This window comes from Magnolia sinica, chromosome 3 (assembly GCF_029962835.1).
Source record: "Magnolia sinica isolate HGM2019 chromosome 3, MsV1, whole genome shotgun sequence".
In the NCBI taxonomy this organism is placed as follows: Eukaryota; Viridiplantae; Streptophyta; class Magnoliopsida; order Magnoliales; family Magnoliaceae; genus Magnolia; species Magnolia sinica.
Window position 1 is genome coordinate 116,475,656 of NC_080575.1, and position 66,443 is coordinate 116,542,098.

Consider the following 66,443-nt stretch of genomic DNA (forward strand, 5'->3'; position numbering starts at 1 on the left):
TGGTATGTTTTTTTTTGTAACATGACGTCCGCAGGGGTTGCTAGTTATCCATCCAGCACAAAGGAATAAAGGGATTCATTCGATGCTCTTTTGGCACTTGATACGCAGGCACTCAAAAAAATATAAAACGCAAGAGTATATTTACTTTTGAGTAAACCGCTTAAATTGTAGAAAACACCATTCCTAATCAAAAGGAAAAAAAATAAAAATCAGATTAGTTGAAAAACTATAATATCCGAATCATGCATACTTGTTTGTTGAAATAAGATTTTAACCGTCCAAAATATATCTACCGATCCGATGGTTAGATAACCAAATAATCATAAAATTTTATTCATGATACATATGAACTGCGATACATAATTTGGACAGTTTTATTTGCATTAATTATTGCAATTTCTAAATGCCTGCGTATCATCCATCACTCTCTCACAGAGTATCAAAGTTTTACTCGAAGAATAATACGATCCTAAGCCGAGGATATGCGACCATACTCGGGCTTTGTGTTTGCAATCGCGGCACGCTCCAGAACCTTTGGCCCGTTGGGACTTGGGACCGACCGCAGCTCCGATGGAAGAACTCCTGGATTTCAAGATCGTAGCCCCTAATTTCGCCCATATTATCAGTTGAGAGTGGACCCCAGCAGGAGTTCTCTTCTTAACCGTCCATTTACAAACGACACAGTCAAAGGTCAGAATTCTTTGCTATAGAAAATCGTTGTTCGCACTGGCCCACGGGTGCGGGGCCGGACAGATCATCGATCTGGATCACTGGACCATGGGTTCTACATGCACAACAAAGAGCCCGAGTAAACTTCGTACGTCCTTGGCTCGAGGATCATATAATTCCTCAGTCCTCATCCATCTAACGAGGTTTCCTGGCCCCAAGCGCACGCCTCCACGCGCAGCCACGAGTCCCATCCTAACACGTGCATAGAAAACCTGATCCGTGCAAAAGGTAATACCAGACATCGGTACATGGAAATCCATCCGTCCAAACAACTCAGGTTGTTCAGATTTCAGGTAGAAAACACGTGTACGTAAAGATAAAAACTTGCAAGTTTTTCTAGGCCGTCCGTTATTTTTTATCCTAAATGATAGTTAAACACATAGATTTTTATACAAAGATGATACATACAATGCGTCCCACCTGACGCACGGATCGGATATCCGATACACATGTCATTTTGGCACGTATGTCCGCGTGTGGAGGTGCATGTGGGGAATGGAAAACCACGTAACTAATCCCCTGCGTATAAGAGAGAGAAAAGCTACAGACTCCTCGGACGAAGTGCTGTTGGGGGAGCTGGGAAGAGCGCACTTGCATTCCAAACCGACTTTCCTTCTCCTTCAGGACCTTCACTGCTTTGTTGCCGAATTTTAGAAAAGCGAGAGCAAGATGCTGGAATTTTTTCTACTGGGTTGCACAGGAGTCGTCGTGTTCCTCCACGGAGCGAATTTCTTCTTCCACGCTCTCTCCAAGCACATCGGGATCCGATCCTTAAGGTAAAGATGATCAGAACCGTTACTTGATTTTTCCTTTTTATTTCTTCCGTTGGATCTCGTTCGAATTTTGCCAAGTTAGGGTTTCTTTTTCCCAATTATATTTCGTCGCTTTTCTTCTCTTTTGTGATCCATCGGCGCAGCGTTTACACCGATTATTCAGTGTATGCGCTCAAAAGTTGGGGGTTATCGCCCGATCGCGAATCAAGATCAGGCTGGGTGTGCGAAAGACATTAACGCCCTTGTTATCGTCGAAACAAATTTCCCTGAAGCGGGGTTGTCTATGTAAAACACCCCCACCTCAGCCAGCTGAGGGTCATGATATTCAGCTACGATCCGACGGACGGAAAGTGCCTCGGTGAATCCTGCAATTGCAAGATTGTCTGATAACGACACCCATGTTGATGATTTATTTTTGGCCGTTCGTTTCAGTTTCCTGGGATTCGCTGGATGGTAGAGGAAAAGGAGCGGGTGGGAGCTGAAAGGCATTTTCGGAACAAGCAAAAGCAACGGCAACATATGTAATTTGTAAATACATTAAAAGGCGTGATTAGGTTTGAACGCAAATAATATTCCATTCCTCCTATTTGAGAAGGTCCCGAGTCCAACGGGGTGGACCACAAGGTGTGGTCCACCCAGTGGATAGATTCAAGCTTATTAAGTGCATATGACATCCAACCGTTCCAACAGGTTGGTCCTACCATGATGATCATCTGGTGCAAAAAAGAAAGCCATACCTATTCATCAGGTGGGCCACACCATAGAAAACAATGCCCAGCCATTGATAAATAGCCAAAAACATGAGCATGGTTTGATTTTTTTACAAGGTGATCCCCCTGATAGGGCCAACTTATTGGACGGGTTGGATCTTGCACAGACTAAAGGTAGAAGGTTATCCGCTGGGTGGACCAGAGCTTATAGTCCGACCAGTTGGACTCGAGACCTAAATATATTTAGTAGAAAGTATTTTGATGGGGTTTCTCTATTATGTGATGTGGTGTCTGACGTGTCTTTCCCATTTTTGGTATGTAAAGATTAGGTTTGAATTGGAATTGTTGGATTGTTAATGCGACAACCGTGTGTTATTTGATACTCTGGCTGCGCATGACGCTTCATATGCGGGCACTCATAAATTGTACACCTGGCATACACTAAACCGAGTCGAAAAATCCTAACACCTAATTGGGGGACCGTTGTTTGTTGAAATTGGATATGTGGATATTTTTATTATTAACCTCCAACGGAATGTTCACCAACTCAATAATCAGATAATCGAGTAGTGTTTTTTTCTTCACGATACCTATAAATTAAAAACCCACGCAATTTCTAGGTTGACTTTTAGTAGCTGATTATCATCGATTACGTGCCAGAGTATCAAAGTTTATCACATTTTGATAGGGTTAAATGATAGATGGTCCATTTTCTGGACAATCCTGACCCTTCAATCGTTGGCATACAAATGGACATCAAAAGAAAAGTGAGAAAAGGTCCGTTTTGTTGCATGGTTTAGAAAAGTCCCATAGCAATTCGTTTATTTCTGGCCCTGAATGGAGTTGGAATCGGTTATAGGCGCAAGAAAATCGTATCCGTTTATCTGCAGTGGGCCAGCTCTCGCATGGGTAACCGTTCTTTTGCGCGGGACTTGCCTTTACGGGACTCTTTTAGAATGCCCATGAGATAGGGTCCTCTGGACCAGTTATCATGCACGATATTCATTCATGCCCCACCCAAATAGATGAACGCCGTCCAAAATTTCTCTCCGAAACACCCTCGAATCCAACAGCAAGGACTTTTTAAACTAATTGAATTTTAGGATGAGGCTCGGGTGTGGGGCCTGGGTGGCTTGTCGAGCTTCTGGTCAAGTCTACCGGGCCTTTGTTTAATTTTGCCCCATCAGTTTGGCTTGCTCCGGATTTCCAGACCCAAAAGAAATGGCCAGCACCAGGCTAATATATCTGACGACATTTTCTATTCTAGGCACAGACTGCATCCGAAACAAAGGCCCATGTAATCTGCAACAGGCCGGGCTGGGAACCTTACATTAACGCCATGAGTTATGACCGGGTCTACATTTCAGGTCCAAAATTTTATAAGTGCTGGTTGAAGCGACCTCATCCTGGTCTGATCCCATCCCATTGACAGCCCTAGGTTTGCCCAATGATGAGATCTACTACCATACGACTTCTCTACGTAAGTTTAAACATCCAGCAGAATACATTTTACAAATAGTGGAAAATATCCAATGTGCTGTGCTCCTTATAGCACACGTGTATGATTACCATTTGTTGGGCGCCTACCAAAGGTAGTGTTGATTGGACTGTCATTACCATGCAATAAATGAACTTTTCTGACATTGATACATCATCTAATTTCCATGATTACCATTTGTTGGGCACCAACCAAAAGTAGTATTGATTGGACCGTCATTACCAATTACCATGCAATAAATGAACTTTTCTGATGTTGATATATCATCTAATTTTCATTTTTACGCTGCCAACGCTGCCAATTAAGAGGTGGGGGTCTTCAAAAATAATAATAATAATAATAAAAATCCGAGTTTCATCGAGTGTTACACAGCTACTGAATGATCAGTTTTAATCTCGAACGTGCATACCACATCAGTGACCTGCAGCATCCTGGAGGCATCGCTGGATTAGCAATTGCAACGTCAAGTGACGCCCATGGGTTCGGTAATCCAGAACATCTCTGTTGCATCAGGCCGTCGATGGATTCTGACTCGAAAATCTCCCTGATGGCACAATCTCGACCTTTCTATTCGGGGACCTGTAGATTGATGGTCTAGGGAAAAAGAGAAAAAAATAAAATAAAATACAACAGTCCTAATACTGGGAGCAGGGATCTTCCAATCTAAAAGATTTTGGCATTCTCCACCCATGCGGGACACGATAGACCAATGGTCTGGATTACCAAGCATGGGCCGGTGGCAGAAATAAAAAGCACTGACACGTACGATTGCTTGCTTAAATGAGGGATGATAGAATCCGTGACGCCGGTACGCGTACATTAATATGCGTGTTTTCAATGACGAGTAGGACCAATGCTTTAATAACGCAGGCCAGGGGACCGCACGAATTTAAAGGTCTTAGTCATGATTTTACATTTTCCCCTTCATTGTGCCTAACCCAAGTTTTGGATTCTGCGGGGAGTATGAGGGGGAGAACGGGCTGGACGAGATGGATCCGATGAACAATTGACGTAGGTCCTACTGCAGCCCAGTATCGGCAGTATATGAGTGCCACCCCAACTCCAAAGCCTCATTCCATCCAACAGGCACCTGGCTTTGAGAGCCCAAACCAAAACCTTGAAATTGCCACCTAAATCTCAGGCAGCTAGTTTGTTGTCTACCAAGTCTATCAATGAGCAGGCTGGCCGGGCTTGTGTTTTGCTTTTTACACACATGAGCCAGCACAGGCCTGATTTTCATGCCCAACAAACAAACACCACAGAACCTACACTTGGATTAAACAGCATCGTCTACTTGTGGCATAACGCAATCCCGATTTGGGAGTCCCCACCATCAGGAGCATCAGATCACTAAACAGTGGGCCCCACAAAACTCAATTTAACATTGTATATTTCCTCCATGTGGAATCCACATAAAGCCCTCCCACATAAAAGTCATGGAATGTAAAAAGATCAGTACATGGCATAGGAAAGAAAACATCTTAACACAGCAAAAAAAAAAAAAAAAAAACAGCTCACTAAACATACATGAAAACAAAAGTTCTTAAAATACCAGCTTTTTAGGCAGTTGCAGCGGGAGTGTACCAGCCATGGTGGATCTCCACAGCCTTCTTTCTCCTAGCCAGACGTGACTTTCTGTGTGCTCCTGTGTTCCTGTGCAGTGTACCAGCTTTCACTGCCTTGTCAATGGCTGAGTATGCTTCGGCTATTAGTTTTTCAACCGGAAGGATTTCTTCTGCCTGCACTTCTGTCTTCTTCTTCAATGCATCTAGTGATTCAAACACCTTCAACACACCAATAAATGCATGCATGCATCAACAGGTCCTTCTTTCCCTTCTTCCATTGTCATTGAATAAAAACAAAGAAATAAACTGATAATGAAAAAGAAAACTTAGAATCCCGATTCACCACTGAGAATCATAGTAACATGTGCTCAATTCAATTAACCACATTCAATGCTCAGTGGGGTTTGGAGGATGCATGCATTAGTGGCAGGAAAAGACATTTTGGGGCAAAGAAAAAGAAATAAGACTGGCGCACACTGCGAACAGATGCTATCAGTAAAATATGCAGCTTCCCTTCCGCATACCTCTTCAGTCGCTCTCCGGTCCCAACTGATATAGGAAAGGCTTCGACTGTTCTCAACATACAATGACAGATAGATTGGCCGTGCATGGTGCAAAGAAAATATATTTGTGTTAAGGATTTGCTCGACTATAATTCTTTCTATAGGGTCTTTAGATCACGCATTTAGGCTTTTGCCTATTATTTCTGGTTTTATGAATTAACGAATATTTCTCATTACTGATCAAAATAGAGAGGTGAGGTGTATGGGGTGCAATGGATAATGTCATTGAAGAAACCAACCTATAGGATTCATCTTTACTGATAGCTTTGGTAGAAACATGTGACATCCCCTTCACTGCACTTGATCTCTATGGTAGTTAATTTATCCCACAGAAAGGGGCATGCACTGTAATATGCTTGATACTTCTACAAAAGAGCAGATCTAGAATACTCAGTGAAGTTATAGCAAAACCAATTCTCCATGTACATATATAGGATGGGTAAAAATCCTATTATTCCAGTTTCTGAACAGCTTCTAATTTGGACTTATCGTCTCCTGCTAATTAGTTGACTCTACGGTGATTTGCTCCTGGAAGTGCTTTCCTTTTGGAATCCTCAGAAAATCTTCAGCTATTCTCTATATCGAAATAATAATGAAATGTAATCTTCCACATCCATCATAAACCATCATCAGTTCACCATTAATTCTATCTGTGACATATACCTATATTCAACTGGCTCCCCCTTGCATAACACAAACCTAACCCATCAAGGATGGTGCTATTATCGAAGAGGAGATGGAGCAAGTCTGGCGTCAATTGCAAGCCTAATTTGTGCCAGAAACATGAGATTGACTGGAGTCATCATTGAAGGCAGACAACCTAGGTAAAATAAATGTTCACATGACATAGGTGCTAGCTCTGGAAGTTTCGAATGATCCATAGAGAATTTATTTTAGCACAACTTGAAAACGGGCTACAATAAGGAATCCCTTTGGCATCAAAGTCAAAGCAATTCCATGGGAAAAAAAAATTAAAAAAAATTAAAATAAAAACAATCCTTCAACGAGAAATTTTAAAACTGTAAGATACACCTGAAACATAAGCCCACAAATTATTAGTAGTTCAATTATGACGATTAGGCTACTTAGTTAAACTTATTTAACTCGTATGGATAGATTGGGATTATTTCAAATTGCAACAAACCAGAAAATCCTATTGGCCCAAGGCTATAGTCGTACAAAAAAGCAAGAATTTAGGTTCCACTCTTAGGGCCTTTTTGGTAACCATAAAAAATTGCATCCTAATAGGCTATTCTAGACACATCTGTCCAAGTAAGGCATATCTAGATAGGCTTGCATGGATAGGCTATTTTATTATCTTGGTTGCTGTTTGTCAAACACCCTAGAATAGGAATTGATAGACAAGCGCATGTGGTATGCATATGCATTTGGCACAGTAGCACAAGTGGACATACAGGGTGTAGGTAGATGATAGTGGCACATGTGTGTCACTCATGTGGGGCGCATTAGCACATGTGGAGTACTGATGGTTGGATGGGACATATGTGAAATGCCTAAAGATGGACGGCCTCACTTGCGACACATTCATATGTGTGTCACATGTACAAAAAATAATACTCCACCATGTACCCTATTGATGATAAGGTTAAAACAACTTCATTTACAAATGAGTTTATACAAGGTAACAATAAGTTTTTTTTTTTTTTTTTTTTTTAAAAGATAGTCCTATTATCATTTTTCTTAGAATTGGTGCCAAGTGCATTTAACAAACCATAAACAGATATTTTAGTGATATTGTAGACGAGTCAACCAACCACCCAATTGTTAGCCACCTTGGAAGAGAGCATGAAAGAGAGAGTGAAGAAGTCTTCTATTACTCAAGAGCTCAATTGCTTACAACTTTCTAAGTTTTGTCTCCAAAATGAGCAGCCCTCCTATAGGCCCAAGAACCAACCTTTCTGGATATGCAATCAGGGTTGCTATTTTTTCTGTCTGAAATTATTTTTCAGATATGCGATCTAGGTTGCTATTTTTTTGGTCCAAAATTATGGTTACATTACTAACTCGTAATGTAAAGTTATATTTAGAATGTAGTGATTTATACTTTGTTCTATGCAATAGCATGCATATAATATAATGCTATGCATGTGGGATTTACAATAGTAGCATTCATCATTTCATATATAAAATCACAAATATCAATTCGTATATAAAACTATGACACATATACCCAGTTTATATAAATTACAATAAAAACATATCTGGCATAGCATGTACCCCTTCCCATACCACATATTGGAGGGACCCACGATCCAAGGAACCTTACTAGGAACATGCTACCTACTCCACATCGATGGATAGAATGAAACCATGTGGCATTCATCAAAAGGTTGGGAATACTCTAGAATCCCTCTAAATAATTCTACACTCATCTAGCTAAAAGAATCCACTAAAGCACTATGGAAACTTCTTCCCAAAGTTCTCTGCACCAATCTAGATGATTCTAGTTCCCTCTTGAACTTCTATACTATTCTACTATGTACATGACTCTCTTCGTATGTACAAGATGAGCCAAAAACGGCTAAGTCCATGGAATGGCCTCTTTGAAATGTCCGGACCGTGACAATCTCCACTATTTTTTTTTAGAAGGGTGACCATCTCCACTAAATGATCTTTTGCATAGAATAATTGAACTGCCATAGTGTGCTGTCTTGCTCCTATCTATATGTGGAGTGAATGGTTGTTGTAACGTGGTGGTCCTCTCCCCTAACAACCCTGTCCTTGGGTTCCTGCTTCAACACATAGAGTCCATCATCCATTATGATTATGAAGCCACCTTTTCAAATCTCTTAGTTCTCCCTTTGTCAGCCAATGTCATTAGGCCATTTCCCTTTGAGTCATGCACCAACCATTACCTGATGCGATTGAACATGCCTCCCTTTAGTTGGCTCACTAGTCACTATAGTTATCCCCTCTAGCTTATGTGAACCCTACCACTCGAAGAAATGGTTATCCCACCATGCTCCCATATCCTTTGTAAGTTTTTTTCATCATTGTCCCATAGGTGATCGTTACAAGTGTCTATCCATGATTTCGTAAATATACTTGGGCAAACATTCCAATAAAATGAATGACAAAACTATTTTTTAAAAAAATCACCGTTACCTTATATAAGTTAATTTGGACAAAGAATTGCTTAAAGCCTATCCTCCACATTACAAACGGTGTAGTATTATTTTTTACAGACATGTGTGTCACATTGTTGCATGTACTAATGTGCCACAAGTGAGACCATTCATCTTCAAGCACCCTACACATGCCACATCCAACCTTCAAGTGCCCACATATGTTGCATGTGCCAATGTGCCCATATGTATGCTAGAAGTGACATTGTACATCTTCAAGCCCCACAGGTGCCAAATGTGTCACAATGCATCTTCAAGTGCCCCACATGTGCATGTACCACTATCAACCTACATGCCTTGCATGTCCACATGTGCCAATGTGTCAATGTATATATTCACCACTTGTACTTGTCCATCTATCCCATTCTAAAGTGGTTGACAAACAATAACCAAGACAATGGAATAGCATGTCGTTGTTGGACGTATCCAAATAGGTCTCTCCAAGCAAAGATCTATCCAGATTAGCCTATCAAAACATTGCTCTAATGGTTATCAAAACAAGCCCTTAGAGTGCACGCAACGAGGTTTGGGCGAATGGTCTTCACTATAGGTTTGCTCCCTATAGGTGAGGGTTCAATTCCCCTCCTTGGCTTTACCCGATACATGTGGTTGTGGGTGATTGCGTGTATTCGTAGGGATTAGTCTCACTTCAAAAAAGAGGTGGGGACACCCTGTGTCTTCAAAAAAAGAAAGAAAAAAAAAAAAAGCCCTTAGAGTGCATTTGGATGCACCCTCAAATTGAATTCCAATGATTAACCTAATAGCATAGAAATGATCAAAAGTATAATTTACCTTCTTGAGAACCCACATTGAAGTTTTGGGCTCTTACCGAATTGCAATGGCATTACTTTCAATTTTGACATGAAAGACATGTAATTGCAAATTGGGGACTCTTCCTCATCATGAATACTAGGAAACATCATTAAAATTTGGTCATTGCCTCTTGTTTAAACCGACTATTTGCATTCCAATTCACTTGTGCTTCCAATTGAGGCCTCATTGCAATATTATATTGAACTGCAATAATCAGCCCAATGAAGTAGACTAGGTTCTAAGTTGCAATTGTCTTACTTTCAAGTTGGACCCAAACAGAACATGACTGCAACCCAAGGCCCACATAATCACTATGAATACTAAGAAAGAACATTAGTTTTGCTACTCCTCTCTTTTAAACCGAATGTTCACAATTCAATTCACTTGTTCATCCAAACATGCCTTAACGCTTGAAAGCAACACAGACACAATACCATTTTGAAGTATCTCTGGTTAAACCTGACCACAAAATGAAAAGATGAAAAAGACCAGTCATTTTTAGGGTGCATTTGGTTCACTAAATATCATGAAATTCAATCAGTCTAATTTGGTGCAACCAAACACACCCTTAACTAAATCTATCCACCCTTCCACAATTCAATTCACATTGTTCAAACAAAACAACAACATACATGGAAGAAAACACCGCTCTATCAGATTCATAGAAGAGGGCATGACTTAAACACCATTTTTACAAAATCCCCACCACTAACCCCACCCCTGCAAAAAAAAGAAAATAAAAAAAAGACTCATTTTACAAAAATGCAAAATGACCTAAACAAGCATACAGAAAAGAATTACCTTCTTCATCCGGGTCTTAACCTCGGATTTCTTGGCCTTGTTATAAAGACGCCTTTTCTCGGCCTGGCGAGCTCTCTTCTCAGCCGAGTCTGGCTTTTTCCCTGGAGCGGCATCGCATACAATAGACTGACGGCGTGGGGATCCCTCGATTGGCCTCATCGACAGACCCCCTAAAAGACCCAAAATTTGCAATTTCCTATAAGATTTGGGTTGTAGTCGGATTGAAATTGGGAAAGAAGGAAAACCCAGAAACGGAAAAATGAAATGAGGGAGAGAGAGAAACCTTTGAGAAAACCATATTGGGAGAGGGAGAGATTGTTGGAGAAGCTTAGAGAAGAGAAACAAGAACTTCTACTGCCGCTGACGGAGGATAAACATGATTTGGGTTTGTTGCTAATGCCGCTGCTGGGAAGAGCGATTACAGATGAAGAGAAGCAGTGATGGAGAAGAATAGCCATCTCTCTCTGAACTGGAATTGCTAGAGCTTACCTAATCCCCTTCTTTAACAGGACGAATGGCTCACCGCGCATGGGAGCGGATTCAGTCAGATGAGGTAATATCGACGACTTCGGTCAGGCTCGTGACCATGGGGCCGACCTTGATGCATGTGTTGTATATCCACGCCGTCCATACGTTTTTTCAGATCATATTAGGGAATTATCACCGAAAGTGAAGCATATCCAAATCTCAGGTGGACCACACCACAGGAAAATGTGGTAATTGAACGCCTACCATTAAAAACTTCCTAGGGCCCACCCTAAAATTTATTTGCCATCCAACCTTTTGATAAGGTCACAACGGACCTGTTTGAAGGGAAAACAGAAATATCAGTTTGATCCAAAACTTTTGTGGCTCACAATTTTTAACGGTCAATCACTACTGTTTCCAGTGATGTATTCCACCTGAGATTTGGATCTGCTTCATTTTTGCCCCTACACCGTACAATGATCTGAAAAAACGGATGGATGGCGTGGATATACAATACATACATCAAAGTAGGCCCCACGATCACGGCCTGACCGAACTCGGTATTAACTCGACCTGACCCAGTCCGCTCCTACTGCGCACCACGCGCAGTTTGAAAGAGGCTAGCAAGGTGCTCGCCAAGAGGCTCGAGTAATCTGCTCGCCCCTTATGCCACGCCATGTGATGATCCAGAGCGCTCATCTAGAAGCTCCCACTGTGGATGCAGTTGATATAAGAATTCCATCCACCCTTTTCATACCTTCAATACTTACACGGAAAGAAGACAAAGGAGAACCTGGCTAAAGCGAAGGACCCTCCGATGCCAAAGTAAAGAACCTGGGTCTAGTTGACGTGGTTTAAGGGTAGAAATAGTATGTGTATATACCTTTCACCATTACAAATGCCTATTTATAGTTGAGAAGATGTCATAACATGGAGGAAACCGGATGCGGATTGCGTCCCTACGATAATCCGTTTGGGTAGGGCTCTATGGGGCCTACCGTGGTGTAAGTGTTTTATCCACGTCATTCATCACTTTTCTCAAATCATTTTAAGGTATTATCCTAAAAATGAAGCAGGTCCACAATTACAATAGACCACACCAAAGGAAGCTACGGTGATAATGACACCCACCGTTAAAACCTTTCTAAGGGCCACCATGATGTTTTTTTTTTTACCTCCCAACGTATTCATAAGATCATGTAGACGTGGATGAAGTGAAGAAACAAATATCAGCTTGATTCGAAACTTCTCCAATTTCAAAGAAGTTTTTTAATGGTGGACGCTCACTCCCCACTTTATGGTCCATTTAAGCCCCGTACCCGCCTCATTTTTTGGACCATATCTTAAAATGATATGATAAAAACGATGAATGACTTGTATAAAATACTTACATTACGGTGGGCCCCACAGAGCCCTGCCTGGATGGATTACAGTCCGGGTGGGTGTAGGACACGATATGCATCCGAGGAAACCTCCTTATTTGGTAGGTACGTGTTGTGCATGGATTCAGGTTCCTAACGTTTAGGAATTCTCCCAAGATTCTTGGCAGAGATCTTGAGATCCCGAGCTAATTGTGGATTAACCTCCACGATCCTTGGAGAGAACTTCGATCTACTCCACACCCATATCCATAGCTCAAGTGGTAGACTGAGTGAAAGATACCTCGTTTCAACACTGAGGTCTTGGTACTGACTCCCTAATGGAGGTGGCTAACAGTGAAGTGTGAAATGACAGTGGGTGTATTAACAAGCTAACAAAAAAAAACAAAAACAAAAACTTCGAACCACTCCCTCAAATAAGGTTGAACCGCATACTCGAATAAGGTCGGATGCCAGTTGGGAATCGAGGTTGATTTGTCCAGCCTTCGGATAAGGCCAGACAATAGATGTAATAACACAAAAGGTTGGATAAGCTCATCCCCGCCTGCCGACTTATCCTTTCAATTAGGAAGAACATCTTCATGATGTCCAATTTTCGTATCCTTTAACTTCTTCATGAGTCCTGATAACCTCTTCAGGTTGTCTCTCGGAGAGTCCATTCTGGGTCACGCCGACCTTGGTCGTGCCGACTTTCAGGCCGACCTTGGTCGTACCGACCTTTAGGCCGTCCTTGGTCGTGCCGACTTTGGTCATTCCGATCTTCGTCGTACCGACCTTCCTCCTTAATCCGACGGTCGGGTTTCTCATCTTCTATTGTGCATCGGGGCGTGTCTAACTTGACCTACTTCTACAGGTCGATTCGTTTTCCCCCATAACAGATGCATCGAATGGTAAATATCTCACTCATCAGAGATCACGCCAACCATACAATGCGACTTACAATTGATGGTCTAGAAAATCAATTCCATCTCAACTTCGCATGAATGGTGTCAATGTACAGTTCGTGAGATTTTTTTTTTCGCTTCTAGGTGAACAATCTCACGGTCAAGCATGCGTTGCTGCCCACTAGCGCTGATATGCCAAGTGGTCTCATGATCAGAACAATCCATGTAGAGAAACTTGCATTGAATGGTTGATTGAGATCATCACTCTCTATAGAACAGTGTTGGGTTTATCGGCCATTGTCTATTCAGCCAACACTCTTGATCTAGTTTCCAACTAGAGGATTTGCTAAGGGTGGGGCTCCCCATTCAATGAACTCTTTATATCTTGTTAATTAAGGATGTGGATGTAAATGAAAATGGATGCAAATTTCAAAAACATCAGTTATTATCTCTTACCACTAAGGCAGGATCTACTGCAGTGCACTAATGAGCGGGCAATGAAAATACCAAGAATTACTACAGCTAATGCCAGCCCATTGTAAGAGCATAAGCGGCCAGTTTCTAAGTTAAGCTTTTCCTTCAAATCTAGCACATAGACACAATGGAAGGAAATTATAACTACTAAATTAAAACTAGGAGTCGGTTTGACGTGGTCGCAGGGACGGACTGATACTACTCATAACCTAATAGTCCATGACTAACAAGCAGTAGATGAGCTAACCTAAGATAATCATCAACATTGCTCTGGTAAATGGTTTGTGTTTGGAATGAGGATTTGATTGAGCTAATCTTCGTATTTGTTCTTGCTATTTATAGCTTTTTGTGATAAAGGTTGAAGATAACCGATGGCCCATGTGGCACTTCCACGTGTAACCAGCTACGAAAGAGTGGTTACTCTTCTCTCAATCATGGCTTGCCTCAATCGAACATGCTTCAGCACTGACGAGTCCATAACGATTATTCATCCTTATCCGGAGATTGTTTGGCCGAAGTGGCATCTGAATATTTTATCTATTCTTAGATACTTAGTGGGCAAGCCGGACATTTTGTACATACCACGTGGCATAATATGTGTTCTTGATTTGATCTACTAGATTTTGGTATAAACGCTGCCCCCTCACATTTCTTGTCATTCAACAAAGGATGATGAGAAACAGGATATGGTATTAATGACTGTCCACGTGTTGTGTGCCTCATTTGTCAAATCTTCAAACAACGTCTCTGTTTTTTCTTCATTTTGCAGTACATTGCTATGCGTCCAATGACGTTTCTGAGTCCTTGTCATTTCTGGTGGGAACTGTGGGAATTTAGGATGCACAATTATGGTCCATCGATTAACAGTGGTATTGGTTGGCTTAACCATCCTTAATCATTTATGGTCGTATTGTGTATCAATATTCTTTCCCTTTGGGTCGGCCCATTCCCTTTTCAAGTGAGCGACCTGAGGAATATGTGCAATACAGCAACCGTGTAAACTTGTCCGTCTCTTTGCTGTATAATATATTTTTGGCGTCTCTTTGTCGTATAATATATTTCCAGCGAATATTGTCGTTGGACTTCTTTATGACAATGCTCACATAATCGGTTCTCCTCACTAGCTAACTAACCCACAAATGAACACCGCCCCCTAGTTCAAGGTTTGATTGCTCGTTGATATACCTCGGATGATGATCATGTTGCCTTGTTGTTGGTACAAGTTCACCTTTTTCCAAGGGTATTCACATTTCAAAGATCAATAGTTGTCATGTTGATTTCCATCATTAGGAGAAATGGATCAGTGTCAACCAGCATTGCTTCACTCTCTCTTTTTGAAAACTTAAGTATTTTGAAATCGATTTTGTTTTAAATTATGTTCCTAAAAGTAACAAAATTTCTAGTTGAATGGGATCGAGATTCATGCTATTAACAATATTCTATTTTCTTCATCTACTCCGCCAAAGGAATCATCTACTTTGGATGAAGTTTAATTAGTTTAACAGCCAGTAAGAGATCAAATATCTCGTCAACTTTGGTAATATTAAAGGACAATCTTCTATTTTGCTGACCAGTCCCTTTTTCGATATTAAGACCTTAAGGAAATGGTTCATCTTCCGATTTCATTAAACTTGTACAAATGAATGATTTATTGAGGTTTATTTCGGTCAAAGCTAACTCATAATTTGGATCACAGTAGTAAGTTTTCGATGAAGAATTTCTCCGATGGTTTTCTGCACAAAAAAGTCATTTGTATCTGGTTGCTTTATCTGACAGATTAACCAAATTCTCAAAGTTCATACCTTCGAACTTCTTTTAGAGTTTAATGTCCAAACCTTGTATGACCAACTTAACAAATTGAGTTTTTGGAAGGAAAATCCAACATTTGTTCTTAGCTTTTTTAAACCGAGCAGTATATTATTCGATTGACTCACCTGATAATTGTCTTAAGTATGACAAGTTAGCCATAGGGAATTCAGGTTTGGTTCGATAAATTTGAGCATGAGAAATTTTCTTCATATCTTGCTAGGATTGTATTGAATTCGATGTCAAATTAATATACCATGTAAATGTGGTGTCTGTTAATAAACTCGTGAACCACTTCAGCTTTACACACTCATTTGTCAGAATTCACCGCATTGCACAATAAAATGGTCGATGTGTTCTACCGTAGATTGGCCCGTGCCTCTAGAGAATAATAAAAAAATTCTAAAATCTTGGTGCCTCTTTGTACCTCAGCGTACCTATCAACCCAATCGGGATATGACCTACGATAAACATGCCGATTGACACGACGACTATGGTGTTGTTCAATTACTTCGTCAATCAAGTTAATCAATTCATCTCGACCAGTTGGTGACACGACACCTCCTCTTGGATCCTAAAGTCCTTAATTAACCACTTGAGGTTGCACACCTTGGGTAGGTGGAACATGTCCCCTAGGTATTTCGTTATTCGGCATATATTATCCTAGAACAGGTACGCCATAATCATTTTCATTTAGGCCATCGAGATGACCATTTCATCCATTCCTCCTAATGGTTACCAGTGGTAGCTATTTCATGTCACCAGAACTGGGTATGGTCGGACATTACGTGGAGGAAAAACCAGTGACTCTGAAGGAGTATTGACGAATTGGGGTATTTTCGTATTACACTGGAGGAAATTGGGCATAGTGTCTTGAAGGAATGTTATCAACCTATTCATAACATCAATTTGAGCCCTAACATACTTAGCCTGAACCTCGGATCAATATTCGGCTTGCATTTTTGTTGACACTTCCCAAAACTCCATTAACATTTGTAGAGTTGTTTTGAGACAATGATCATATTTCCGGGATAATTGAAAGTGGAAGATTCGGGACCTCTGGATCGGCTTGCATTTGAGATGTGTCAGGTGCCTGATTGAGGTCATGTTCTTCAATGTTCTCACTATTTTGAGTAGATCACCTACTCATGTTGTCCTAATATTCAATCAACAATTATACACCTGTCCCACTAAGTGTGGCAATAACATTGCTGGTGTGGTTTTCTTCGGCCATGTGTGTTCTTGTCTTGCTATGCGTGGGCATACCAAGACCAATGTAGGTTCGGTCCAAACCGTGATCACTGTTGACCTTTGGTGTAGAGATAGAGTGATGCTGGGTCGATCGACCATTGTCTATTCAACCAACAGTTTTGCGCTCGTTTTTTAACTAGATGATTTGCGGAAGGTGGGGCTCCCCCTCCAATGAGCTCTTTTTGTCTTATCAATCAATGACTTGTAAATGTGCAACAGTTGTATGATTGAACGAGCGGAAGTAAATGGAAATGAATGTGGATTCCAAATATGTTCAATAATAGTCTTTTACCACTAAGGTGGGATCGCCTGCCCTGGTTAAGAGTAGCGGCAATAACATGTTGGTGAGCAGGATGATGACAATATCAAGGATTACTGCAGCTAATGTTAACCCAACGTATGGGTGTAGGCGGATGGTTCCTAAGCTAAGGTTTTTCTTCAGGTCTGACACACAAACACAAATGAAAGTAAATTACAACTACTGGATTAAAACTACAAGTCAGTCCGATGAGGTCACAGGGACAGACTGATGCTACTCCTAATCTAATTGTCCATGACCAATGAGCGGTGGATGAGCTAAGTTAAGATGCTACGCTAAGATAATCATTAGCATTGCGTTGGTAAAGGGTTTATGTTTGAATTGAGGATTTGATCGGTTTGATCTTCGTGTATACTCTTATTATTTAGAGCTTCTCCTACTGAGGTTGAAGATAACTGATGTCCCACGTGAGGCCTCCACATGTAACTAACTAGGAAAGAACAATTACTCTTCTCTCGATCGTAGCTTACCTCATCGAAGGTGCTTCGGCATTGATGTGTCCATAACGGCTATTCATTCTTATCCAGAGATTGCTCGGCTGATGTGGCATCCAAATATTTTATCTGTTTTTTAGATACTTCATGGCAAGATGGACATGTTGTACATACCACGTGGCATAACCTGTGCTATTGATTTAATCCGCCAGATTTTGGTAAGAACATAGATGAAAATAGACAATTACAAACAATGATTCACTGCTAAAGAATGCAAAAAATTGGGTGACTAGGAATTAGGATTATTATCCAAAGAGGAAGGGTTTATTGGTGTGATTTTTGGCCACACGAGGTACATGTGTTCCTTTGCATGCGTGCCATAACCGATTGGGCCTGGTTCAAATAGTTATCAAGGTTGACCCTTGGCGTAGAGATAGAGCGATGCTTAACCAATCGGTTGGCAAATGAAGTCGTCTATTCAGCCAACAGTGCACGCACGTGTGAATTAGATGATTTGTGGATGTCGGGACTCTTCCTCTAAATGAGCACTTTTTTGCCTCGGAAACTAAGGACTTGCGAAGATGTAATAGCCGAATAATCGAACGAACGAACAAAGAATAAGCAGGAAGATGGATGCAAGAACAAGCGTAACTTCCCACTAAGGATGGGATCACTGACATGACTGAGAGCAGTTGGGTACTTCTTGGAGTAGTGTGTCGATGAGTGAGATCATGTCAAAAATGAAAATTACAACTAAGGTCGACCCTGCAAACAGAGAGAAGCTGAAAGATTTTCTGTATTTGAGACAATCCAAAGGGATTAAATATATAGAGATCACAGTCATCTATACAGGGAAAATAATAAAATCAGAATCCTCTATCTATAGAAACGAACTATACAAGGTATACTAGCTACAAAAAGTATACAAGGCATGTGAGCCTGTCTAACATCCCCCTCAAACTAATGCTAGTCATTGACAAGTAATAGTTTTTCAACTAGAAATAAGTGATGTGCAGAAGTGAGGAACTTAGTGAGAATGTCGGTAATCTGATCATGGGATGCAACATGTGGAAGAGAAATGATCCCAGATTAAAATTTCTCGCGGATAAAGTGACAGTCAACTTCAATATGCTTCGTTCGTTCATGAAAAATCAGGTTAGAGGCAATCTAAATGGCACTTAGATTATCGACGTGGAGTGGAGTAGGATTCTGTAGAGGAATGCCCAAGTCGGAAAGAAGTCCACGTAACCAGACAAGCTTACTACACGCAGCGGACATCGCCCAATACTCGGCTTCTGTGTTTGATTTGGAAACAATGACCTACTTCTTACACGTCTAAGAGATGAGAGAAGTGCTGAGAAAAATATAGTAGCCAGTGGTAGATCTTCGTGTGAGAGCGCAACCGGCCTAATCAGCATCCGAATAAGCACGAAGGTCCAGAGTCGCCGTGGAGGAGAAGAACAGTGATCGATAGAGTTCCACATAGGCATCGTAGGTTGCGCAACACCGCAGTCATATGAAGAGTCCGAGGAGTATAAACAAACTGACTGATGACTTGGATAGTGTAGGCAATATCAGGGAGAGTCATAGTTAAGTAAACCAGACAACTAACCAAACAGTGGTATAAGTCGAGCTGTGCAAGGAGATCACCATCGTCAAGGCCATATTGAACGTTAAGTTGTAGGGGAGTCTGAACTGTCTTCTGATTCGTCAATAATGCCAAGGCAAGAAGATTCTTGGTATATTTATGCTGTCTGATCAGGATCTCACATTTAGAACGTGAAATTTCAAGTCCAAGAAAGTATGTTAAATAGCCGAGGTCTTTCATCTTGAAAAATGATTGCAGAATTTTCTTTAAAGTCGAGATGCCAGTAGCATCGCTACCAGTCAGAAGTAGGTCATCAACATAGACGAAAACAATGACAATTCTGCGAGCTGTGCTGCGTAAAAATAAGGATGGGTAATGATTACTTTGAGTAAAGCCAGCACCTATAACAACATCGTGAAAGCGTTGGAACCATACCCGAGGTACTTGTTTGAGGCCATATAGGGCTTTCTTTAGGCGACATACCTTATTGTCAGGGATTAAAGAGCCAGGAGGAGGTTTCAAATATACTGTTTCTTGGAGGTCTCTACGAAGAAAAGCATTTTTCACATCCATCTGAGTAAGTGGCTAAGAGCGAACGGAAGATATTGTCAGAAGAGTACGAACAGTTTTCATCTTGGCCACGGGAGCGAATGTCTCATCATTATCAATTCCGGATTCCTGTTTGTATCCCTGAGCGACAAGCCGAACCTTGTATCGATCCAATGATCTATCAGACTTGAGCTTGACAGAATAAATCCATTTGCTACCAATTAGTTGTTGGTCAGTGGGTCGAGTGACAATGTCCCAAGTATGATTATCATCCAATGCAACAAGTTTTTCTGCCATAGCCTTCTTCCAACAATCATAAGTGGCTGCTTGAGTGTATGAAGTAGGAATAGAGACAGTATCCAGAGTAGTATTTATGACAGACATAGAGTATATCAAGCGAACAGACTCTCGATGTACACAAGCGGAACGACATATCAAGGTAGGTTCAGGATCTGCAACAGGTACAATAGGTTCAGGTTGAGTAATAGGTGGTGGAGTAAACCTGTAACGGACAATGGAGAGTACTCGAGGCAAAAGAAATATCAGGAAAGGTGGTTAGACCAGGAGATTGTGGGGCATGCGGAGGAGGAAGAGATGAATGAAAGGCAATATGTTCAAGAAAAACAACATGTCATGAAACCCGAACACGACGAGAAACCGGATCGTAACATCGAAAACCCTTCTGAGTTTCTCTAAATCTCAAATACATACATTTGATCGATTTTGGAGATAGTTTGTTATGCTCACGTGAAGTCAGGTGAACATAACAAACACAACCAAAAATAAGAAATGTGGAATATGTAGGAGGTAAGCCGGTGAGAACAAAGTATGGAAATTTACTGTTCAGAATGTTGGTTCGCATCCAATTAATCAAGTAGACTGAATGTAACATTACTTCCGTCCAGAAAGAATAAAGAACACTCATAGTTGTCATCAGGGTGTTAGCAGTTTCAACAATATGATGATTTTTTCGTTTAGCCACCCCATTCTGTTGTGAAGTATTAGAACATGTAGTCTGATGAATAATCTCATGACCCTAAAGAAATGTACGAAAATTTGTTGAGAGATATTCCCCCCTGAGTTAGAGCGGAGAGTTTGAACTAAAACCCGAAGTTGAGTCTCCACCATAGAGTGAAATATCTTGAATTTTTTAAAAACCTGTGGCTTCGAGTGCAGAAAATAAATCCAGGTGTAACGTGTGAAATCATCAATGAATATAACATAGTATCGTAATCCAGAGAGAGACATAATTGGTGAAAGACCTCAGACATCCGTATACACTAGTTCAAATATAGAATATAATTTTGTAATACTTAGAGGAAAAGAAATACACTTATTTTTTGAAAGACAACAAGATGAACAAGAATAATCCAAATCTTTTTTATTAAGAGAAACGTTCCCTAATATGCCAGAAGAAAATAACTGAATTAACTGATCGGAATGTGGATGACTCAGGCGAAAGTGTCACAGTTTTCACAATTTATTTGCCGAACAAATATCTGATGAAGATGGAGAAAAGAAACAACGAGCCGGAGTGACAGATGGATCAAAGTCCAGTACGTACAGATGATCATGCCGCCTACCCATCCCAAGTACCTTCCCCGTTGCCAGATCCTGCACAAAAAATAGTCGGGAAGAAATATGACTAAGCAGTTATTGGATGTGAGTTAACCAACTGAAATTAAATTAGATGAGAGATTAGGGACATGAAATTATCACGAAGGGTGAACTGGCGATGGGCAAAAGGAAAGAAAGTCAATGATCCAACGGACTGAATGGGTAGTTTAGTGCCATCCGTAGTAGAAATAGTCTGATTTTCAGTGTAGGGACGAATGTCATAAAGATAGGATCTAATACCAGTCATATGATTGGAAGCACCCGAATCGAAGAACCATGTAGAAGATAGGGATATACTTGACATACCGGCAGTAGAAAGGGCTTGAACGATTTGCTGGAGCATCGCAGGAGTCAAAGGTAATGAAAGACCTTCAGTAGAAACAGTAGATGCAGTATCACTAACAGACGGCTTGGAAGAAATAGTGGCAACAGTCGCAGAAAGAGCACGACCACCACCACGTCCACGGCCGAAAGAAGATGCATAAGCACGTATACGGTAGTCCTGAATACCATGACCAGTCCATTGACAATAAGCGCACCATTCTTTGCATTGAACGACGACATGACCCACCTTGTTGCAGCCGCGACAAGTCAAAGGAGTGGAACCACAGTTTGGTGTAGTGGTGGACACAGTAAGCACCATATCAGATGATCCTGGAGTTGAGGAAGGAAGAGAGAGAACTTTCAGTCGTTGTTCCTCAGCCAATAAATTATTAATAACCGAATTCAATAAAGGAGTAGGGCTAAGGTTCAAGAGAGCAGTCCGACAATGCTCAAATTTCGGACGCAGCTTCATAAGAAATTATCGAACTTGCACACTCTCGCGCATAGTTTGGAATATCTTAAAGTCATGAGGAAATGTTGGATCCATCATAGCCATCTCTGTTCAAATTTTGACAATTTTAGAGTAAAATGATTGAATACTGTCGTCACCCTGAGTAAGGTTAACGAGAGCCTATTCCAGATGGTATAACTAGGCTGCATTACTCTATTAATAAATTGTTTGGAGATGCTCCCACATTGCCTTAGCAGTGCGATGAGGTGTGAGGCCAACAGCAATAAACTGATTGACTGAATCGAGAATTCAAGTAATAATCCGTCTATTGTTCATTTTCCAATCAGCTAATTTGTCGGCATCTATGGAAACGAGGATAGTAACAGATCCATCAATTAGTCCCCACAAACCACGACCCTTGAGAAAGTTATGAAAATGGATGGCCCATAGAGAATAGTTGTTACCATCAAAACTATAACGTGGAGCCTCTGTATGTGATGAGTCCTTGTCCATTGATATGAAGTAATGTAAAGCATGCAAAGAGTCGCATCAGAAGAAGATTGTATATGTACCTTGCAGCAGGAGATACCTAAGGGATTGCAGTTTCTAGATCTGGTGTAATAGCAACAGCAACAACGACGCTGGATATGAAAAATCTAGATCTGGAACAGCAACAGGGGTAGCTGGATTGGAACGAAGTTCAGATAACATAGGGGCATACAATAGGAGTGGTCGGACGAGCAGGTGCGGTTGAACGATGCGGTAGAAGTGGTCGAATGACGCAGTGATGGTCGGACAACGCAGTAGGGGTGGCCAAATGACCTAAGGGCGGTCGGACGAGCAGGGATGGTGGCAGGATGTAGTAGGGATGGGGGCCGGACGCAGTAGATATGGTGACTGAACATAAGGATGGTCAGATCTGACAGGTGGTGTTGGTTTTGGATCAGTGAAACTTTGAAACCATAAAAACAGAGAGGGGCTGAAAGATTTTCTGTATTTGGGACAACCTAAAAGGGTTGAATATATATAAATTACAGTCATTTATATAAGGAAAATAATAAAATTAGAATCCTCTATAAAATCTAAATCCTCTACCTATGGAAACGAACTATACAAGGTATACTAGCTATACAAGGTATACAAGATATGTGAGCCTGTCTAACAGGCCCAACCTATAAGTGTAGGCGGGCGGATCCTACAACTAAATTCTTTGTTCAAATCCAGCTTGTAGCTGCAGATGAAAAGGAATTACAAGTACGGGCTATGTCTAATAATCGGTCCGTATGCACAGTGACTAGTGACTGACTGAACTTACCGCTACCCTAAGGTTCCACTGCTAATGACCGGTGGAGGATCTAACCTAAGAAACGCAACATTGTGCTCGATTGAGTTGTTCTTTGGATCGAGGAGTTCGGTATCATTTCTTTGTATTTGCTTACTTTTCTTCAATAATAGATTTGTCTTCGTGGAATACCAACGTGCTCCAACACTGTGGTTTTCACTGTTACTTAACCTTATCTAGAGATATTTTAAACATCAAAGCTCTCCAAATATTTTTGGTGTCACGTGGTTCACTTTGCACTGTTGATCTGGTCTACGAGTTTTGGTACGAACAGGGTCTTTGGTTATCTCAAATCAACCATGCGATGGGCCACGTAACGATTTGGACAACAGGGTGGGCACCGAGTCACAGGTTGTTGGGTCCACGAAATGCTCTATTCGGCTCTTTTTTCGGGGACGCCATGAAACGCGACCATATTAGCATTTACCATTTTTCGGGTGGGTCCACGTTGGATAGACGACTGTCTCCAAATCATATGCATTGGATGATCCTGCCCACAAGGTGGGTGGACCTTTTCCTGTTCACCAGCATTCCATTCGGATTTTCCCATCAGTGTTTTTTTTTTTCCCTTTTCTTTTTTCGAATCGGTCCACTTTCTGTGGGAGCTAAAAAGGATAACCTCTTGGCCTGTTTGGGTGCCGCTAAAAGTGAATTTTGCCTGTTGAAAGCATACCAATAGCTGGATTTAAAAATGAAGATTGTGGTGGCCAACCCAGCCTTCCAGCATGCCTAAATTTTCAACAGAACGCATTTTTTGGTGTTTCGAGTTCGATGATCGCTTTGGATTTTGAAGACGTGGTACAGGGCTGGCAAGTGCGTGAAACCACCTTGGGAAGCAGCTTTCCCAACATATGGTGGTGCCAATCATTTGCAGATCTAACGTGTATTGAAAAAGTGACGCAGGGATGAACACAATGAGGTGGAGTACTGTCTTCCTCAATAGGATAACTGTTCCGAATCCACGGAACTTCTCTGGACTCCTTACAGAGGCTTCTTGAAACTGCAAGAAAGAAAGCAAGCAAAATAGAAAATATATTCTATAAAATTCGAAATTGATTAATGAATGAAATAAACAAGTTCACAACCCTTTAAATAGGCATACCAAGCAATGGGAGAGAAATAAGAAACAAACTACAACTAAAACTCTTAGAATTCACAACTTACTATCAATAGTGAACTTACCATTTATAGACGGCCGTGATGTCTACTAGTGCGCAGGGTTTTTGGCCAAAAATAGTGTCCTATTTGGCTTCGCCAAACTATTCTCCTAATTATTCTAAGCTCTTTTCAAGTTGGGTGCAACTCCTAAAACCCAACGGGTGAAGAGTTATAATCAAACTAAAACTTACTATTTATAGTAAAAACGAAATTAAAATAGGGAAGCGACCCTGGATCCAGGGGTATTTTGCAAATCCGGCCTGTGCAACCCGGCATAGCAGGGTTGGGTGGCTAAAGTAGCTCGTTCTACCCCAAAATCATATATTTTACGCCCGATGACTCATTTCGGATTGTGAGATACGCCCGATCTAAGGTCTGACGGTCTGAATCATTTCTGTCGTCAACCGGCCTTTTCTGATCCATCTTGGCCATGAAACTGTTCGCAACCAGCTCTACATCAAAAAGGATGCATCCAAACATGCCCAATGACATAGAAAAGGCAAGCTCTCATGCAGGGAAACAAGCCATTTGAATCTCACCTGAAATGAGAGCCAAAGAGAGGCCATCCTCAGCGACCAGACCAGCTCATCCAGCACGTCAAACATTGCTAAAAATCATGCACAAGGACACTTTGTGGGACCCAGTGGACAGCGATCATGCGGTCAAAACATAAATGGGCTATGCAGAAAAATGCCTCAGATTGAAGCTGATAAATGTACAATATTATTTACAAACAAATTCAAAGTGAAAAAACATATTTTCTCCAAATCCGGATTGCTTGTGGAAACAGCAAACACCATCATATGGAGTCGTCGTCCTCATCGGACATTATAGTCAACAACGAGTACTTCACTTTCAATGCGATCTTTCCCGCCTCCACGCAGAGCTTGGCTCCAGTCACCACCCAATAGCCCGGGGGTTCCTCTGGCCCCCTCACCATCTCCTTTGTGTCCACAAACCTTGACATCTTCAGTACACTGGCGGGGACAGGCGGTCCACCTGGGAACACAGCAGAATTCAGCTCCACCTTGCCCGGCTTTGTATCAGGGATCTGGCCTGTGCTGAATCGTGTGCTGATAAGTGTTGAGAAGACTCCTGATTTCCGAGACAGGTGGGGGGGACCATCCCACTCCGACCTGCGGATCTTTGCAGACGCCACCATAGAGAAACCAAGCCTCAAGAACAGAACTTTCTTCATTCTGACCTCCTTCACCTCAAACCAGGCCTTGGTAACAATGGAGGCAGATTCATCAATGCAGGCCCCACTATATTGGACTGGGGCCGTGCACACATGGGAGAATAGACTCCACCTGAGAGGTTCGAAGTAGCCTCGTTCTTGTAGGAAGCTATCATCCTCAGGCTCACAGCTGGAGTCATCGGAAAGTTGGAGGATCCCCGGGAGTGTCGAAAGGTGCTGAAGATGGACTGACAGGTGATCGCTCTTCTTACCTTCCAAGTACAGACGGATTCCAGTCACAGGCCGATTCCCGGCATCAACCTGCAATTGGTGGATTAGAAGGGAACTGAAAAGGAACCAGGAATTGGATAAATGGAATCCATCTTTAAGAAAAGGAAAAGATTTACAGTGTTTGGATGCACCACCGAATTGAATTGCGATAATTAGTTTGATAGTGAAATGAACAAATTGCAGTGACCTTCGTGGAGATCCACACGGTATAACTTGGCACCAAATTGCATTTGCGTTACTTTCAAGTTGGACTTGAAACGAATGTAAACCGCAATTTGAGGGTAACTTCCTCATTGTGAATATTGCACAAGGTAACTGCAACTTGGTCATTTCCACAATCAAACTAGTTAACGCCATTCAATTCAATGTTGGTAATATGTGGGCTACAGATAGAATCTTAGTTGCCATTACCCTTCGAGTTGGCCAAGATATTGACTAATGTTCTACACTATGCCTCAAAAGATTAGAAATAGCAGAAGATTCTGCGGAAACAAAGTGGTTCTTTGGAGGATTAAAATCTATTAAGTTGTTACATGTTGGGTACCTTGAATTGAAAGAAAAACCATACATGTTTAAAATCATGCCAATGCATGTGGTAAAAAAGGTTAATAGGTAAATTCAGATAACTTTTGAGTTCAACATGTGAAGAGTTGTCTTTGCCAGTTCAAAATAATCAGCATGTTATCTGTCCCTAATGTTTTTTAACGGATCTGAATGTCTCTGTGATTCACATGTGTACGGCCATCATCCATTTTGTTGGTCTTAAACAATTTTGCTCAATTGATCAAGAGCAAGAAACTTACATGGGATGTGTTAACATAAAGCTTGGGACCCATGAGAGAGAACTGAAGTGAAGGCGAGGCATTCTTCTTGCGTTGTGGCCCAAGAGGGAGCTCACCATAAACTGGAGCCCATTGCCTAGGTAGTTGGAACTCTAAAAATTGATGAAGCTCATCTATCGGTGGCTTGTCTGAATTAAGAACAAGAGCCAAACTATTAGGAATAAGGCGCCATACAATAAAAACAGAGATACTGTTTCCCCTGTTTTTACAGCCAACCAAATACACGCGGCAAAAATATACCTCTTGTAGCTAAAAGTAACAAATATAGGAAACATATCTAGAGAACAAAAATATGGTAATACAATATGGATATTGGGAGCTGATCCACTGCCTTTGGAGGCTGGACAATTTCATGGCTCTAGATCGTGTATCACACGTGGCACCTATGTCATGATCTTAGCCAGGGATCTTGTGGTCTCTGTCATTGATTAACCAATAATAAGAAAAAATACTTTGCCTCTAGAATTGTGCTATTCTAACCATCTAATTAATGGACCTTTTCTCAATTAGGGTGAGCCATTGCTGACTTTTGTCTTTGTTGTTGTTTTGTGCCACTGATTAAAGGGTTGATTGTCCAATAAGTATGATTTTGGACCTATTTGACCTGTTAAATGAATGGTTTCAATCTAGTCCATGTATGCCAGACTTGCATCAATGACACGGAGGCAAAGTTCCTCCCATTACTCCAGAGGCATTTGGTCCAGAATCTGAATAGAAAATTCAACTACAGTAATAATTTTAAAAAATGATAATTGAGGATTTTCTTCAAACAGTCAAATTGAAGTGGACATGTCAAATTTGTAATAAGTGGAGTCTTCTTGTCACGTGGGGTGCTTGGAATAGGGTGCAGTTAGTTTGTGGGATCCAAACTTTTCACGAGTGAATTCCTTTATGCATCTTGTGCATGGTTAATGTAGTGATATCCATCTGTAACCTTCGAATTTAACATGTATAATTGGTCAGTTTCATGCACAACATACCACTGTTTTCTGTAGTGTCATGTCATACCCACATGGAATATCCTTGCAACTTCTCATTTCTAACTTGGATATTTTGGCAGCATACAAATTTTGCATTTCACAATGGCTTATCCAAAGTTCCAAACATGTGATCATTTTTATGAAATAATAAAACAAATCGACTTGGAAAGGAAGGCTTAAGAAATGTATGATGTTTCATGAAATGAGATATTTTGCATCTCTTAACAGAAGTGAAAAGTGGCAATTATGACAATTTTATTGCAATATTATCAGGGTGACATTTTGAAAATGCCAGGATAATGTCTTCAAAATACTAATAAATATCACAAGTTCACCATGTTTCAGAATATCAGGGATATTTTTTTCTATGACTTAACAGGGGTAAGTGAACATACTTACAGCGAAGGTACAGATTCATTGCATGGCTTAGGAACCCACTACCTCGAACACCATTCAAGAGAGAAATTATAGGCACAAAAGACATGGATATCACATCAGGGGCCTGTGAAATTGTAGATAACCACTGGCTATGACTTTGACCATTATCAATACCTCCCCTTCTAGCACGAATGATTACTAAATCCTGCATGTAAGAGAAATGAGGCATTAAGCACATTGAAGTTAGACTGCTCTCTTGACTCTTGAGGTTGCATATATGAATAACTTCTACTGGCAAAAGAGAAGAGGCTTACATCCTTCTTTGAATGTGACACTATGGGCCTAATAGAATTTGCCATTGCTGGATAGTGTTCCCAGCCAGCTAACTGTTTGTCCTGAAAAGATTCAAGGAAATCATTTCAAACTTCAGAGAATATACAAACCTTGAAGCAGAAAAATGCTGAAGTGTATTGACACCACATACCCTTGTAAAGAAAGTAAATTTATGAAGAAAGAAAGCAGAATGCAAAGCCAGGACAAACCCTTGCTACAACAAGATCAACCCCCAGAAATACAACCAGACAACCCTAAGACACTGACAGAAGTGGATTCCTTACACATAGGAAGCAACTTTTGAAAGAGTATCATTGATCTCCTAAAAAACGTCATTAACTCTCGAAAAGTAGCTATTTAGCCATGATCAGCACAAGAAATGATAGTGATGGAATCCCCCTCACAGCAGAGAAAAATCCTAAATCTGTGAGAAGATATGTTGAAGATGACTCGACAACAGATTTTTAATACAAAAGGTTGCACTTAAGAGTTTCATTTTTGTTGTTTTGACATTGTCTCCACAACTTTCCTGCTTTCTCTTGATACATCTCATTATTCTCTTTTCCAGACACTAATATTCGATGAATATGTTTCCATCATAACTCCATTTATTACCTTTTGCTTTCTTGTTGGTTCGTTGGAGTCCAGGATGAAGCTTCCATTAACATCTTCGGAGAATTTCTCATCAGCTAACTTCTTCAGAACTTTCTGAACCTCAGTCTGCTGAAGAAGTGAGTTTTGTTGCTGCTTAATATGAATCACATCTTTACCCCCCATCTTTACACCAACAATAACATGAGTACCATATTTTCTAATGAACCTGGAAAACCATGAAGTGGGAAAGAAGCTTAAAACCTGACAAGTACACTGCCAGTATTGGAAAAGAGGTATCATACAATGCTGCAGCCAAGAGATTGTGCAGCACCTGAGTTTTCAGATTGCACCAGTAGGGCCATTGTTCAGTGGTCCAACCTGTTAATATTATTGGCCCTGATATGAGTAGTCCATGCACCAAATCATCTAGATGGAAAATCCTCAACCTTTCAACAGGTGGCCAGCAAAGAAATGGTGAAGAAAGAGACACAGCAACAGTTCCCATTTGATCCATAAAAGGCCAAAAATTCAATGGCTAGGATTTTCTAGTCTGGGAATTTTTGGGGAATGAGACATCCATTGTGAGTTCCTCATATCAACGTTTGGGATCCTCCTCCCCCCCCCCCCCCCCCGGCCGCAAGTCATCATCTAGATGGAAAATCCTCAACCTTTCAACAGGTGGCCAGCAAAGAAACGGTGAAGAGAGAGACAAAGCAACAATTCCCATTCAATTGATAAAAGGCCAAAAATTCAATGGCTAGGATTTTCTAGCCTGGGAATTTTTGGGGAATGAGACATCCATTGTAAGTTCCTCATATCAACGTTTTGGATCCGCCGCCCCCCCGGGTACAAACTTAAAGCCCAAACCATCTCTTGGCCAGCACATTGTATAATACTTCATTGAACTATCAATATATGGAATAAATATAGTTTCCTCACAGCATAAGACAGAAGATTAAAGAGTTATGCTACCATGACAACAACAACAGCAACAGAGAGCAAAACTCCACATTCAATGGGAAAAACCCGAGACAATTGGATGGTTAGAGTTGTTCAATGAATGCAAGTTTTGGTCAATAGCCTATCTATGGGTTGGCTCACCAGATCAGTAGTTCCTACCACCATAATCGTTTGCCATGTTAACAGTGGGTACAGGCGTACAGCACATTATAGAAGTTATATGAAGTGTACTTCTAATAACAACTTGCTTTCTTTTTGAAGGATGTCATAAGTATCTAGACCAAAGTTTTAAAACTCGAAAAGTCAACTCAACTAGAGAGTTTGTCAAATAGAGTGACTAGGTCAATGTTTTCATGCCTTGAACACCAAGACTTATTGGTGAGTCAATTCGAGTTTCATTGAGTTTTCTGAGTTTTGTCAAGTAAACTAAAGTGAACTGAGTCTTGAACGAGTGTTAAGTGAGTTGTGACCAAAGCTCTTTTTTTTTTTTTTCAAGTGTTGGTGAAATATGATTGAGTCAATTATTTTTCAAGTTTTTTAACATAGATCCAGGCTAGCTCAATATCTAAATGCAAACCACTTCAGACCCTAGTGTATCCATGTAAGAGAAAAGAAAAGAAAAAACTACCCAAGTGAAGTTTTGAGCGCATATAATTTGTTGGCTCTAAGTGAACTTTTAGGAGCAACTCTTACCCAGCCAGGGCAGCAGGGTCCCATGAAGAGGGAACTTCTCGCTTCACATGCTCATGCAATACTATATGGGATCTTGCTAGCTCAATATTGTAGAGTGTTATGAACCAACCATCAAAAGCAAGACTTTTGGTTGCAGCTATATCCTTCTGCCAGCAGCCTGAGAAAGCGAACATGGTATTGAATAGACCACATGGAATTTTACCAGACAAACCGAGTTCCTGATTGAATTGCTCAGACATCTGCATAAGAAGCCAATGTTAATAAACAAGGAGGATGAAGTGCTCAGCAAAAAATTTTCCCTTTCAAATAAGCAATGGAAAACAAATCAAGCTGACGCAACAAACAAGCAGGAGACGATTATCAGGAAGGAGAATTGACTCAACCAAGTACATGTGAAACTTGGCTGAGTTGAAATTGAATGAATCACCAAAACCGAAAATATAAAATGGATAGCAAGTCAGAAATTTTAATGTTAGCTGCAACACTATATATTCTAATGGGGACTTATTTGATGCTCTGGCCACAAACGACGCTTGATATGCAGGAATTTTGAAATTGTATACGTGGCATACATTAACTCAAATTGAACCGACAAAATTGAGGAAGTCACAGTTGCTCTTTCAGTCCCAAACTCAGATTGTTTGAACAATCCCAATCTCTGATTTGTGGACACTTGTTTGCTATACATAGTATGTACACCTATACATATACAGATATATACGAATCCTATACTCTAACAGTTTGTAGAAATATAACTGTTGGATATTTTTCATTTATGACCATCCAATAAATTTCCACCAATCTGAATATCTGATAGTTGGATAACCAAATCAGCATAATTTTTCATTCACGGTGCATCTAAACTGGGATTCATTATCTGGACAGTCATTTGAACTACTTGTATTCCACGTATGCAATTCCTAACTAATTTCCAAGTGCCTATGTATCATCCATCACATTCTGCCAGAGCATTAAAGCTTCTCTCTACTAAAATTGGAAATAATTGTGTGTACACAGTGTGGACCGAGAATCGACATGCACCTATCTCCCACCATCCAAAGGAGGGAATCCAAACAGGTTCCTAAATGGGATTTAAAAATCCCATTTTGAACCAAAATGCTGGATTCCTTCCCACAATCTTGGACTGAAGAAGAAATGTGCCCGCCGAAGTGGGCCCACAAAATATAGGTCTAAATCAACGCTGTCAACCGAGGTAGCTATTGTGATTCTTAAACAGCTCTTTCCCCTGATTGTTCTATTCCTCTTTATCTTTTTCTCCATTACTCATCGATATTGTCCGGGAAATGATATCTACATGCCCTCTTTTTGATCAACGCACACCATTTGTCATTCTTTGGTGATAGATTAGAGCACTGTTCTAATACCAAAAGTAGTAAAAAGTGTTCTATTTATCAAAAGAAGCGGGTGTAGATCGGCACCGATATTTCATCGCATCAAACGCAAAAGAACAAAAATAAAATAAAATAACTGGAAAAACACACAAAAAAAAAAAGAAAAAAAAAGAAAGTACCTGGTGAAAGGAAATGACGTCGGAACTGAACCTCGTCCTCTCTCCCTTATCGCATTTGATCAACTTCGGCACGTTTGGGATCACGATCCCGCCCGGGAAGACGAGGTCGCGAGCGGGCAGGGTGTTGTCGAGCTCGATCAAGCGCAATCCGGACGGGCCCGGCTTGCAATAAGAGAGCCGGATGTCGGACGTGGATAGATCGTAACCCAATCCAACGGCAGAGATTGCCTTCTCTGCAGCGGACTGCAGAGTCATTCGCGCCGCACTAGACGTCATCTCTCTTTCTCTCTCAATGCGAGAGATTCTGAATTTTTCTAGGGTTTTGGAGGAGAGATGATAGAGGAGGAGGAGGCCATGGAAATGGTCTTTGGAGGACGACGCTCTCTCTTCTGCAGCTTCTTCGGTTTTCATTTCATTTGAAAGCTACTCCCGCTGGTGGTGGGCTACAAGTGTCAAGTACAAGAGGTTTAAAATAAGAGAAAACCATTTGATACTCTGCCAGCGTATGAAGCTTGATACACAGGGACTTAGAAATTACTTATAAATTGCATACTTGGAATGAAAAGTAATTCAAATCAAACTTTCCATATTATGGGTCCAATTTTAATAAAAAATACGTTTATTTGATTACTGACTATGGATTGGGGGGCATTTAGTGGACGGTTAAAAATGTAAATATTCAACGGTCCTATTTCAACAAACAAGTATTCACTAATCAGAGGTTAGGATTGCTTAACCAATTTGATTTTGATAGTGTCTAGAAATAGTAGGTTGCAAAATCAAATGTTTTCCGTTTAATTTGATTCTATGTATGCCATGTGCACAATTTTCAAGTGCATGTGTTTCAAGTATCATAATCTGCCAGAGTATCAAATATGAAACAACTCCCTTTGTAATAAGCTGGAATTGTAGCCCTTGGCTCGAGGGTGTGGATATTGTTAGTCCGGTTTTCAGTTTCTTCTGGCGGGGAATATGGTTCTGTGATCCAGACCATTAGCACGATGGGTCTCACCGTGGATGGCCATTAAAATAAAGATATGATTGATCTAAAAATTTTAAGTCTTCCGATTTGTTTAATGGAAATGGACGGCCATGGATGGATAAGCTGAAAAAAAAGATCAATATTGACGGGTAGGATCTTTTAATTTAGGAGATATTTGGGGCATGGTTAATCCCAAGTGGGCTAAGTCGGAGCAATGGTCGTTGATCACTGGATCAAGGGCCCACCTGTACGGACTGGAACTACCAAAACCCTATCATATCATCCCTCGGTTTAAAAGAGATCGTTTTCAGTCCATCGTGTATTGACATCCACTATGGTCCATGCGCAGATAAACCCACATCCGCAACGGACCAATGGAGAAATGCGTAGGCTGATTGGGACCGTCCGATAGGTTCCACAATGGATGGGGCCATGGGCAAGAAGACATGAAGATTCGATGGAAGTTTGGATGTTGAAACGGACATTTGCCAGACTTTCACTTGTATCCATCCATTTTAGACCATCGATCGAACAGTTGGATTTGCGTGGTACTCACCAGATTTGGTACTAAGTAACATCTGTGGAGCCTACAGTGATGCACGTGTCTTATCCACGCCGTCCATTCATTTTAAAAGCTCAATTTTGTAAATGATCCCAACCATATACAAAGCTCAAGTGGACCACACCATAGGAAACAGTGGGGATAATGATTTCCACCGTTGAAACTTTCCTAGGGACTTAAGTGATGTTTATTTGTCATCCAACCGGTTTCTAAGGTCACAAAGACATGGATGAACGGAAAACACAAATATCAGCTTGATCCAAAACTTCTTTGGTCCCCGAGAAGTTTTCAACGGTAGGTGTCCAATTCACACTGTTTCCTGTGTGGTCTACTTGAGATTTGGATACGCTTCAATTTTGGTATCATGCCATAAAATGAGCTTTTAAAACGGATAAAACGCATGGATAAGACATATACATACAGATGGGGCCCACATAGTTTACTCAGCACGCTATAGCATTATGAGTTACTCAACACGTAATCCGCTTCGGTCCTCGGGTCGAGTATATGGATTACTTCCCTTTGCCTTGTGAGGATGTGACCCTTGGCACCAAGATATGTCTGTGCTCGGGGCTGTGTGGGGTCCACAGATATGTACATGACAAATCCATTCCGTCCATCTGTTTTGAAAGAACAAAATGCTAAAAAAAGGTAGATTCAAAACGCATGTTAGCCACACCAACAAAACAGTGTGAAAAGCAAGGTCCACCGTTGAAACCTTCCTGGATCAGACCAGATGCTTAAATGCCATCCAAACCGTTCAAGGAATTATTACTACTCAGATAAACTGTAGGAATAGACCAGATGTTTATATGCCATCCAAACCGTTCAAAGAATTATTACTACTCAGATAAACTGTATGAATAAATATCATCCTTACAAAAAACTTCTATCGAGGCAATGCATTCAATCCCCACTGTTTCGTACGAAATGGCTCACATGAGTTTTGTGTCTGCGTTATTTTTAGAATCCTATCTTACTGTGGTCTTTAAACAGATGGACGGAGTGGATTTTCCTAGGGTAACATGCAATCCGCTCCCAAAAATTACAGGCGACTTGCGGTTTGGCAGTCTACCCTACTACAGTAGGGCATGACCCACTGTATCCTTTTTCTTGACAAGAACGCGTGGTCCTTGAAAGAGAGTTTCCAACGCAACTTCCAAAATTTCCAAAAGCTGTTTGAGTTTCCAACTTAAGACGAGTTGGACGCGGATTTCTGCGAAAACCTTTCCGCAGGATGTTCCTGCGCAAGGATGCTGGGCGGCGCCCACTGCAATGTTTTCGAGAAATTCACTCCGTCCATCCGTTTTACTGGATAATTTTAGAACGCGAGACCAAAACTAAGATATATGTAACACTAATGGAGCCACACGAGAAGAAACAGTGGGCATTCAGTGAGAACCGTTGAAGCATTCTTATGGTCATAAAAGGTTTTTTTTTCATGCTATATTTTAGGTGTTTTCACTTCATCCCATTGGAAATGACCTTATAAACGGTTTGGATATCATATAAGCATCAACGTGGAGCCCACGAAGGTTTCAACGATCAGAATTTCTTTCCCCAAATTTCCCTCTCGTGTGGCCCACTTAAGACTGAATACACCTCAGTTTTGATCACACGTCCTAAAATTATTTAGTAAAACGGATGGATGGGGTGAATTTCTCACAAACATCACGGTGGGCCCCACTCACATCCTTGCGCAGGAACTTCCTGCTAAAGGCTTTCGCGGGAAATCCGCATCCGTTTCATAATCATTTATTTTCTAAATATTATTAATTAATTAACTAAATGTTGAACTTATATTTTTTATTATTTTCTTGGGCCTGAGATGGGTCCATTCGGGGGCGGCTCAACCAGATTGAGTTTGTAGTCTGGGTTGGGTTGAGTGAGTCGAGCGGACCTGTAAAAGGTCCTATGCTAAGCCTTTTTAGTAATTTAGGTTAGAACTTTTTGACCCAAGTCTAGTCCACGCGTTAAAATTCTCGACGTGGACAGCGGTTTCTCAGGTCTAGTCGAAGGAACTTTCTAGTTGAATTGCGACACCGCGACTGTGAATAGAATATATCATATACTAACTATTGGACGTGGACTGTTACCTAAGTTACTAAGACTGACTCGCTCCGTAAACCACACCACTAGAAACGATAGGAATACTAATGTTCACAGTTGAAACCTTTCTGGTGATTACTCTGATTTTATTTGATTTTAAATATGTTAATAATGTCTATGACTTTTCACAACCAGATGCAATGAATGGGATGGTGCCACATGTCAGCACCTCATACGAGTTATTTGAAAAGATGCTGGCAGAATAACGATGAGAGAATCTAGAGGACATCTTCCACTGGGAGACAGGAGCCACGTAAATGCAGAGTGCACGGAGCACGCGTAGCCTCTTAAGGTTAAGGTAATGTTAGGCACTTGCCTTTGCCTCGGTGGTAGACTGTCAAGAGTTTCAGTATGAGTTCCTGGGCTCGAGTATCCATAAGTGGTGAAATCTAACTATAGGGATGTGGACTGCGTGGGTAAAAATAAGAAAAAAATAAAAATGCTATGACAGTGATACATGACCTCACTCTCTTTTATCCGTAAATTCTTAGCAATTCATTTTAAGTCATGACCAGTTGGCCATACTGTAACTGATTCTCCCCATTCTAAGTTCATACAATTATCAATCATTTATGGCAGCTTCAGCTGGTTGAACTGCTGTTGGTAATTTTTTTCTTCTTCTTTATTTATTTATTTGCCAATTGTATTATATTTTTACTCAATTTAATAAAATCAACTCAACATGTTTATATATATTAAATGTATTTATTTTATTAATAAATATTACAAGCTATTACAATGGTGACTAAAAATCCTTGCTTGTAAGGTGAAAGGAGCTTACTTGATGGACTAATCCTTCCTTCGTAAATCACGTGATTCATTATAAATCAATGGCTGAGTAGATTAACAATGTTCAAAGATTAATCTTAATCAGTTTATTTTGATGCCTGAGACTTACAAGGTGTTTGCTCGAATTCTAAGACGCATTCAATTATGATATACTCAGCACATACACCCGCATGTGCAATTGAATACAAACCAACCACTATATGATTGGCTGTGTGGCCGAATTGAAGCCAAACATATAAAGTCACTCTGGTTGAGAGGAAAACAGAAATATAAACTTGATTCAAAACTACAATTGCCACCCAAGAAGTTTTTGATAATGGGCATCCTTACCGTGGACTACATGAGACTTGGATCCATCTCATTTTCTGAGTCATGCCCTAAAATCATATGGCAAAATGAATGGACAGTGTGAATAAAATACATACATCAAGGACTCAAGATACCCATGGAGTCTCCTGCCTGGACAAAGTCGGTCCTTGAAATGAGCAGGATCCCAAAAATCAAGGTAGTACTTAATAAGCGTGTAGCACATGTACCTTGAACCCTAATTGTGTGGACCTTTTACCTAACCGTATCATAAAATATAACCCCTCTGATTCACGGGCCAATGTTATTCTTCGTCCATCACATTCTCGTGATGCATCCAATCTAATGAATGGCCTGGATCTGTAACATGTGCTGACCCCTTGACACGAGAAGGGCCGTTCACTTAATCAAGACTCCATCCAGCTATTGCAATTGTTGAGACAGACCATCCAAAAGGTGGAATACCACAAAGACGTTTCAGATTGATCCACGTAATATGCTGAACTCCATTTACTAAGAAGCAATCGACGTGCACCAGATCCAACTTCCTCTAATTCGAAAGTCTAAATCCAAACTAAAACAGAATGAATGCTTGTTTGATTTTCAAAGGTAAACGGAATTACATTGTAAATCCCCAGTGATTATTTTACACGTAATTACCGCATTGATTTTGAGGATTGATTTGACTATTACTTTTTTCAACACTAAAATTGAGGATGCTGTTAAATATTTGTGGGGCCCACCGTGATATATATGAATTATCCACACTGTCCTTCCATTATGCCAACTATATTTAGGGCATGACCCAAAAACGAGCCAGATATAAATTTCAAGTGTACCATACCACAGGAAAAAGGCAATCAAACACCTACCATTAAAAACTTTTTAGGGCCACTGTTTACTTTGGTTTGGGCCACTTCAACGTTGGATCTGTCCTATTTTTTTGGCTTATATCTTAAAATGTCATGGTAAAGCAAGTGGACAACGTGGATATGTTATGTACATTATGGTGGGGCTCACAAAGTTTAGTTAATCCTTTTGAACTGTTTTTTCAAGTAAAAATACCTGTCTATTTCCGAACATGGTAAAATTGTAATAAGCTAATATTTCTAAGGCATTTACAATGAGTTTGAAAAAATCAAACGTGAATGTCTATTAATCATGTTAAAATACACTGCAAAAGGCATCGTTTGGAACGCGTCACCCCTTACTTAAATGGGCTGACTTGAAAGAGGCCGGATCATCTCCAATTTTCTAGATTAATTGTACCCTTCAACACCATGCGTGCCGAACGTTGTGATGTGTACATGTCATCTAATCCCTCCACCATGTGCGCCACATCATGTTCTTTTTTAATAATAATAAAAACAAAAAATCAGGTCAATTCAAAACTGAGATAGATCAACCATGTAAAATCATGTGTACATGTCATCTAATCCCTCCACCATGTGCGCCACATCATGTTCTTTTTTAATAATAATAAAAACAAAAAATCAGGTCAATTCAAAACTGAGATAGATCAACCATGTAAAATCATGACTAAAACCTATAAGAGATTTTGAAATGGACTTTTTATTTTTTTGGGTTCATACTAAGGATGGTGGGACGCACTTGTGAAATTATTGGATGATAGATACAAAATATAGTGGACTCCATGCATAATCTAAAAAGTTGTAATGTTGCTGTACCTATTCCAACTGCTTTCTATGGTGTGGTTCACCTATGTTTTGGGTTAGGTTGTTTTAAGGTTTTGGGAGAACATTGTTAGAGCGAAGTTTTATTATATATAAATAAGAGAGAAGTGCAGAAAATCCTAATTTTTAATTTTTCTTAATTAACAATATGCATCATGAATAAGACATTACACTCTTTAGATTGTGGCCATCGACTTTCGAAAAAAAAAGAGAGAGAGAAGAAAAAAGCAGACAATTGTTGCATAATACTCAACAAAAGTTAAAGTATCGATTCAAAGAATGTGCGAGAAGTGACGATTGCTGATTACCATACTTTCTTGGTGATTTCAGCGTAATGGAAAAATTGGATAAAATACACTTAGGTTGATTGTCTTTTTTCTTTTTTCTTTTTTTCTTTTCTTAAAAAAAAAAAAATTATTTAAGAAACTAGCATCTAGCGTCATCTACACTCTTCATTTACCCTCTAGAGATCAATTGCTAGGACATTTTCAACAAGGTTGTTTATTATTCTTACTTGTTTGATATTGTTTTCAAGATGAGTGTAAGGGATGTGTATGTTCTAGTTTGAAGGAGAGTGCTAATTAGCAGTGCAGTCCCTACCCCTAATAGCATTCAATAGATCCATGTTGTTTTTACAAAAGTTACAGGGCACTTGGGCTGCCATGTAAAAATAATATGATCACCAATGACAAAGATGGTCAAAATCATATATGGAAAAATAGGTCTAATCAACCTGTTGAGCCCTCTAATTGTTTAAAATCATGGTAGGTATCTTCTAGCTCTAAACATCACTTTATTGGACCATCCTAACCATTCCTTTCAGGAGAAATAGATGGTTATAAAAAGAAGGGGACCTACTGATAAATTAAACCGTCTAATCAGATGCTAACCATTTGAATGTGTGTTGGGCCTAGTGAACAAACTATATCTGTCAATTACAGACCTGATGCATGGTGACCTATGCATTTTTTCTTACAAATGGACTATGTTTTAATGATTCAAAACTCTGGGAAGGGATTGCTTGTGGTCGGAAGCTAGGTGAGGCTCGGAAATGTCTACCTCAACCTTTTTACAGTAGACAGTGATATTTATGTCATCCGCACTATCTATAAGGTCAGCGTGAACTAAAATATTATTCTGATCCAGAACTTATGTGCCCATGGTAGGAGTTCAACCCCTACTATTTCTGTTGTGTGGCCCACTTGAATTTTATATCTATCTTGTTTTGGGCCATGTCTTAACATGTGCTGGCGATGCAGATGAACAGGGTGGATTTCTCACAAACATCACGGTGGCTCCACCTAGCTTCTTAGGGCAGGAAGAACTTCAAATGGTCGGGGGTTCGCAGGCAATCCCCTTGCAAACATTTAATACCATGGTTCCTCAATCTTTTGGAGGAATAACGCGCCAAAATTTTGCTGATAAGATGATCTTATCCGTCCCATCTCTGGCTGTTATTTTAGACGGTTGTTTTGTGGTTTCATAATCATTTATTTCCTTAATACATATCCAAGGGTTAGAATCTTATGCTGTAAGATCTATTTTAGGCACCACTAGTCTAATATTGGATCCTGAAAATCAAAAGGCCTCATATGTCCGACCTGGTGCATTGGTACAACATTCACGTTCGGTGCATCAGGACCCTTCAATTCCTCTGTACTGAGTCTCATTGAAGAAAATGAGAGCAGCCGCTTTTTTTCCGTGTCAGGGGGTTGGTCCGTAATCTGGACCGTTCAAACTTCAAACCGCTCTTTTAGATCAACCATAAGTCAAACAATGCTTGATTGGAAGGAATTTTGCTTGTTGACATGGACAACCTCTCCTTTCTTCGAGCGTCCATTTCGGTGCCAGGAATCTGATTGGAGGTTTTATTTTATTTATTATTATTATTCTTTTGAAGGTGACTTACAGCCAGCCCTTTGCTAGGTCAGTCAAATGATGAAAGGGCGGAAATGTACATCACGACTAGGTCTCGTTCTCACTTCAACGAGACTAATCTTGTAACTGTATCTTATTCTTACTTTAAAAAGACTATTCTCACGAGGGCTTGTTTGTTTTCCTATTTACCATTATAAATGGTGGTAAATAGATAATTGTAACCTATTTCTATTGTTTGGAAGAGATGAGATATGAAGGGTAATTGCACCTTTATTTTCCGAATTTACTTTTTGAAGAAAAAGGTGAGAATGACCGATTGAAATTTTTGGATCTCACCATGATGTATGTGATTGATCAACGCCATCAAATCATTTTAGCACTTGTGTCAAAAAATAGGTAGATTATAAGCTCAAGTGGACCATACTGCAACAAACAAAGGGATATTGACATCCATCGTTGAAATGTGAAGCCATCCGTAGGTTCCACACTGATTTGTATCTCTGATCCAACTTGTTCATATGATCACATGGACACGGATGAAGGAAAAACACAAATATCAGCTGGATACAAAACTCGTATGGCCCACAAGAAGTTTTCAATGGTGTGTGTTTAATCCCCGTGTTTCTTGTGTTGTGGTACACTTGTACTTTGGATTTGCCTAGATTTTCAGTTTATGCCCTAAAACGAGTTGTTACAATGAATGGACGGCTTGAATCAGATACATATATCATGGTGGGCCCTACGAAATTTTGAATTTTTTTCTCGATATTAGTGTCAAGTCAAATTAAAGCTGACTTTGCATGGCGGTTACAGTGCATTTCTTATGGAAAAATAATGATTGCTTATTTACTTTTATTTTCAGCTAGAAATAAGAAAACAAACACCCCTTGATTGTATTCCTTCACGAGAAAATGGTAAAGGCTCTTAATTGTTATGGATAAAATTAAATTGATCCACTGTACAAGAAGTAAAACCAATCACAAGAGAGATATGTCGAAGCCAAAGTGCCGAGAAGACTAAGACGGGCTCCTGTCTGAAATCGATAGAGCACATAACTTAGAAGATATAGCAAGTGATTCTTCCCACGAAGAGATAAGCTTTGAATCGACCTCGAGTTAAGTTGTCTGAAGACAGAGCTTGGTGGAGGGAGAATCATCTCCCGAGTTGAGCAGATCGGCCATGGCCAGAGGCGAGACGGGAATTTCGATGAAAATCTCGCATCGAACCAAAAAAGGAAATATTTAGAATGATATTATACGAAGATCACGCTGACCGAGGCGGGCTCGATGATATTTTCACCTTTCGGGAGTAGATTTTCATCCAAATAAGAACCCTCCGGTAAATCCAGCAAATCCCACATGAATACGCGAGTATTGAAACCACTCAAGGACCCTGTAAGTATAACAGCTACAATTGAAGGGAGGTAAGCAAATAAACTCAACCTTAAGCCTTTAATCCAAGTCCACCATCATGACTTAGTCATCGAAAAGTCCATGACCATCATTAGCTCCATCCGTTATCTACATCTTCTTATTTCTTTGCAGGTCAGTGCAAATCCGCAATTGATCACATCTCTTCGACTAGATTCCGATGATAACAAACACTATTACTATACAATGATTATATGTCTAGAAATAGCACGATATTTTGAATTTCCAATGTAAGTTTGAGATTGAATTCGTCGTTTGGGAAGTACTATTTTATGTATATTCATATGTAAGTCAAATGTCACGTGTAAAAGGCATACATGGGTTGATTGTTTAGATAAAATACATAGATCAAGACAAGGCTCACATGTGCTCTATCCATGGTAGTCATCAAGTGAGGTGCAAAGAGAGCATTCCCTAGCCAAGAAATCAGGACCGCTCATCTAGCGAGTCACATGTTGAATCAAGGTAGCCAGCTGGTCATCCTCTTTTTACCCGTCCTGCTGTTCGTTTCTCCTTTACTAAATGCAACCTGCCAGATGAGGGAAATTGCCTAATTTTCGGGAGATGGGGATTCACGGTATGCGTATGGTTTAGATCTCTTACATGTGTGCTATATTGGCACGGGCGATTACATCATATCTACCCAAGATTTTTTAGAGAGATGGGAGTGGAATTAGAGTGGATGAGTTTATTGGTTGCTCAGTTTGTTTTTAATTATGCGGGCATGCAGAATCAATACAATAGATCAATCCAAACCGATCAACTTTGACCCCAAGTGCTAAAATAAGCAGATACGTCTAATATAAAGGTATATAGCCAGATTCTAAGAAGATCGTTCACTTACTCAGCTACTTGCAGAATTTGATAATGATCAGACAATAATCAGATGATAGGTTTCTTCCTTTGAAGATGGTCTACTTTGTGCCTTTCATAAGAAATGACTTTTAAAATACTAGTGCAAATCAAACAAAAGAAAAAACTCGCAATTGGTTACTATGATCAATTGCAAGAATGTCTCTTGAAAGAACAGTTTGATATTGGATAGAAAACAAATTCAACATATGAGCATGGACTTGCATTACAACTAAAGATTATAGCTAAGAATTATTATTATAGGATTATGGCTACTCCTAGGATAAGCTGAGATAAAGAAAATTGATAAAATAAATGTTGATTTATTAGTTTTAAGATTTGATTGTGTTTTGATTGGTTGGGGTTTTTCTATATCACATTCTTCTGCTATTTATAGAGTCATGTTGTAGCCTATTCCTTTAGATCATTCTTCCATTATTGCAATGATTACGACAATCAAAAATCATAATTTTTATATTATTTTCTTTGTTACATTTTTTTATTCTCTTTGAACGCCTCTTGGTCACTTATTTTACTTTTATCGGCCAAGATTTTTTATTTACTACCCTTAATCGCCCTTCATATCTTAAACAACTCAATCATGCTTTTTGTATATTGACTACAACATTCTGTCAACTATACTCTAACATGTAATGATAAACTTACGCTAGCTATAAACTTGCAAAAAATACTCCAAATCTTTAAAGATTTTTTTAAAATATATTTTTTATCTCTCATATAATGGCCACGTGTCATTTCCTTATTGGCTTTCCCAGAATAGCCAAAATTAAGATATAACATATTTAAGCAACTCTCGTACTCCTCTCAGATTCCAAGTAAAAAGAGATATTGTCACGCCCTAAACTCGAAAATCGGAGTCATAGGAACCTCGATCGCCGAATCCGGTGCAGACAGCCTTCGTAGTACCCCATTCTCGGCTCCCAACGCCCATATGCCAAGTTCCGATTCTGGGATCCTACAAGGAGGATTTTTCAACGTACATTTATCTCATAAGAAGTAAAACCACAAGTTTACCCAAATCATAAAAGAAACATCATCATCACATATCCACTAATATAAACTTTGAATACAATACAAAAAGGGAAATACATATGTCAAAAAAAATCAAGGCTCTAGAAGACCGCTGCATGCTCCAAGCTCAATGCTGCTGTAACCTAACATAACCTGCATGCATCTGTCGTGCATAAGCTTATAGAAAGCTTAGAGGGTGGTGTAAGTGTGTGTACAAGGTAAGTGTCAAGTATTCAAAACAATGCCGTAATTATACAATATCGAAAATACTGGCATGAATCATATGATATTAGAGTAAGCAGAAATACTGTAAGTCCATAAAAATATCATCAACCTCATCCATGATATGCGATAAAAAGACATAGCAAGCCAATGTCATACACGAAGGAAATAATGTAAATTGGTTATGTAATGCGGAAACATAATGAACCAGGTATCAGATGTCGAGGATGCAATACAATATGCAATTTGGAAGAACTACTAAAACCATCAGCCTTATCTAGGTCATATAAATACAGAAATATAGCAACCTGAAATGTCATATGCCATGGATATAATGCGATAAGCGTTGCGAATGGAATGACCATGCTAGAGTGTGAAGTCGGGATGATAGTACGTAGTATCGCAGGCTACGGGGTTCATCACAAGGGACTTCTATCCAAACTAGTCCCATACCTAATTTGGATAGTCATACTCAATGTGGTAAACTTCTGATCTCAGGTCAGTCGCGCACCCCAACTGAAATCCTGACTATTGCGAAGGTACACATAACAAATAGTTGCGCACCACCAACCCGAGTGGATAGTAAATGAATGAATGAATGTGTAACAACCTAATTTTTTTTTTAATTATTTTTTTTATTTTTTTTGTGGGAACTAACCCCACCGTCCGTTTGCATGTGGCCCACCTGAGTTTCAGATCGGCCTCATTTTTTTTGCCTTATATATTCTCTTGGCCAGGCCGAGATGATGGACGGAGTAGATTTAAATTATTGTTAGTGGGACCCACTATATCTTAAAAAATTAAAAGAAAATAAATAATGAAAGTTATATCTTCCGCACGACTAAACCACTTTTTCCACTTTCCTTCTGTTTTGTACGGTAATGGCCGCCGAACCCTCCCACGAAATGAAACTTCCCACATCCCCCACTCTTCCGCCTCGTTCCTCATATCCATTAAAAAGAAAGGAAAGATATAAACAAAGTTTCAATCGTATCTTAAAGGGAGAGTAAACCGGGTAGATCAAGAGAGAGAGGGAAAGAGAAAGCTCTGTAGATCAAGAGAGAGGGAGATTAGAGCGGAGGCGGATCATCAACTTTAAGGTAGGTGATCTTCTCTTGAGATTTAATATTTTCAGTTAATTATTATGTTTATTATTCCAAAATTTTGTTAGAGATATTATTATCAGTTGATTTTTATGTAAGAAATCCTACTTATTTATAAATTTATATTTTATTTTTATTTTTATTATATATATATTCCTGATATTTAATGTTGAAATAATTATATATATAAATATATAATAAAATAAATTTACCGAATAAAATAAACCAATTATCTAAGTTTATATTTTGATTTATAAATTCTATAAATAAAAATATTTGTGTTATCATATGCGTCATTTGCAATTTCTGAGTGTGTGCATGTCAATCGTCGTACTCCACTAGAGTATCAAATAACTCCTCATGAAAAGTCAGGAGATGTACCATAAGAAACTACTTTAATGGGGAATGTTTCAAGTCCATCAAGCTGGACCACAAGTTACGGTCCACCTAGCAATAGATTTATGACATACTAAGTTCATTCAAAATCCAACCCTCTCAATTCGTTTAAAACAACATGAAGAACATTTATATGAAAAATCAATCCTATATACTAGTCAGGATATCCACCAAAAATAGAAAATAACTTATAACTGTTGATAAATAGTATTATCCATTTAATGAGTGAATGTAAGTGTTTTCTTGTAAGTGATCCTAATAGTATAATAAACTCATTGAATGGGTTAGATTTTACTTGTATATTAAAGGTTAGAAGTTATTTACTTGATGGACCGTAATGTTTCCAACCAGTTGAACTGGAGATCTTCTTATTATAATGGGACTCTGCTAGTGCGAGATAGGCGAGTATGACTACAATCTTACTCATCTCCATATGCGGAACATAGCACACAACTGTAAGTCTGAGAAATCTACCATGCAATCCACATCTTCAACATGCCCAGATAAATATAATAAATAAATAAATAAATAAAAGAGCACGGTCTGTCCATTTTCTTAGGCACCATGAATGAATGAAAGCTAACAACGTTCCTTATTCAACTTACAAGTATGGTCCACCTATTTAGTTTAACTGCTAAATTTTCAAGCAATGGGAACATAGAAAACATGACCTCTCAGATGAATGGAATAGATATCACACATGTGTCTTGTGTGGCACATGACACACGAGTAGGATTCAAATCCTACTCGCGCGAGTAGCTTTCCCATTTTTTCATGAAAAATTGAATGGTGGGGCATTGGAGTTGCTGCATGTATTCTAGAAATCAACCAACGGCTTTGGATTTGTATAAGTGGTCATGACCCTTCCGGCTCTGTAGTGTATACATTCATCATATACCTGCATTTTTAATTATTACTTTGGGAAACACCATTTACTCGGTTTGTTGTATGGATTTATTTCTACAATCTGCCTCTTTGTTAAATAACAATATCATGATAGTTTACTGCCATTTTTAATATGGTGGTGACTCCTCAATCGTCCACCATGAAATGTTGGTATGGTAATCAGACCGTCCAAATTGCCGAACCAACTTTTGATGGTGGGCCACAAAAATAAAATAAATAAATAAAAATATTTGAGCTGAGAATACGAAAGTAACCATGAATTTTAGTAGGCCCAGCCACTCAATGTGAGATTTATTACTTAAGGGTGGAGCTCGTATAGAACTTGATATTTTAACAAATTTATGTACCTCATATAGAACTTGCATTATAGTGTAGAAATTGAATTTATTAAATTATTAATCATTTATTTTTGTTGATATTAGAATTATTCATGTTATTCATGCTTATCTATTGATTATTTAAATTGTAAAAAAAAAATGTATATATGGTTGTATTAGCAAATAGGGCGATCGTGTCCCTTGGGTGAGAGACCCTAAAGTCAGCAAGTAGGGCAATCGTGTCCCTTGGGTGAAAGACCCTAGAACCCATTAGATCCTTTGGAGTCTCCTTTGTGTACGGCGTATGAGTACAATTGTGTGCGTGGACATACGTCAGGAGTACAACTGGAGCAGTAGTCTGACCAGCTAACGTATAAATGGGTCCCTCACCATGAGGTACCAGTGCATGGGTGTTAATGCAACGTGACCATCCACTTGGATACGGTGTTGTAAGAAATAATACAAATGTTAGGAGTATTCATGGAAATATCACATGTATTGCATTTTATAATTCTGTTGTTAAATTCCATTATCTGTTTTCGATTCCTTCTTTTAAAAATTGATATTATCTGAACATGTTAAATTTTGGGTAAGAAACGACCCTACTGGGCTGTTATGCTCATCCTACTAAAACAAATGCACAGGTGCAGAGCTGGAATATTACGAGCAGGCGGGTCTCTACTATTAGCTTTATTTTTATTTTATTTATTTTTATTTTTAATTAGGTTTAGTTTTAATTCAAATCATTTTGTTATTAGGTTTAGTTTATGTTCAAATTTCGATGTAGAAAGGGTTGAATTAAATAAACATTTCAGTTGTATTTCCTTTTAGATGATGTTGAGTGTTGATTGAATTTAATTAAATCAACTGGATTGTAATTAATGTCATTATATTATAATTCACACCTTGAGATTCGGGTCCCGAAGACTTATTCGGATACTCGAATTTCGGGGCGTGACAGCTTGGTATCAGAGCCAGGTTAGATTAAAATTGTGGACCTAGGGTTGTCTTTAGAATTAGTAACCCAAACATAAATCCCTTTACTTTTATGATAAAAAAATAGAGATATAAATTTAGGGATCATTACATTATGTTGACATCATATATAATCTTATTTAGACTTAACTCTGAACTAATAACCAAATCTGGACCCAAAGGAATTTTTAAAAGATTTTTAGCATATTACGTTAAATTGGACAGCAATAATAGGCAGAAATTACTTAACTTACAAAAGTCATAACTAATTAATTAAAACTCCTTTTAAGTTGATTCAAAATCTCAGTCGTATATTAACAAGTATAGTTTTATTAAAAAATAATTTAAAAATATAAATATAGACTTATCCTTTACCAATATTAAGTTATGTGTATACTAATTAGAAATCGTTTGTTTCTGTACAGACCTAATTATCCGAATTTTAGAAATTTTTGTAGACTTTGTATTAAGCTAAAATTTTATATAATTATAGTAGACTTATATATGTATCTTCATAAAATTTTTTAGATCAATCCGACACTTAGAAGTACCAGAATCATTAGTGGGAATAGTAGCATAAGAATCTGAATTTTCTGCACTACAACTTTGATATATGTTATTGTCTGAATTCTCTTAATCTTCAGGTGTTAATATTTTATATCATCAAATCTTTCTTACAATCCAATAAATTTTCATGCTTCTATGGATGTTAAATAGTATGCATTCTATTAATGATACGCAGAATTCAATTTAGTTAGTACAACCTACCTTGGTTGTCACACACTAAGCTTATATGTTTAATTAATCGTAGATTATGGTGGATCAAAACATTGATGTCGGAGCCACATCAGGAGTTCCTGGTCCTGATACCACTGAAAATGGGTCACTTATGGGTGAAATTCTTAAGGTCATAGGTGATCTTACAGCTCTTGTGGGCTATCAGATAAGACAGACTCAAGCACAAGGTCAAACCCAAACTGTTCATGTAGCTAACGAAGGGATAGGAAGTTTATTGGAAAGGTTCAAAAGACAGAGGCCGCCTGTATTTAAGGGTGGGCCTGACCTATCTGAGGCCGAGATGTGGAAGAAACAGATTGATAAAATATTCACGGTTATGAAGTGCGATGAATACCAGAAAGCGGAATTGGCTATTTACATGCTAGAAGGGGAGGCAGATCATTGGTGGGACTCAGTCATTAGGATGAACCCGAGAGTTGAAGTCTGGACCTGGGCTCAGTTTTGTGAGAAGTTTGATGATAAATATTTTCCTTTGTATGTGAAAAATCAAAAGGCAGGAGAATTCATGAAATTAGAGCAGGGTGATATGACGGTGCGCCAGTATGATGCTAAGTTCACGGAGCTATCGCGATTTGCAACTTTTCTGGTGTCCGATGAAACCCGTAAGGCACAAAAATTTGAAGAAGGTCTGAGAGCCTCTATTCGTAGCCGATTAGCCCCTTTCGTACAGAAGACCTATGCCGAAGTGTTGGAGCATGCCTTAGCAGTGGAGAAAGACATCAACGAATATTGGAAGAATCGTGATCAGAGGAGGGACGTAAAGAGTGGTGCTAGAACTGCAACACATATATCTCCAGCCCAGCAAGATGCAGCTAAGAGACAGAGAACAACATCGATATCGATGGCCAGACCGACGACAGTACTTCCTCCACCACGATTTTCAGGATTTTGCTATAATTGTGGACTCGAAGGCCACACTTCTCGTTTTTGTTCCAGACCCCAGCGCACACAGTATCCACAAAGGTCGGGATCTTCACATCAGTCTTTCAGGCCTCCCCAGCAACAGACGCCACCGTTTATGTCACAGCGACCTCCACTACATCCTTCCGCCTCACAGCCTTCCTCGAGACCACCTCAGCCATATCCACAGAGGCCGCTACAGTCATACTCGAGGCCACCACAGCAAGGACCTTCATCGGTATATCAGAGACCACCTCAGCAGCCGCCGCCACAGGTTAAACCTCAGCAGTACCAGCAGTCAAGGCAGGGAGTTCGGACACCACGACCATAAGCTCAAGGCCGAGTCTACGCTCTAGTACAGTCAGGAGACGACACAGTACAGCTGTACGAAAATTTGGCGCAACAATACGAGGGCCTAATTCAAAGTTATGATGTTCTAGCACAGTCTGAGGATGGAGCGACCCAGACTTATGATGATGCCGCACTCTTATATGAGGATCCAGCATCGCCAACAGATGGCATTATTCAGCCTGACATCGAAGCTAGCAGCGATGTAGTCGAAGGTACCATCGTCATTTATTCATCCTTAGCTAGAACGTTATTTGACTCTGGAGCATCGCATTCATTTATTTCTTACTGCCTTTTATGCTCGCTTGAGTTATCTCCTACTCCCTTAGATAAAAGGTTAATGGTAGCAAACCCCCTTGGTAATTCAGTGGACCTAAGTCAGATTTGTAAATCCTGTCCGATCACTATCGAGAACGTAAATTTACCAGCTAATCTCATAGTTATGCCGATGCGAGAATACGATATTATATTGGGGATGGATTGGTTATCTTTATATCGGGCAAAGATCGATTGTTTTAGGAAAATGGTCATATTAAATATCGATGGGCGAGCACCGTTACAATTTCATAGGACGCGAAGGAAGGGAGCACCGGTTAGTTTGTCAGCCATCTCGGAAGTTGAACCTCAAGGAGTAGAACAAATTTTGATTGTTAATGAATTTCCAGAAGTATTTCAAGATATCCCTAGATTACCGCCAAAGAGAGATGTGGATTTCACAATCGATCTGGTACCTGGGACTGCACCAATCTCCAGAGCACCATACCGTATGACACCTGTTGAATTGAGAGAATTAAGAGAGCAACTTCAGCAGCTCCAAGACCAAGGCTTCATTAGGGCTAGTACATCGCCGTGGGGTGCACCGGTATTATTTGTAAGAAAGAAGGATGGTTCTTTGAGGCTATGCATCGATTACCGTCAACTTAATAAGGCGACTATCAAGAACAGGTACCCGTTGCCGAGGATAAATGATTTATTCGATCAGTTGAAGGGAGCTAAATATTTTTCAAAGATAGACCTACGGTCTGGATATCATCAGTTGAGGATTAGAGATGATGATGTACCCAAATCTGCCTTTAGGACTCGGTATGGCCATTATGAATTTCTAGTGATGCCCTTCGGACTAACGAACGCTCCAGCAGTATTTATGGACCTCATGAACAGGGTCTTCAAACCGTATTTGATCGATTCGTGATAGTGTTCATAGATGATATTTTAATTTACTCCAAGATACAAGTGGATCATGCTGAACACCTTCGAATAGCTCTTCAAACTCTAAAGGACAATCAATTGTATGCCAAAGCTTCAAAATGTGACTTTTGGAAGAATGAAGTAAAGTTTTTGGGGCACGTGGTATCAGAGAAAAGAGTGTTGGTAGATCCATCGAAAGTCGAAGCAGTGTTAAATTAAGAGCAGCCCACCAATGTAACAAAAGTACATAGTTTTCTTGGATTAGCTGGTTATTATAGAAGGTTCATTGAGGGATTCTCTAAGATAGCAAGGCCGTTGACTAACTTGACCAAGAAGGGCACTTCTTTTAAATGGAATGAAAGTTGTGAGCAGGCTTTCTCTGAATTGAAGAAGCGATTAACGGAAGCCCCAGTACTTTCTTTACCAGCAGAAGGGGAAAGATTTGTAGTATATACTGATGCATCTTATCAAGGGTTGGGATGTGTGCTGATGCAAGGTGGTAAAGCAATAGCATTCACGTCAAGGCAGTTGAAATCTCATGAGCAGAATTATCCCACTCACGACTTAGAGCTTGCAGCTGTAGTGTTTGCTTTAAAAATTTGGAGACATTATCTTTATGGTGAGCAGTTTGAACTGTACTCGGATCACAAGAGTTTAAAGTATCTTTTTGATCAAAAGGACCTAAATATGCGGCAAAGGAGATGGATGGAATTCTTGAAGGATTATCATTTCGACATTTGCTATCATCCAGGCAAGGCGAATGTTGTAGCCGACGCGTTAAGCAGGAAGACGCGCAAGCTGGTGGCGAGTTTAATGATTAAAGAATGGGAGATGCTTGATATAGTTAAAGATTTTGAAGTCAGACTACGTATCGATGAACCTCGGGCTTATATCAGTAATTTAGTGGTGCAACCCACTCTGGTTAGTAATTTCTAAATTATCCATTTATATTAGCCCTTTAATTCTTATATTAGGATGTAGTTATTCAGAACTTTCTTTTCTAGGTGCGACGAATAATAGAAGCGCAGAAGAATGATGCATGGCTACAAGAGAAAATAACGGAAGAAGCGGGAAAGGACAACTTAGAGTGGCGAGTAGGCTCTGATGGTGGGGTTAGATTTCAAGAGAGGTTATGTGTTCCGGATATATCTGAATTAAAGCAAGAAATCTTAGATGAGGCGCACCGCACAAAATTCACCATCCACCCAGGAGGAACCAAGATGTACCGTGACGTACGACGTCAATATTGGTGGAGTAATATGAAGAGGGAGATAGCCAACTATGTTGCGAGGTGTCTTACTTGTCAGCAGGTTAAAGCAGAACATCAGAAGCCGTCGGGACTTTTGCAACCGTTACAGGTCACAGAGTGGAAGTGGGAGCACATATCGATGGACTTTATTGTCGGACTACCGAAAACAAGCCGTCATCATGATGCGATATGGGTGATCGTAGATCGGCTAACAAAGTCAGTACACTTTTTTCCTATACGTATTTCTTCGTCCCTAGATGACTTAAGCAAGCAGTATATCAAGGAGATTGTTAGGCTTCACGGCATCCCTGTGTCCATTGTATCCGATCGAGACCCCAGGTTTACATCACGCTTTTGGAAGAGTCTTCAGAAGGCCTTGGGAACGACGCTAGATTACAGCACGGCTTTTCATCCGCAGACTGACGGACAAACAGAGCGGGTAAATCAAATCCTCGAAGACATGCTTCGCAGCTGCATTCTCGACTTCAAGGGAAATTGGGATGACCACCTCTATTTAGTAGAATTCGCCTACAACAATAGTTTCCAATCCAGTATTGGCATGGCACCATTTGAAGCTTTATACGGAAGACCCTGCAGATCACCAAGTTGTTGGACCGAAGTAGGTGAAAGAACATTGTTGGGACCGGAACTAGTGGAAGAGACATCCGAGAAGATTTCCATCATCAAAGAACGTATACATACTGCTCAGAGTCGCCAGAAAAGCTACGCCGACAATCGCCGAAAGAACTTGGAGTTCGCTATTGGAGACCATGTGTTCCTTAAGGTATCCCCGATGAAAGGAGTTATGCGATTTGGGAAGAAAGGAAAATTGGCACCACGTTACATTGGACTATTCGAGATCTTGCAAAGAGTAGGCCTCGTAGCCTACAGACTAGCCTTACCTCCTCAACTTTTTGGCGTCCACGACGTATTTCATGTATCTATGCTTCGGAAGTACGAAAGAGATGCATCGCATATCATTGATTGGGAGCCGCTGGAAATCCGTGATGATGTTTCATACATAGAGCAACCGATTCGCATCCTCGACAGGAAGGAGCAAGTACTTCGAACAAGATCGATACCACTCGTGAAGGTTCAGTGGGGGCATCATGGCGTGGACGAAGCTTCGTGGGAGCGAGAGGATGAAATCCGAGAGAAGTACCCTCATCTCTTCATATGATAGGTATGTTAAATTTTGGGGACGAAATTTTTGTTAAGGGGGATAGAATGTAACAACCTAAATTTTTTTTTAATTATTTTTTTTATTTTTTTTATGGGAACTAACCCCACCGTCCGTTTGCGTGTGGCCCACCTGAGTTTCAGATCGGCCTCATTTTTTTTGCCTTATATATTTTCTTGGCCAGGCCGAGATGATGGACGGAGTAGATTTAAATTATTGTTAGTGGGACCCACTATATCTTAAAAAATTAAAAGAAAATAAATAATGAAAGTTATATCTTCCGCACGACTAAACCACTTTCTCCACTTTCCTTCCATTTTGTACGGTAATGGCCGCCGAACCCTCCCACGAAATGAAACTTCCCACATCCCCCACTCTTCCGCCTCGTTCCTCATATCCATTAAAAAGAAAGGAAAGATATAAACAAAGTTTCAATCGTATCTTAAAGGGAGAGTAAACCGGGTAGATCAAGAGAGAGAGAGAAAGAGAAAGCTCTGTAGATCAAGAGAGAGGGAGATTAGAGCGGAGGCGGATCATCAACTTTAAGGTAGGTGATCTTCTCTTGAGATTTAATATTTTCAGTTAATTATTATGTTTATTATTCCAAAATTTTGTTAGAAATATTATTATCAGTTGATTTTTATATAAGAAATTCTACTTATTTATAAATTTATATTTTATTTTTATTTTTATTATATATATATTCCTGATATTTAATGTTGAAATAATTATATATATAAATATATAATAAAATAAATTTACCGAATAAAATAAACCAATTATCTAAGTTTATATTTTGATTTATAAATTCTATAAATAAAAATATTTGTGTTATCATATGCGTCATTTGCAATTTCTGAGTGTGTGCATGTCAATCGTCGTACTCCACTAGAGTATCAAATAACTCCTCATGAAAAGTCAGGAGATGTACCATGAGAAACTACTTTAATGGGGAATGTTTCAAGTCCATCAAGCTGGACCACAAGTTACGGTCCACCTAGCAATAGATTTATGACATACTAAGTTCATTCAAAATCCAACCCTCTCAATTCATTTAAAACAACATGAAGAACATTTATATGAAAAATCAATCCTATATACTAGTCAGGATATCCACCAAAAATAGAAAATAACTTATAACTGTTGATAAATAGTATTATCCATTTAATGAGTGAATGTAAGTGTTTTCTTGTAAGTGATCCTAATAGTATAATAAACTCATTGAATGTGTTAGATTTTACTTGTATATTAAAGGTTAGAAGTTATTTACTTGATGGACCGTAATGTTTCCAACCAGTTGAACTGGAGATCTTCTTATTATAATGGGACTCTGCTAGTGCGAGATAGGCGAGTATGACTACAATCTTACTCATCTCCATATGCGGAACATAGCACACAACTGTAAGTCTGAGAAATCTACCATGCAATCCACATCTTCAACATGCCCAGATAAATATAATAAATAAATAAATAAATAAAAGAGCACGGTCTGTCCATTTTCTTAGGCACCATGAATGAATGAAAGCTAACAACGTTCCTTATTCAACTTACAAGTATGGTCCACCTATTTAGTTTAACTGCTAAATTTTCAAGCAATGGGAACATAGAAAACATGACCTCTCAGATGAATGGAATAGATATCACACACGTGTCTTGTGTGGCACATGACACACGAGTAGGATTCAAATCCTACTCGCGCGAGTAGCTTTCCCATTTTTCCATGAAAAATTGAATGGTGGGGCATTGGAGTTGCTGCATGTATTCTAGAAATCAACCAACGGCTTTGGATTTGTATAAGTGGTCATGACCCTTCCGGCTCTGTAGTGTATACATTCATCATATACCTGCATTTTTAATTATTACTTTGGGATACACCATTTACTCGGTTTGTTGTATGGATTTATTTTTACAATCTGCCTCTTTGTTAAATAACAATATCATGATAGTTTACTGCCATTTTTAATATGGTGGTGACTCCTCAATCGTCCACCATGAAATGTTGGTATGGTAATCAGACCGTCCAAATTGCCGAACCAACTTTTGATGGTGGGCCACAAAAATAAAATAAATAAATAAAAATATTTGAGCTGAGAATGCGAAAGTAACCATGAATTTTAGTAGGCCCAGCCACTCAATGTGAGATTTATTACTCAAGGGTGGAGCTCATATAGAACTTGATATTTTAACAAATTTATGTACCTCATATAGAACTTGCATTATAGTGTAGAAATTGAATTTATTAAATTATTAATCATTTATTTTTATTGATATTAGAATTGTTCATGTTATTCATGCTTATCTATTGATTATTTAAATTGTAAAAAAAAAATGTATATATGGTTGTATTAGCAAGTAGGGCGATCGTGTCCCTTGGGTGAGAGACCCTAAAGTCAGCAAGTAGGGCAATCGTGTCCCTTGGGTGAAAGACCCTAGAACCCATTGGATCCTTTGGAGTCTCCTTTGTGTACGGCGTATGAGTACAATTGTGTGCGTGGACATACGTCAGGAGTACAACTGGAGCAGTAGTCTGACCAGCTAACGTATAAATGGGTCCCTCACCATGAGGTACCAGTGCATGGGCGTTAATGCAACGTGACCATCCACTTGAATACGGTGTTGTAAGAAATAATACAAATGTTAGGAGTATTCATGGAAATATCACATGTATTGCATTTTATAATTCTGTTGTTAAATTCCATTATCTGTTTTCGATTCCTTCTTTTAAAAATTGATATTATCTGAACATGTTAAATTTTGGGTAAGAAACGACCCTACTGGGCTGTTATGCTCATCCTACTAAAACAAATGCACAGGTGCAGAGCTGGAATATTACGAGCAGGCGGGTCTCTACTATTAGCTTTATTTTTATTTTATTTATTTTTATTTTTAATTAGGTTTAGTTTTAATTCAAATCATTTTGTTATTAGGTTTAGTTTATGTTCAAATTTCGATGTAGAAAGGGTTGAATTAAATAAACATTTCAGTTGTATTTCCTTTTAGATGATGTTGAGTGTTGATTGAATTTAATTAAATCAACTGGATTGTAATTAATGTCATTATATTATAATTCACACCTTGAGATTCGGGTCCCGAAGACTTATTCGGATACTCGAATTTCGGGGCGTGACAGAATGAGTATGCAACTCCTGCTCAATAAGTCCACATACAGTACAGTTCTTCTCTGTGATTATCATCGGAGTTTAGTACACTCTAAATGGCACTGCCCCTCTCCCAGCAGCACAGTCCAAGCCAGTGTAAGAAACCTCACTATCCGCCTGACTAATAGTCTGCCAATACCTATCCGGCACGTTGATAGCGGACCTATTTACGAGCTGGTCAAACTTAGCCTAGCTATGCCCCCTACCCTCGGGCGAGTAAGGCCACACTCCCTCTCAACCGACCATGACACAGTGGGAGATGTGGCTCCTGGTATTCGGCACTCGGGCGCTTATGTATCTACTCGGTCTTGACGTTGGGGCGTCCTCTGGTACTAAGAGGGTTTAGAGATTTTCACACAGGGCCATATATGGCAGCCCGATGCTAGAACAAATTTTCGGTGTCCCATCTGGCCATCCACGATATGCTTGTGGAGGTTACGGCCCTGATGTCGCTAAGGCGTACAGTAATCACAATACACAATGCAAGATACATGAGTCATACAATCCAGATATGCATCAATCATGTGCATACCGTGCGCTCATGTGAGACAGTCTCCGCCTATCAGAGAGTCTCATAACAACCTGCCCAATGACATATGCAATGGTCAACCACATCTCATAAGAAATATGTAGATGATGCGTATGGGTATGTATCATGATGCTATGCTATCATGTACTCATAATTGGTATCAATAATCGGCATTGACAATCGACCTCGACAATATGGATATTTAACCAACATTGCCTCCAAGGAATAACCCACATAGAGCCTAACATATAGTGGACCCATAGCCTCACACAAGGGCCAAATACACAACACCATGGGCCTCACTCAAGAGCTTAATACACATCACAATGGGCCTCTCACATGGGCCTCATATAAGGGTTATATACATTATAACAGGCCTCACCATACGGGCCACAAATACATCACTATGGGCCGTTCACATGGGCCTAATATACATTTCATAGGTGGGCCCTGCACATGGGCCTTATTCACATCAAGTGGGCTGCATCAATGGGCCGCACTAATATATCAAGGTGGGCCATAAAAACATCATATTGGGCCTTAACAAAGGCCACAAATACATAACAGGTGAGCCCTACTCATGGGTCCTTGAATACATCATATGGGCCATATAAGCATCAAGTGGACTGAATTACATGGGCCTCATATACAACACATCGGGCCTCATGGACGGGCTACAAATTTATCGAGGTGGATCTCATGGATGAGCTATAAATACATCAAGGTGGGCCTCATCGCATAGACTTCATATTCATCACATTAGGCTTTAAACACGGGCTGAATATACATCACAATAGGCTTCAAATACGGGTCGCATATATATCACATTAGGCCTCAAACACGGGCCGCTTATACATCGCACAGGTCGAATACATATCACAATGGGCCTCAATTACGGGCCGCATATACATTATATGGGTCTTGACAATCGACCTCGGTAATCGAAATCAACCTCGACAATTGGAATCGGCCTATACAATCGGCCTCGACGAATCGGAATCGACCTCGATACTCGGCCTCGACAATCGGAATCGGCCTATACAATCGGCCTCGACAAATCGAAATCGGCCTCAATACTTGGCCTCGACAATCAGAATCGATCGATAATCAGAATCGACAATCGACCACAACAATTGGAATCGATCAATACTCGGCCTCGATGATCGGAATCGGAAATCAACATCGATGAGAACGGCCTAACAAGGCCTAAGGGGAGGTCACAATGTGGACATTTACTCATCATTGCCCATCAATGTGGCCATTTAACCAACATTGCTCCCAAGTATTGGCCTACATAGAGTTAAACCTAAATTGGGCCCACAGCCTCATACAAAGGCATAATATACAACACAATGGGCCTTACTCAAGGGCCACATATATACAAAGGTGGGCCCTGCACATGGGCCTCAGATACATCATACGAGCCACAACCCATGGGCCTTAAATACGACAAGTGGGTCACATCAATGGGCCACACCAATGGGCCTCATATACATAATAGGTGGGCCCCGCGCCATCAAAATGGGTAGATAGCGCGGATATGAAATACATACATTGGGGTGAGCCCCACCATCTAGTGTGGATATACAATACATTCATCATGGTGGGGCCACGTCAATTATGTGATGGACGATGTGAATATACAACATGTCTTCAAAGTGGGCCCCACCCAATGAATGGACAGTGGGCATGGATGAAACGCATACATCATGGAGTGGCTCATACAACACATATATCAAGGAGGGCCCCACCCAGCAAAACGTCCAGATGGACGGCTGGGTGGAATACATACATCAGATGGCCCATGGAACTTGCGGACGTCACTACAGGTGGGACCCACGCATCAAGATGGCATCGATGAAATACATATATTAAAGGTGGGTCCACACGCGGCCACCCCACACGCCTTGGGTAAGACACATGAATCATGGTGGGATCCGCGTCCCCTTACTGGATGGACGGAGTGGATAAAACATCATAGTGGGCTCACACCACAAATGGACAGATGGTGTGAATATAGTACATACATCACAGTGGAATCCATAATCTGGACGGCCCATCAAGCCAGGCCCCACACGGCACATACAACATGGGGGTTCCACATGTGTGTGGGGCCACGCTGCAGGGCAGCACGAATGAAACACAAATATCATGGTGGCGTCCCACACCACCTATCCAGATGGACGGTGTGAATACAACACATTATCAAGGTAGGGCCCACCATAACATTATTTTCCACCCAATCTGATCATAAGGTCACAAATACCTGAATTAAGTGGAAAGCAAATATCATATTGACCCAAAGCTTCTGTGCGCCCAAGAGAGTTTCAAGGGTAGCCGTTCAACCCCCACTGTTTACTATAGTGTGGTCCACCTAATACCAGGATCTGCCTCATTTTTAGTCTCAAGCCTTAAGACGGGCTTTCGAAATGGTTGGACGGTACGGATGCAAGACATGCATCATGGTGGGCCCCATCGTCCAAACAGTGGACAGTGGTGCGGATAGAGCACATTCATCATTGGTGGTTCCCAGCAAATGGATGACGGCGTGGGTATACATATATACATCAGTGGGTTCCATGTGGGGCCCACCATAACGTTTATCTACCATCCTGACCATTGATAAGGTCACACAGACCCAGATGAAGAGGGAAAACAAATTTCATAATGATCCAAAACTCCGGTGACGCCCAAAAGGGGTTTCAATGGCAGACATTCAATCAAATTGTTTCCTGCTGTGTGGGCCACGTGAGTCCCAAATATGATTGATTTTTAGGGGGCCCACTGTCCCAAAGGGGACCCAACAATTGCACGGTGTTGATGAACAACACGCATCATGGTGGGACCCACGGTCTCTGCCCGCACAACGTCCTCTGTTCTCTGGCACCTGCTGCTGCCTCATGTATTTATGTTTTTTTTTTTTGAAATTATGTTTTTCTGAGGAATCTCCTAGGCAGGGCCCGCATCAGGTGTATCTACTCCGTCCACTCGCTCTTGTGGCTCAAGACAAGCCAACCGAGCCCAATATCTGAGGTATTTTGGTATATAGGAACATCAGGTGAATTTTAACGGTAAAGACCACCATTTTCCAAGATACAACCCACCTGATACTCGGATTAACTTCATTTTTCGGCTTAACGCCTAAAAAGAGTAGGGGAATGGGATGGACAACGTGGATTTGATTCATACATCAACGTGGGGCCTGAGGTGACCCCCACTGACCCTGTGCCAATCCATGCTGCGGACGCTCCTTGCTGCAGCGTGCTCTGGATGTTGACAGCAGCAGCGTCTGCTTAATCAATTTATTTATTTATTTTGAAGATTTTAATAGGTGGGGCCCACATCAAGGGAATCCAGTCCGTCGGCTGGGTTCCTTAGCTCAAGACAGGTCTAACAAGCCCAATATTGGGTAAGTTTCGATGTGTAGAAAGATTAGAGTGGATTTTTAACGGTGAAACCCACTGTTTTCTATGCTATGGCCAGCCAGGGGATCGAATTGGCTTCATTTTTTTCGGCTTAACGCCTAAAATGAGCTGGGGAATGAAATGGACAGCGTGGATTAGCTCCATACGTCAAGGTGGGGCCTGTATGAGTGGCCCTCCCAAAAGCCAAAAAAATTTCAACGTGAGTACACCTCACTGTTCGCTCACTCTTCTCAAAACACGTCCAGCGTCCCTGTACGCTGGACGGTTGGAATGTTTTTTAAGGTTGGGCCCACATGGACGTGGCTCACTTGATCAATTGATATTTGTGTTTTCGCATCACCGTTAAGTAGGGCCCATATGGCTTGGACAGCCATGGGGTCCATTTGATGGACGGCTTAGACATCACATGCATCAAGGTGGGTACATCCAGGTGGGTCACATGGCCACATCATCACACCAAAATATTGAAACAGAGAGGGGGAGAGAGAAAGAAGCACCCACAGTTAGATCTTCCATTCCTTCTTCTACCAATGCATGCTGGAATTCTAATGGACGGACTTCAACGGTTGAGATCTATCATGAAGGGTGGGATAAGATGGTAGAAAGGTGGGCCACACCAAGCTTTCTCTCATGGAGGGGTTGAGACGTTGGAGTTGCTTGGAGAAATGAGAGAGAGGGATGAGAGAGAGAGAGGTGTAAGAGAGAGAGAGAGAGATGGGTGTGATGGGTGTGAGTGAGTGATGTGTACTTATGTAAGAGAGAGTTGACTTTAGGGGAGGGTGGTTGTACTTGGGGATAGGTGAGTGATGGAGTGTGATGTGTACTTTGATTGATGGGATTGATGTGATGCTCTCTTGGGATTTACAACAAGCGGCATTTTTTCTCGAACTGAACGTGGGCCCACATCTCCTGGCCCGAGTATCTCTTTGGCATGTAATACGCGGCGTCGGAACCGCGGCTACAGCGCGGTTGTAAGGGTATAAGTTTCGAGATGAGCCAACTCTTATATATGGGACACGACTCATGATCACTCGCAAACGCTGATAACAAATCGCGGCTCACCGGAATTCGACCGGGAAGACCGCGGAAGCCTGCAGAATGGTACGAGCTAGGATACGGATCTTACAAATATAATTCGGGCTTTCAGTGTTTGGGTAGAGCCCATTTTTCAGTGATCCGAGCTATTGGTATGGCAAGCCGTAACTTGGATGGCCCATCATCCCCATGTTGAAAATCTTTCAATATAGGGTGTGTCATCAAGGTGGGGACCACTATACTCGTACAAGGGGAGAGCCCAAATGCAACATAACCAAAAATCAAATAATTTTGTGTTTGAAATTCTGATGCTGGCATTCTGATAAGTGTCGTTCATGCGTCTTGGAATTGATTCCCTAGTGGGGGTGCCTAACAGTGAAGTGTGAACTGACAGTGAGTGTACTAACAAGCTAGCAAAAAAAAAAGAAAGAAGCGTTATTCATGTGGTGGGCACCACTATGAATGAGCTCAGACAAAAGATGGAGTTTTGAATACTAATTGTTGACTTTTTGGCTTGCTTTTTAACTATTCAGTTGGTATTGGTCATCCGATTTGCGTGATTAAGGGGAGACGAATAAATGTGATGAACCGCTCAGAGGTTTCCTAGCCACTTAGTCCTCCACATGAACCTCCTCACATGGCTACTGTTAACGAAAATTATAAATTTATAATTTCTGTAAAATAATAAAGAAATTGAAAAGTTATAAAGAAATTGAAAAGTTAAGGACAGGCCAAAGCACATGTGATCACACTGTCCTCAAAGTGTTATTCATCCATTCTCAAAGTGATTGAGAATGCTAATAAGTTGCAGGCAAATAACTTCTACGATACGATGAGCCTGTATGTAGTTCCATGTTCAACAAACATTAAAAACTATGAGTGGAACTTTATGTATACAATTTTGATTGGTAGATAAACAAAATAAAATTTCATATTAGAGAGAAGATTAGAAGATTGTAGCTGGTCTATTTCTTGAGGACTATTGGCTAAGGTTTGTATTGAACCTTTTTGATTTGATCAAAAATCATTGTTACTATTCTAGTTGGGTCGTATGTAAAAGTGGTTCGAGTTGTTAGTAATGGTCCAATGAACCATCCAGGCACTGCTTATATAAGCCAGGATTGCTGGACGTTTTGTTCCAAAGTCATAACTCCATATGACCATTTATGGTTGATGGTGAGAAACTAGTCGTTATTTTGCTGTTTTTGACCGTTATGCATGTGGAACAACCAGTTGTTGCATGCTAGTCATTTAGACTCATTGACTAGCCGTTTTATGACCATTGGGCTAGCTACATTCAACATTTTTTGCATGGTCTGGTTTAATGCTGCATGTATAGTTAAACCTTTCTCAAACGGCTAGTTTTTAGCCTCTATAAAAGACTGATCGGTATCATTCAGACCACTCGCCCATAATACTCTAGCCACCGGACCCATAGCATCTGTGGCACCGATTCGCATAAGGTCGTTGTGCGAAGTGTAGCGCCTTTACAAGCACACCACTAGCGCCTTTACAAGAACACCGACTCACATGCCTACGCCCTCGCACTAAGCCCATCATATTGGAACACACAAGTTCCGATACTCCATAGATCTATCAAGCAAATAATAAAGTACTCCATATCCCATATATAAACACAATATTTTCTTCTCTCCTTTTTAATAAAAATTATTCCCAAAACACCAAAAAACTAAAGTTTTTCAAACATTATATATATACTATTTAAAATATTGAATCAATATTTTCACAATAGCTACATGTGCCGACCTGCACGTGTATGGCGTTAAAGCTGTGAATCAGGTGGGACCCATCACGTGGAAAATCAGGTGGACACTGGGGCCGATCAGCTTGAAGTTGGGCCAAACATGACACAGTAGACCTTGCATTTGTCTTAGAACTTGTGTGGCCAGTGTGGAAATTTACCAACTGACTTTCAGGACGCATGATCGACACGTTGGCTTTGTATAGTTCTGTCATCCGTGGGGAGTGGATTATGTGAGACCCCGGATCCACCGAGGTGGGTGGGACCCTGACTGTGGGGCTCACAGTGATGTATGTGCCTTAAATCCACACCGTCCAACCATTTTCAAAGCTCATTTTAGGGCATGATCCAAAAAATAAGCATGCTCAAATCTTAGAATACTGGACCAAAAATGGGGCATATCCAATTCTTAATTGGACCACACAATAGGATTTAAATTTCTACTATTGAAAATTTCTTAAGGTACACAGAAGTTTTGGATCAAGTTGATATTTGTTTCTTCACTTCATCTGTATATGACTATATCAATAGGTTTAGGATGGAAAATATACGGTATGGTGGACCCTAAGAAGGTTTCAATGGTGGGCATCCTTAGCACCACTTCTTCCTATGGTGTGGCCCACTTAAGCCTTGGATCTTCCTTATTTTTGTCACAATTTTCTAAAATCATATGGAAAAATGGATGGATGGTGTAGATAAAATCCGTACATCATGGTGACCCCTCAGTGGCTGTCCCGAGCTCGCAACAGCCGGGGGCAGTACCTAATCCGCGCCCGAACGGATCATGCCATTGCATAAAACGTAGAATAGCCACCGACACGCAAGCACACATGCCACTGTATCACACGTGTCAGAGATTGGAGCTTCCTATCCGCTTCTTGGATATGCCTCGGTTTTGAGGCTATACTATGAGGGCCTGTTTCGACAGTGGTATTAAGTTGCATTAAATGGGATTGTATTACTAATACTGAAATTGGATGACATGTCTAGGAGTATGCGATGGGATTAAAATTAACTGTAGGTTTTGAAAAATGAGCCTTGTTTAGGAAAGTGTGAGATGATATTACTAATCTCATGGATTAAGATTTATTTGCATCCATGTTCAAGCCAAATACAATTTGAAAGTAAATTCCAAGATTTATTTTTTAATGCATGCAGTTTAAATACATAATTAGAAAACATGGGATAAACCGAGTCCAAGAACAGTACCTTACGCATACATTTATTATAACCTTTGCAATTTCATCCTCTTGTTCCCACCTAATACAGCTGGCTCTTCAGGCCCTAAAATGATAAGGACCTAAAATGGATCTGCCTCAGTTTTGACTTTTGAGCTTGTATTATAAAATGATACGTTAAGATGGATAGACGGTGTGGATAGGGCCAATGATCAAAGGCCCAGCCCCTTAGTCGGGTCCAATCAACCAGTGAGCCACCCTTATGACTAAAAATTAGGAGGAATGCTTCAAACACACTTGCGAGCAGACGTTCGTTGATTAGGTCATGTTGGATCTGGTCATTCATATGTAATTTAAAGATATTCGGTTAGATTGGGAACAAGGAGTACGATAAAAGAAATAAAAATTCTTAGATTGGGAGTATTTCAAGCCCTTCATCATTACGAGGCCGGCACCTTTTCTGAGTTAGTTTTTCGCATGTTATTCAGTTGAATTTTAACCATTGTTTTGAATCCCTTCCAACTGAAGGGTTATCTTCAGGGCATCATCCATCCACTGGAAGCTCACAAGCAACAAATATGGATCGTCCAAGCATTTAGACCATCCAAATAGTGGGGTCTCACCTCGGTGGCATAAAGACTTAAAATTAACGGCTATGAGCAAATTCTAGTCACTTGTTAATGCACCAATTGAATTCCCACCATTAAAAGGTTCCTGGGGCCACTAGAAGGTTTATTTCCCATCCAACCTGTTAATAAGGTCACAAAGACCTAGATGAAAGGACCACACACATATCAGCTTTATCCAAGACCTTTGTGGCTTATAAGAAGTTTTAAATTGCCAGTCACCACTTTCCAATGGTGTGGTCCACCTTAGATTTGGATCTGCTTCATTTTTGAAATCATTCCCTAAAATGTGCTTTCAAAACGGATGGACGACGTGGATGTGAGCCACATACATCACGGTGGCCCCACGGTCATGGATCCACCCACCAAGTAGGCTTGGTTGAGGGCCCATGTTGCTAAGTACCACACGACCCGTCCCAACCATCCTCAACTGCTGCTCCACACGTGCCATCACGCGGCCCGCATATATGCAATCACCCCACGTGTGCAACACGTGCCACTAATAAGAGTGGCACATATGCTAATATCTCACACGTGCAACATGTGCCTCTGCCATCCGCAACTGCGCTTCGTGTGTCATGGTTAACACATCCGCTACTATGCACCTTCAAGCGCTCCCACATGTACCACACGTGCCAAAAATGAAACATGCACAACGCGTTCCGCCGTCCAACATGCGACCGACGTGGGGCACGTGATGATGACACACGAGTGCCCGTGATGGCCCACCAGAACAACAGTTCAGATCACCACGTGCACAAACCAAGACGAAGCTAAAAATAGAAAAAGCTTGCATTTCATCCATTCATTTATGAGGGGAGAGTTACATGCAAACACAATAAAGAAAGACTAGCAATAGCGATCAAAACCGAAAATCCCCCAATCAAACAGAAACTAAAATTTAGGGAAGAAAACTACATCAATCAGTAGTCTTTCCATCATCATCCTCGTCGTCTTCATCAAGATCATCGTCGAAATCCTCACCGTCTAATTCGTCTTCCTTGTCGAAATCCTCTCCGTCTAGTTCGTCATCCTCCTCGTCGTCGAAGTCTTCTTCGTGGTCGAGGTTGCGGCCACGCGCGTAGCTGCGGGA

General features: G+C 40.3%; 2 protein-coding genes and 1 long non-coding RNA gene across 3 annotated transcripts; 1 reads left to right on the plus strand and 2 right to left on the minus strand.

The window, feature by feature from the left end:
• Positions 1-1,198: 1,198 nt before the first annotated feature.
• Positions 1,199-2,474, plus strand: LOC131240888 (uncharacterized). Its single transcript, XR_009168891.1, has 2 exons — positions 1,199-1,505; positions 1,935-2,474. It is a non-coding gene; the product is annotated as an uncharacterized LOC131240888 (long non-coding RNA).
• A 2,594-nt stretch (positions 2,475-5,068) lies between these two features.
• On the minus strand, positions 5,069-11,121 carry LOC131240887 (small ribosomal subunit protein bS20c). The gene is made up of 3 exons (XM_058239411.1): positions 10,882-11,121; positions 10,599-10,768; positions 5,069-5,494 (listed from the first exon to the last, which is right to left on the minus strand). The coding sequence occupies exons 1-3, from the start codon at positions 11,054-11,056 to the stop codon at positions 5,270-5,272; spliced, it is 570 nt and encodes a 189-aa protein (XP_058095394.1). The 5' UTR covers positions 11,057-11,121; the 3' UTR covers positions 5,069-5,269.
• Positions 11,122-25,299: 14,178 nt separating this feature from the next.
• LOC131240889 (MACPF domain-containing protein NSL1) lies at positions 25,300-32,870 on the minus strand. Its single transcript, XM_058239413.1, has 7 exons — positions 32,422-32,870; positions 30,891-31,129; positions 29,259-29,463; positions 28,625-28,705; positions 28,332-28,515; positions 26,914-27,080; positions 25,300-26,140 (listed from the first exon to the last, which is right to left on the minus strand). Exons 1-7 carry the CDS (start codon positions 32,830-32,832, stop codon positions 25,442-25,444), a joined length of 1,986 nt encoding a protein of 661 aa, XP_058095396.1. The 5' UTR covers positions 32,833-32,870; the 3' UTR covers positions 25,300-25,441.
• Between the last annotated feature and the right edge of the window lie 33,573 nt (positions 32,871-66,443).

What these genes read in the sequence shown, in the direction of transcription:
- LOC131240889 (XM_058239413.1), bottom strand. Translation starts at nt 32,832, where the DNA reads ATGAAAACCGAAGAAGCTGCAGAAGAGAGAGCGTCGTCCTCCAAAGAC. An exon ending in GACCCTGCTGCCCTGGCTGG is followed by an intron (nt 29,464 to 30,890) that starts GTAAGAGTTGCT and finishes ATGGTTTTCCAG; the next exon opens with GTTCATTAGAAAATATGGTA. An exon ending in AACCAACAAGAAAGCAAAAG is followed by an intron (nt 28,706 to 29,258) that starts GTAATAAATGGA and finishes GAATCTTTTCAG; the next exon opens with GACAAACAGTTAGCTGGCTG.
- LOC131240887 (XM_058239411.1), bottom strand. Translation starts at nt 11,056, where the DNA reads ATGGCTATTCTTCTCCATCACTGCTTCTCTTCATCTGTAATCGCTCTT. An exon ending in CCAATATGGTTTTCTCAAAG is followed by an intron (nt 10,769 to 10,881) that starts GTTTCTCTCTCT and finishes TGGGTCTTTTAG; the next exon opens with GGGGTCTGTCGATGAGGCCA. An exon ending in TTAAGACCCGGATGAAGAAG is followed by an intron (nt 5,495 to 10,598) that starts GTAATTCTTTTC and finishes GGTGTGTTGAAG; the next exon opens with GTGTTTGAATCACTAGATGC.